Source organism: Camelus bactrianus, chromosome 1 (assembly GCF_048773025.1).
Source record: "Camelus bactrianus isolate YW-2024 breed Bactrian camel chromosome 1, ASM4877302v1, whole genome shotgun sequence".
NCBI classification, from domain to species: Eukaryota; Metazoa; Chordata; class Mammalia; order Artiodactyla; family Camelidae; genus Camelus; species Camelus bactrianus.
The window spans coordinates 10,467,459-10,539,036 of record NC_133539.1 but is presented as its reverse complement, the minus strand read 5'-3'; the positions used below and the strand labels follow the sequence as shown (position 1 = coordinate 10,539,036).

Below are 71,578 nucleotides of genomic sequence, written 5' to 3'. Positions count from 1 at the left end.
GGTGACAGTCATGGGCCTGATAGACAGGGGTGATCCAGAGGGAGGGACTGACTGGAGGGAAAGGGCTATCAGTTTTGGGTTTTATTTGGCTGCTTTTTTGTTTGTTTCCCTTTAGCTTCTGGGGTGCAGCACCCCTTCCCCCAAGCTCCTGGGCATTGCTCCGGGATTCTCGCTGGGCCCAGTCTCTGCTGACACCCAAGCCTGGCCCAGGCCAGGACAAGGGGGGCTCCATTCCCAAAGACTCACAGTCACTAAAACAGCTCGAATACTAGCAGAATAGAGAAATTGCAAAGGGAGCATATTATTCAATGCTCCCACCCCCTCCTCAAATCTTGCAGCAGACATACCCTTAGAGGTCACAGGTAGCTTCTAGAAACACACTAGAGGAATGAAAACCTAAGTAGACAATGGGAGACCCCTAAGTTTCTGATGACCTCTGCCATGCTGCCTCCATCACCATGCTGCCTCCCTGGACCTGCCCCTCTGCTCAGGGGACCTTGAACAAATGCCCACATCTCTGTCAGCATCAGTTTCCCCGACTGTGAAATGGGAATAAGTAATACCTCCTTCCTAGAGTCAGTGAGAGAATAAATGAGATGAAGTCTGTCAAGACCCACTAAGTGCCTGGCAGAGCTTTGGTCACCTCTAAGTAGTCATTAGGTGGAAGTCACCACCCCTGTCATTCTATAGGCCCCCATATCGCCAGCAACCCAGAGTAGAAACCTCCTGGTTTACTGTGTACACAGAAGAAACATACACGCACCTTTCACATTTACATGAATTTTACCAGCTGGGTTCCACACCAGCCCCCGTGAACATTTGCATGTGTTGCATTCCGAAGTATTTACCAAGAACCCTGATCAGGCCCTGATCTCGGCGCTGAGACCCGGCGAGACATAGGGGTGACCCTGGACGACTCAGGGAGCTGAGCCTCTCAAAGAAGACAGATACCATTTGTTTGCAGAGTTCTGCCTTCCAAGCGGTCTTATCGCTCAGGTTTGGGGGCCAAATGCTGATATTCCGCATTTCTGGTTTCTGGATCAGAAGCGATGGCCTAAATGCTTTTTTCTTTTCTTTCCGGGAGTCTTGCCTCCCTCCGCCAGCGCTGGCCCGCCCCGCGCTAGGATGCCGCTTTCCTTGGCAGCCGGGAGGAGAAGCTGCCTGAATGTGCGCAGGAACTCCGAGAAGGAAAAGGCGAGAATGGGAAAGAATGGCCCGGGAGGGACCCGGGAAGCAGTGGGAGGTCTGCGCCTTTGGAGCCCCGCGGGGGCCCGCCCAGGCCCGTTTGGCACAAGTTCCTCCTGGGCCGCCAGGAGGCTGAGCAAAGGCCGGCCCTGACACTCACCCGGCCTTTTGTGGGAGGGAAACACAAAGGAAAGGGAAAAACACGTCTTCCGTTTTGACGGAGGAGGCCGACAGTTTCAGGACGCCTGGGATGCCAGGAACTCGCGGAGCTGGGCCCATTAGCCTTGTCTAGTGAGCTCTCAATTTCGCGGGAAGGGGCTGCGGCCCAGATGCTGGCGCGGGTGGGAACCGGGGAGCCGGGGACGCTCCCAGGATGCGCACACCAGGCGCAAGCCCTGCACAAGTGCCGGGACGCCTCTCGGACCCACATGAAAGCAAGCGCCACGGCTGAGCTCTAGTTAGTTTCCGATTATTCCTGGGGTAGGAGGACTCAGAGACACAGCAAGAAGTGTTCAGCGACCCACTTGCCCCTGGGCTAAAGAAGCCCAGGGGACACGGACCGGTCCCACCTCCCGAGCAACTAACTCTCTGGCGACTCTGAGGACGTTGGGAAGGATGCTGGGGGCAGGCGCCAACAGCCCCGAGCTAACTGCCCGAGCCCCGGGTGTGGGGAGTGAGGACGGCTAGGTGCCGCTGCATGGCCCCAGAACAGTCACCGCTGCCTGGGCTCGGTGGCGAGGAGCTGGGGCCTGGAGCGTCCTTATGGGCGTCCACGCGGGGACCTTGCAAGTAAGCCAGCTCTCTTGCCTTCGGACTCTGCCTTCCCAGGCTCTAAACTCGCTCCGTGCCAGGAGGGGCCCCTCAGTCTTCGCCCCCGCTTCCGACTCCAGCCTCTGGAGAAAGGGCTTAAGGAACTGCGTACTTTCGCGGACCGCCGGACGCAAGACAGTCACCGGTGGCAAGAAACAAAAGAAGGAACTGGGGCTCCGGGACACTTGCCGCGGACCGCACTAACCCCAGCGGCTGCAGCCCAGGCGCGCGCTCGTTGCGCTTGCTGGTGTTTATTAGACACACTCGCGTGCTCACAAGTCCACGCCCCGGCTGCTGGCCCAAAGCTCACATCTCTACCAATGTCCTCACTGCCGTTGGCCAGGGAAGCCCAAAGGAATGATCCTTAAATACCCAAGCTTGTCCTACTCCCCCTGCCCCTCCCCCGCGTTCTTCCAAGTGGGAGATTCTCCTAATTGAACAGTTACGGGTCATCTTTCGTAACGGTTGGACGACACATCTCCACGCTTCAGTTCTTCATGTTTTAAATACATATTTAACGGATGACTGCAGAGCCAGCTGGGAAACACGCGGGTTGGAAAATAATGCCCCAGAAGGCACGAGACTGCGACGAAGGGGAGAGCCCGTTGGGTTTTCTAGTGTAGACGATGGTGGAAGACTTACCCAGGAACTGGGAAACATAACGTGGGTTTCTTTTTGTATTTGTTTCCTTTTATAACTTTGCTACTTTAAGGGGAATTACTTCTTAAGTTAATTTGTTTGCGTTTTTAAAAAGCGGTACAGGCAAATTAAAAGTTCTCAAACAACGCAGGTAAACAGAGGACCGTAACACTCCGTGAGAGAGAGGGCTAGGGGCGCGTTTGTGTGTCTGCAGTATAAAGGGCAAGCGTCAGGGATCTCGGCAAACAAATCTCTGTACTTGAAATGTATAGATGTGAGAAATTCAACTAGTGAAAAGCTTAAAGTTTAGGGAGATGGTAGTGTCTCTACCATATAGGAATCACCAACATCCGCATCTGCAGTCCAGGCAGGGCTGCACTTTAAAGGCTTAGAATTTTTTTTCCTCATAGGCTTGCTGCAGACACAGTCCCTTGATCTTCCCATCTGTAAAATGGGGTGGAGGCGTCAGTACCACGGAACTACCTCAGTTAGGCGCTTCTCCAGACCAGGTTTAATTCCTCATGGCAAGGATTTCTGGGTTTGGGAGCCAGGCTGCGAGTGGTAAAACGCGAGTGGTTGGATCTCGTTGTCTGGCCCACGGTGTGAAATCGTTGCCCAGGCTAGAGACTTCCTTTTTGCAGATCAACTAGCGTTTCCCCCTACCCCATGGCACGGTGACCATCACAAAGATGGTGCAGAATATACCGTCATCTGGTTCCCAAGCTCTGAGGGGGTGTTTAACCCTAAGCTCGACTTTCCTCTTGTGGTTGTGCGGTTACTTTGCTGAAATACCTCCTCCCTGTGTCTACACCATTGTCAACTTTTCTATGAAGAGTTGTGATTTCTTTCAAAATCCCTTTCTGGAGTCGGTCCCCTCCCTCCTTCCCCACCTTCTTCTTCGCAAGGCCCTGTCCCCGGCTGGGGGCGCTACCGGCCGCTGGCCGAGCTGCGGCAGCCGCCACCTCCTAGAGGCGCGCTTGGAGTGCGAAGAAAGTAGGAGCTTTGTGCCTGGTTATCACATACATTTGGGGCTCAAAATGCACACGTGTTGATGAAACCCATGAAATGGGAACAGGTGGCGAGAACCCAGGGAGAGGAAAAGCAAGGAAGGAGACTCGCCCCAGCCCCAGCCCCAGCTCCTGGGTCGCCAGGGTTATCTGGGTATCAGGTTAGTTTGTGTGCAGAGCCCCCAGCCCACCCCATCCGCCAGCCTGACTTTGTGGTCCCGTATTTTTACAGAAATTTGACAATGTACCCTCTCTCCCTCGGTCCCAACCGCGTTATGCCCTCTGCACTACCCCCCCCCCCCCGCAAGCCCGCCCTTCTCCCTCTCGCTTCTCACACGCCCTCTCGGGGTCCTTCCTCCAGTCCCTCCCCAAGAATCTCCCGGCCGCGGGCGCCCATTGGCTGTGCGCGGGGAAGAGGCGTGTGCCCGGCCCCGCGAGTTTCATTGAGCGGAATTAGCCCGGATGACATCAGCTTCCCAGCCCCCCGGGCCGGCCCAGCTCATTGGCGCCGCGGCCCCTCCAGGACCCGCACATTGTTCCCCGCCCCCGCCTCGGCCACCGCCGCCGTCGCCGCCGCCACTGAACTATAAAAACCCGCCGAGCCCGGAAAGGTGCGGATGCTTATTATAGATCTACGCGACATCAGCGCCCGGGGCCCAGTTCTCTGTTGCAGCTTTTGGGAAAGAGCTCCTCTAATTGCATCCACAGTAAGTGTCCCCGCCCCCCTCCCCCCCGCAACCCCAGCCACCCGAGCCTACATCCCAGGGACAGACGCCTCTCACTTCGGCTGAGACCCGGGAAGCTCTGGTAAGGGGACCTGGATCCCGCCGCTGCCCTCCAGTTCTTCTAAGCGGCTTTGCTGCTTTGACCCTCCCCATACTCAACTTAGCATCCCCTTCCACCAAAAGCAAGAAGTCAGGGCTACAGTAGCTTTTTCTGCCTAAGTCCCAGTCGGATGGAGAGCCCTCTGCGGGCCCCGGACGCAGCGCGTGGAATCTGGGCCCCGTGCGGGCGCTGAGTGCCAGTCTATGTGCGTGTGTTTGCTGTGCGGTGTCAGTGGAGATAAGGTGGATGCGTTTGAGGAACAAAATAAATACTTCTCTATTTATATTTCCATCCCTCCCAAAGAAAAAAACATTATTTGCCACTCGTTTATTCCAGCCCTGGAGATCCAGTCTCCTCATTCTTAATAAAAAGCATAAAATCTCTAGATGCCACCTTCACTAAGGGGTAGCCAATGTTCCCTAGATTAAACAACCTGTGGATGAGAGCGGACAGGAGGCAGTAGAGAAGGGAAGAGATTACTTAAACGTACCTGCATGCTGAAGGAAGGAAGGTCAGAAACTGCGAGGTGAACCCAGAGCGCTTGGACCCCGCACTGCGATGCAGGCGGGAGCAGCTTTTCTCCCTCACTCTCCTAGTGCCTCTCGATCTCAATCTCGATTTCGATCTCTCGCTCTCTCTCGTGTTTCTTCTCTCCGCAGTAGGCGTCCGTGGAAGCTCTGAGGCCCGAGAGAGGGAAGACCCTGCGAAAGCTGCAACTATCCCTTGGGGCCATGGACTCGGATGCCAGCTTGGTGTCTAGCCGCCCGTCGTCGCCAGAGCCCGATGACCTTTTTCTGCCCGCACGGAGCAAAGGCAGCGGGGGCAGCGGCTTCACGGGGGGCACCGTATCCTCGTCCACGCCGAGCGATTGCCCGCCAGAGCTGAGCGCCGAGCTTCGCGGCGCCATGGGCGCAGCGGGCACGCACCCGGGGGACAAGCTGGGCGGCGGCGGCTTCAAGTCATCCTCGTCCAGCACTTCGTCGTCCACGTCGTCAGCTGCTGCGTCGTCCACCAAGAAGGACAAGAAGCAGATGACTGAGCCCGAGCTGCAACAGCTACGCCTCAAGATCAACAGCCGCGAGCGCAAGCGGATGCACGACCTCAACATCGCCATGGACGGGCTGCGCGAGGTCATGCCGTACGCTCACGGCCCATCGGTGCGCAAGCTCTCCAAAATCGCCACGCTGCTGCTGGCGCGCAACTACATCCTCATGCTCACCAATTCGCTGGAGGAGATGAAGCGACTGGTGAGCGAGATCTACGGCGGCCACCACGCCGGCTTCCACCCATCCGCCTGCGGCGGCCTCGCGCACTCAGCACCCCTGCCGGCCGCCACGGCGCACCCGGCGGCCGCCGCGCACGCGGCGCACCACCCGGCGGTGCACCATCCCATCTTGCCTCCGGCCGCCGCCGCCGCCGCCGCCGCTGCGGCCGCCGCCGCGGTGTCCAGCGCTTCCCTGCCCGGCTCCGGGTTGTCGTCGGTCGGCTCCATTCGGCCCCCTCACGGTTTGCTCAAGTCTCCGTCGGCGGCAGCGGCAGCCCCTCTGGGGGGCGGGGGCGGCAGCAGCGGGGGCAGTGGTGGCTTCCAGCACTGGGGCGGCATGCCTTGCCCTTGCAGCATGTGCCAAGTGCCACCGCCCCACCACCACGTGTCGGCCATGGGCGCCGGCAGCCTGCCGCGCCTCACCTCCGACGCCAAGTGAGCTGGCTGGTGCGGGCGCGTTCTGGCGAGCGGGGTTTGGGGGCCCGGAGGCTGCGGGGAAGCGAGGACTGGCCGGCGCTGGGGCCTGGGAGCTCAGTTCCGAGGGGGAGCGCAGCACTGTGGGCTGGGGGTGGGGGCAGTGGTGAGGACTCCAGCACCCAGGGACTGAAGCAGTGGAGCGCACTGAACAGTGGGGAGTGAGAGGGAAATTTGCTCTGAGACCTAGTTCAACCATCTCTGGCTTTAAACAGCGCTGCTCCGGTAGCCACCACTTTATACGAAGGCACCTCTACGAGCATCCCTTCCTACAACTCCCCTCCCCCTGCCTCCCAAAAAGAAATGATTCTAAAAACTTTGGTTTCCCTGAAAACTTGGGCCCTGGCAGCACTTCGTTATACGGAGGAGGAGGTGATGGAGGGGGAGCTTTGGGGACTCCCTCTCCTTCCTCCTTTCTTGGCGGGTAGAAAACTCTTGGGAGCCCCTCTCCAGAAGCGGCCGTCTGGCCTTGCCCGCAAAGGTGGTCCGTGGCCCAGGGCCAGGGCCTACGAGTTAGTTCGAAGCTGGTATTTGGTACCAGAAGCACTTATGGTCGTGTCCAATCTCCATATCTGGATAAACCCACAACTGTCTGAGAACTGTTGCCATTCCTCCCTGTCGCTCCTATTGGTTGGGGGGAGGGATTAATAAAACTGTCAATGTTTCATTTTCAACAGCACAGTCAAGCTTTATAGACAGTCAGAATAGAACCACTTGTGGATTGGAGTAATCTAAAACTGTCGACTTTGGGTACGGGTGATTTTTAGTTACTTCACAATAGAATCTCCCTCCCTCTGCATTCTTTCCATCTCTTGAGCACAAAGTGAGTTGGTTTCTTACCTGATTGGGGGCAGTCATTTTGATACTGAGGGTTTGACAGAACTCCAAGGATTTTGCTGTGAATATAGTTTTGGTTATTTGTGAGTTCAGTTGGCTCCTTAATTTTTTCTTTCTTGGATGTGTAAATACAATGTTGATAATGAGGTAAGTGCGTGCTGCTAAATTGTTTGCTCACCTGACTGCCAGCCCCTCCGGATTCTAAACCGGGTTTCCTATATATTGGTTTCTTTCCGCCACGTTTAGCATAAATGACAAACTCCTCCACGTGCTTCCTGCCTCCCCACAAACCGCCTGGGCGCTACCAGAGTTGCAATACGAGATTCACAGCGTCTGCCACATAACATCCCTTCTCTGATCGCTGCCCCTTGCAGAGAGTGTATCATCTGTTTTATTTTTGTAAAAAGAAAAAAGTGCTAAATAATATTTATTACTTGTTTGGTTGCAAAAATGAAATAAATGATTGAGTGTTGAGATTTTAAATAAAATTCAAAGTAAGTTGGGTGTTTTCCAGCCTTGTGGATGGTAAGATTTGCGGCGAAGCTCCCCAGGAATGGGGGCAAGACTCAATCACTTGGGGCCAGATTTGGGGACCATTTTGCTGATTTCGCCCTGGAGAAATATAAGAGGGTCGTTTGACTATTCTCTCCCCTAACAAACATACTCACATAACTCTTTAAAACACTCTCTGGGCACATCCTTAGGATGCTTCTCACAAATCACTTGTTTTTATTTTTATTTTCTGATGCCTAATCCGGAACTCCTTTTCCCTTCTGTTAAGGATTATGTTAATTGAAAATGAAAATTTCCCTTTCTGCCCGCGGAACTTTGAGCCTCGGGGCAAGGCCCCTGCCTTTGGCTGGGGTTCCCGGCGCTCAGGCTCCCTGCCCTGTCGCGACTTTATTTTCTCTCTGCTCAGAGGCGGTCGCCCACCCTCATCTGCTCCCCGGCTTCGCTAGGCTTCAGCTGCGGACCAGCCGTGTGGGGCCCCGGACCTGCAGCGCCTCGGTTGTTGGGGCTAAGTGCCGCGGGAGCGTTTGGCTTGGGATCCACTAACCCCTCGCTCCCTTCCCGGCGCTATGCACGACTCTCCCCAGGCGCCCACCCAGGCCTTGAACTACAGAATGTCAGGTGCTGGGAACAGCCGGCGGGGAGCAAGACTGGAACCGTGCTCTGGCCTCGTGGTCTTCCCCGGGGTACCTCTGTTTTCAAAATTGCAGTATAAATTTAGGACGAGGCTCTTACGAGAGATTCTGGGTAAAAGTTTAAAAAAAAAAAAAAAAAGCTTCAGTCTTTCCCATCAAGGAAGAGGACAGACCATGTTGCAGTCTTTCAGCCCTTGGTCTTACGGGAAAACGTGCGCCCTTGAAGGCAGCGAATCGCGGACACAGTGGGTGGGCCCCCGGCCCTGGGCCCTTTCACCGAAGGCGCTTTTGGTGACCACCTGCAGAAGGTTCCTGCGCCTAGGGCACCTGCCAGGGACGGAGAAGTTTTCCTTGAGGTCGCCCCTGAGCCGGGCCCAGAGGACTCCACTCCTGGGCGAGGCCGAGCGGTTGCAGAGCAGGGAGAAAGGGAATAGGGGCCCGAGTTGCTCCACGTGAATCCAAGAAGAGGGTAGGGAGGGATCCGATAGCTTTTATTTTGAAATCCCATTTGAAACGAAATTTGTTAAGAATTCAAAACTGGGTCCTGCTCTAGCCAAAGACACAAACAGAGAAACCCTCGGGCTGCCTGGGGCGGGGGGTGGGGGCGGGGGGTGTTGCTGGTGGCAGTCTCAGCTTCCTTCACCCATCTCGAGGCTTGGCGTGTGCAGGCGAGGGCCCCGGGTGTGCGTGGCATATGCATAGAGGGGCAGTTGTTGAAAGGAAGTAAATCAAGTCTCCCCCTTCAACCCCCAGACCCAAGCTCTCGGCGCGTGTCCAGCCGCCAGTCAGGCTAGACCTGGGCCTCCAAGGAAGGAGGGCCCAGATCCAGCCTCCCGGGAGCCACTTGCCTAAACCTCGCGCCCAGCCAGGAATCTGGGCCACCACTTGAGAGCGGAGCGTCCTGGGATGCCAAGTAGGCACACACAGACGCACTGGAGAGCGTACGTCCCCAGGGCAGGTGGTTCCTTGCAGAGAGTGGCCCCAGACTGGCGGGGCCGTGAGGGGGGTGCTTAGGCCAGCGGCTGGGCTTCGGAGTAGATGGGAAAAGATGTTAGGCTACCGCGTTGACTTCCAAGGACCCCCGCACTGAGAGAGCGGAAGGAAGAAGGCGGAAAACAGTCCCAGGAACCACGCAGTCTACAGGGCACTGGCAGATAGGGTCCCCTTTCTGGGGTCCGGTGGTCCTTTCAGGTGCTGGCCCACAGCTCAGCTTCCCCACCCCCTACACGGCCCTGGCAATTCCTCAGCTCTCAGCCTCGGGGCCCAGAGACTTCTGTCAACAGCCCCCAAAGTCTCCGAGATTCTCCCCAACTTCCTCCCCCACCTCATAAAAACTCACTGACTTGAGGCTGAGGGACAGGGCCCTCCTCCATGGCCTCTGCCCCCCTAGAGCACTGCCTCCCTCCTCACTCCCTTCCTGGGGCAGGAGACACAGAGACGTGACCGTTCCCTGGAGTCTATGTTGAAGGGCATGCCAGAACCCCACGGGGATGCTGCCCTGTGTCTCTAGCCCCATAGAGTTGAAACTGAATCCCTGCAACAAGCAGCGAGCCAAGGGGCAAAGCAGACCCTCACAGTTAAAGTGCATCTCAGTTGGGGAATGTGTTGCTGAGACCCGAGGTGTCACACTCCCAGCGAGGAGGGCTGTAGGAAATACTAAGTACCAGGGACACACGTGGTGATCTGGAGCTGAGGCAGCCCAGCAAGTAAGGCCTGTTCTTCTCATTGCCAGACTGAAACCAGGGAGATGCTCTAAGGCCAGGCCACTGGGGTTTCAAGCCCCTTAGATACTCTCAGTGATGGAGAACCATCTGTCTCCCTTTAGGGCAGAACTTACCTAGCAATCTGTCTGAACTCCCTCTATTAAGTAAACACCTTGATGACCTCTAGAAGTTTGTCTAAGGCAAAAGACTCCCCTTACACAAGCCTGCCTCTCATTTTAAATCCCTCTTTTAGTACAAGCTTTGGGTCAAGTCTGTGCCTCCCAGTACTAGTAAGGATTATGTGAGTCTTTGACAGGGGCCCTACACCAACCATCTCAAGACACCTTGCTGGTAACAAGCCCTCATTCATTGTCTCTGCAAATCTGTAAGAGAGGGCAGAATCAGACTTCGTGGTTCTCAGGGTAAGTGGCTGCTGCACTGAGTCCTGCCCTGGCTGTGGAGAGGTACCTGTGGAACTGTGTGGGTCAGTAGGCCATTCCTCCGTTTGCAGGCTGCAGACAGTCCATAGGCTTAGACCCCTGGGGCTAAGCCCTCCATCCCTTATCAGAGTAATGGGCAACTCTAGGCAGGACAGAGATGGGCATCACCCCCTCACTCACATCCCTGCTTCCCGTCTTTCTCTTGGGGCAGCGCTATTGCTACAGGGTGGGGTTAATGGGGGGGGGGGGGGAGACGCGGCAGAGAGGAGCATGAGACAGATTCAGGAGCAAGGAAGCAGTGTGAGGCTGCACCTCAGGGAGCTCAGGATACTAATAATAGGCAAAGAAGGCTGGAAGAGGAGGGGCCAATAGTTACTGAAGGCTAGTCGGTATAGGGCACCACACTGAGAGCTTCGCGTGTGTTATTAGTTCATTCAATTCTCAGGGTAACCCTTTGAGGATGGTGCTATTATCATTCCATTTTACAGGTGAGGAAACTGAGGCGCAGAGAGGGTAAGTGGCTGGCTCAGGGGAAGAGACAATAAATGGAGGCAGCAAATTTGTAATCCTGGGAGTCTGACTCCAGAGCCCATGTCAGGGAGGTCGCCCCACCCATACCCCCAGACCCTGGCTCAGCCATCTCCTCTCCCGGAATCCTCGGAGCTCCCGCGCTGCTATCCACCCGCCTCCGCCGCCATCCTCCAGGTCCCCTTAGGTGCTACTCCTAGTGCTCCCCTTGTGCGCCAGGACCCCATCTGGCCCCGCGCCCCTATCTGGGCGGCAGGCGGTGCCGACAGGCCTTAGCAATTAGCGGGCTCGGGTGGGCGCGCGGCGCGGCCCGCAGCGGGTGAGCCCAGGCGGCCACTAATTAGGGCGGCCGGCGGCGCGGAGAGGGACCGTCGTTCGGGCAGGACAGCTGCCGCCCCCGCCGGCCCCCGGGCCTCGCCCCCGCTTGCGTGGTCCACACCCCGTGCAGCAATTCGGAAAGGAGTCGCCAACCGAAATGCCTGCAGCGCCCTGGGCGACCCCGGCGCGGGACGGGCTGATGGGCACAGGAGGAAGCTGTGGGGACCCCAAAGCTGGGAGTGCGCGCTGTCCTACCAGGGGATTCCAGACCCCGCTTTACAACACCCTAGGGCCCCATAGACAAGCGGCAAGGGGAAGCCGGACTGGCCTTCGGGCTTCCAGGTTGCAACTCCTGGAAGTGGCGTAGCCGACCAGGACGGCCCGGCTGGGCGCTGGCTTTGGGGTCCTTGGACCGCCAGGTCGCCGCTCTCCGGAAACGGACTTGTCCGTGATCTTGCGCCAAACTGTGCGCCGGCGTCCCCTCCGCCCCTTGCTTCCTGCATCCTCCCCGGGCAGAACCGGGCCCGTGGGGACTGCGCACCCCGGCTTCGCTGGCCCGCCCCGCCCGCCGATGCCCCAGCGCCGCCCGCTTGGGCTCGGATCTTCTAATCTTCGATCAGCAGCTGCCTTGGACCGCGCGGGGCTTTCCTTTGAAGAGCTTTGAGACCGCGGCGGCCCCACGGCCTCTGAGTCCACTAGCTGGAGGGGGGGGGGGGGTTGGCAGGCTCCTGAGAGGAAGACACGAAGAACTCACCAGAAGCGCCGAAGTTCGGATAGAGGCCAAACAGCTTCCCTAGGGAATCCCGAAGCTCGACAACACAGGCCTGGCACTTGCATCTGGGTCTACGCATCTTAGTCCGCACTCACGCACGAGGCCTCAGGCACCCGAGCTTGTGCTTACGGGTCCATGAACACGGGCGAGTCTGGAACCTGGAAGCACCAGCCTTGGTCTGGAAGCCCTAGGGGCCTCCTGAACTCTGGAGGCCAGCTGAGGACAGCTCCGTTTACCTTCCCTTTCCTTGGCTGACTGGAAAGCTGGGAATCTGTCCAGTCCTAGGCCTTCTAGGCCTTGTAGGCCTGGGCCGCTGACCTTCCCTCTACCATCCTTCCAGTCCAAACTCATTCCTCAAATCTTGGCAATAGAAGCTTGCCTTGCAGAGTAGGATGGGACTGGCCTCTCAGAGGCTCTGTGAGCTCTCTCTGACCTCAGTTGCCTCATCTGTAGAATGGAGGCAGGTTGGGTGATCACCAGAGCTCCGTGGAAGGATCAGGCTCCACCCTGCGTACCTGAGCCCCCTGGGTCCCCTGATCCATCTCTGGGAGAAGTTCTGGGAGTCCCTGACCAGCAGGGAGGGTGTGATGGGTGAAAACAACTCGCCTTAGTGTCCTGTGTGTGCACCAATGGAATTCACAGACTTCGCTCAAGTGGGAGTGTAGACAATTTTAGAAATGGCGACCAATGGTCCTTGGGTTTTTGGCTCCCCATGGTACAAATCGGCATGGATGTCTTTGTATCTAGACGTGCCTGCTTAATGTAAAAAAAATGAATGGATGGATGGTCCAGTGGAAGTGAATGGAGGACCCTGGGAAGGAAGAGGTTTCCAGGGCATAGGGAGAGAGACAAGAGTGTTAGGTGACCTGGGAATCAGGCACTGATAGGGACCATTGGGGCCTAAAGACTGGGGGCAATTTTGATTCTACTCAAGACAGCTGGATTCAGATACCCCAACCTACAAGTGAGCAAGGTTATGAGACCTCCCAGAGCATCTGTCTCTTCTTATGTAAATAGAATAGTTAATAATAGTACCTGACAGTTGTGTTACTACCAGAATTAAATGAAATGGCCTAGGATTAAGTGACTGGCCTCCTGCTTGGTCCTAGCCATGTATGGATGCCCTGGGCCCAGAGACCTGGTTGGGGTACAGCTGCTGGACCCTCACGCATGAGTCTGGGCCCCCAGGTAAGTCATGTGTTGGGGTGGGGGGTGTGGTCAAGCGCCAGGAAGACCATGATTGGGCAGCTAGGTGTGGGGTGGTATGTTGCCTTGGCTCAGCTCCACCAGCTGTGTGACCTTGAACAAGAGTCTGAGCCTTAGCTTCTTTCTCTGCAAAATGGGCATAATGCTAGTACCACCTTTGCTGGGCATCAGGTTTGAAAGGGAGAACAGGGCCCTGGGCCTGGCACACAGGGCAGGCCCAATGAGGCTGAAGAGCCTGCCTGGTTGCTGGGGTGTCATTTCATCAACTCTTCTGGGGTGTCCTATGAGTTAGAGTTCCTGTTACTCTGTCACCTGACCTGCCCGGCAGCATACTGAGGGGGTCTGTATGACCCAGGACCCAGGAAAGTCCCAGAAACTCTATATACAGAGTTTAGTTCCTAACCCCTCCCTTCCCCTCCTCATTCAGGGAAAAGCCCCTGTTCTCACCTCCGAATGCCCCAGGGTGCCTGGTACGGGGCCTGACACATAGTTCTTGCATTGGATAGTGCAACAGGGCCCACACTCCACACAGAACTGAGTACCTTCACAGGCAGGAGCCAGAATCCAAGAGGAATTCATTGAAGGGAAGGTGGCCTGTGAAACAAGCTGAGACCCTAGCCTCACAGTTCTCTCCCCTCCCTCTCAAGGCCAGGCCTGCTGGTCCCTCGATCCATGCCCCTTGGATACCTGATGCAAGGGGTCAGCTGGAAGGCAAAAGATCATCCCACTTAGAATTACAGCTGGGAGCCACAGGGAGAGCAGTGGTGGGGCCTCCAGGGAGTGGGGCTGGGAGCTCCCCATCACCCCACTTCTGAACTCGCGCAGCTATTCAGGCCAGTGCAGCTAATAAAGACATCAGAGTCCTGCATGGCTCAGCCCGGGAAGGAAGGAAGTGACCCAGTACAGCCTGGGCGCTGGCAAAGGCTGCAGCAGGGGCAGGGAACTCAGAAATCTGTTAAACCAAGAAGGCTTGGCCAGCCACCTCCATCCCGAGACTTACCCTCTCAGCCCCTCTACTTCCCACCATCCCCTCCCTGAGCCGGGATCAGGGCTCAGCCCAACTCACCCACCTAGATCTGTTTGTCATCACCCCCATTGTTTTCTGTGTTTAACGCATCAGCTCCTCCTACGCATTCACTTCTTTTGGTTGGTTGTTTTCATTGAGGTGAAATTTCCGTAACATGAAATTAACCATTTTAAAGTGAACAAATCAGTGGCATTCACAGTGTTCTGCAATCACTGCTTCTCTCTACTCTCTCTAGTTCCAAAACATTTTTATCACCCCAAAGTAAAACCCATTAAGCAGTTACTCTCCACGCCCTGTCCCTTCAGCCCCTGGTAACTATTAATCTGTTTTTGGCTTCTATGGATTTACCTGTTCTAGACATTTTGTATAAATGGAATCATGCAATATGTTCCTTCTGTGTCTAATTTTTTTTTTACTTAGCATGATGATTTTGAGGTTCATCCACCCAGTACCTGTGTTGGTGTTTCATTCCTTCTAAAGCAGAATACCATGCTATTGTATGTATGTACTGCATTCTGTTCATCCACTCATCTGCTAACAGTCTCATTTACCTCTGAGTAACTCCTCAGGCCACTGCATGTGACTCGCCATGATGAAAAGAAGCCTGGGCTAGGAGTTAAAAATTCAGAGGAGGCTGGGTGTTCTAAGGCAAGTTGTTTCACCTTTCTGGGCCTTGACCTACTCATCTATAAAGTGAAAAGTTTGGCAAGGGCCGTTCCAAGTTTTGACCCTTTGCAAATTTTCCCAACTCTGAAGTCCTCCCTGCCACTCAAAGAAAGAAGCCCCACGCCTTTCCTGCCAGCTGTAACCCAGTGTCAAGGACCCATTCAAAAAACTGCCCTGGGGCTTGACAGGAACCCCAGTAGATCAGGTCTGCCTAAGAAATCTATACTTTTGGGTCTGAGAGAGGTCAAATCTTAGTGAGAAGCCTGGCTGAAGTGGGTAGTTTTATGTGAGTTATTCCCTTATTAAACATTCAGCCAGACTCTCATCACTTGTGACTTGGTGATGAAATGGCCAACTTACTTGTGGCATATACAGCTCCTCATTATGATACAGTTAAGAGCCACATTTTAAGAAGTGGACATTGAACTAGATCATGAGGATTCAACACAAATCAGGGGATTGCACAAATTGATCTCCTGACTCCTGTGATCTCCATCTTTCATTCAGAGCACATTTACCACCCTGTTACCCCATCTCCTGCTTTGGGCAGGTTGGAAACATACAGAAACAGGGTTAAGAAATAAGCTCTTTCTAACTATTTAAGAGCTTTGAGACCTAACCTAATTGGAGGGGGTCAGTCAACTGATTATTCCAATTGGAATTGAACTGGGTGGGGCTGACTTTAATCTAGGAAAGGTACCATTATCTCAAGGATATTTTATGTTTCTCTTTGGAATATGGAAACTCTGTCAATTGAGATAATAATTTAGCTTCTTCCTTTCCAATACTCCAACCTTGCCCTGGCTCTTTCAATTTCCTTACTCTGTTCACTGTTCTTTTCTCCATACTGTTTCTTTTTTTGATTTATTAAATTTGGTGTTTATTGTCTGTCTTCCCCAGTGGCATATAAGCTCCAGGAGGCAGTGATCTTTGTTCATCCTGATCACTGATGTAGAACAGTGCCCAGCACATAGTAAGAGCTCACTAAACAACGGTTGAGTGAATGAATGGAATGAATGAATGAATGGGATGAATGCATTAGGAGGATTTTTGCCACCAAGCCCTTTCCTAACCAGTGCAGAAGAGGCACAAAGCTTCACTGGGGCTCCCACATGAGAAAACACAAGCAGAATCTGATTCTGGGAAAAGTGTACTGTTGAACTCTGCCTTCCCCAAAATGCTTTTTAAAAAAACAGCCAAATCTTGGAGGCTGGTCTTGTATGGGTCTTGGGATGGGGAGCAAATAAGGGGTTTTCTGAAATAATTTATTAGTTAGGATCAACAAACTTACTAAAGCTGTAACACTTAACCAACTTACTAAAACTGTAACATTCTCTACTTCTTCCTTGAGTCCCTTGGGTTAGTTTTTGAGCATAATTAGGATCCAGACCTTGAGGTCTCAGATTGACCTTACAATTAAATGGATTCAGAATTGGACAACTTGCCCTAATCCTTAGGGAGGCAAACTTCTCAGCTTAAAAAAAAAAAAAAAAAAAAAAGGCAAGTCTTCAATTTGATGAATCTTTCTGATGAGAGCATATCTGAAAGAGGAAAAACATTTCCTGGCAAATTAGCAGCTCCCACAAAGTCATAAACAGAACGAATACGTGTGGGAGGGGGTGGGCAGGGGGGTTGCAACTTTTCAATGCAGACAGCCAGCATAAACCTTAACATGACATGTCCTAAGGAAAAAAAAAAAAAACTGTTCAGTGGTTGTATTTATCCCGAATGCAAAACTGCCCCCTTTGTTGAGGTCGGCTGGACCAAGTCGGCCGGGAGAACAATGTGGAGTCTGCTGGCGGGGCGGCCATGTGCTAATGTGCTCATGCAATACAGGCCGCAACAGATGGCTGTGAGAACACCCGGGCGGCGCCTGCCTGGGTCAGCACGCAGAGCCCCAGCCTTCTTCCCAGTTCTGTCCAGTGATCAAAACACTGCTTCTCTTTGGAGAGATGATGGCTGTCCCTGGGAGGCGGGCGGTGCCCCTTCTGCCGTAAGGGGCACAATGGGGAGAGCAACAGTGCAAAGGAATCACTCCAGTGGAGGGGGGCGGGTGTTGGTTGGTTTGAACCCTGTTGCAGAAGCAGAGTGGAAACGTATTTTCATACGCTTGAAAGTCAGAAGAAGGGAGACACATGCAGTGTTATTCCAGTGTGTTAGCTCATGGGCACTTCTCACGTTTTCCATCTTCTAGACCCAGGATTGGTGTTTTGGGTGTAGTTCTAATTTTCCATCCTTTCCTCTGAGGAGTCTGTCTTCTCTCCTTCCCCACATCTCAGTCACTTACTAAAGAGAGAGAGGAAACCACCCCTCAAACCCAAACCCAAACCCAAACAAAACCCAGCTTTCTTGCAACTACGAAGAGTCCAAAGAAATTCCTTTGGAAACCTAGCTAAATGAGATGCATCTGGCCTCCTCTGAGGTCCGTCCCTGCTTCCCTTCACATGAGAAGAAAACCCACATTAGCCAGCACTTTTGCCCTTCCCACCCCTACCTTGAAGCAAAGCCTTGAGCAGATTGGGCTGAGTTGACATCTTGAGGCTCACATGTCCCAGGAGAGGAGGCAGGACCATCAAAGACCGTCTTTGTCTCCCCATCCACCATGCCAGGCTGAGCTCATCAGCCCTGCCCACTCTCCCGCTCACGGCCCCGGCTCTGGACACCAGGACTCACTCTGAGCAAAGCCTCCCAGGAGGAAAGTAGCACAGGGAGGGCGGTAGCTCAGAGACCCACCCCAGGTCCACACAGGGCAGGGAAGCACCCACAGGCACAAAAAGGGGCCAGAAAGGACTATAAACCCCTAGCCTCTGACTCTCTGAAACAGATAAGCAGGCATGCCCCTGCCATTCGGTCTTCAAAGTTGGTCTAAGCTTTATGGCGTTCATGCAGGAAGCCCCAGGAAGTTGGTACGTTCCCCAGCCTCTCCCCACGAGCGGTCTGTGCAGCATTCCTCCTGTTGATGCCGGTGTTTGGGATAAGTGTGTGTCTCCAGAAAGCCCTGTAAACATGATCATTTGCTGGAGGGGGGGAATAAACAGGAAGCCATTAGCACAGGTCAGTCTATAAAGTATTATTTATAGTAGGGCACCATGAGCCTGGAACTGGCAGACTCGACCTAGAAGGGGTGCGGGGCAGGCCAAGGAGAGAGAGAACATGAGACTTAACAGGGCGAGTGCCATGCCAGCCAGAAGTAGGCTTTGGGGAGGGGCGTTGAGGGTGTATCAGTTAGGGGACAGGCTAGGCACTGTAACCAAGAAAGCTCCACAACAGTACAAGTTAAATGAAGTTAAAGTCCAGGGGACGTTGTCCAGGGCTGGTCTGGAGGCTTGATGGTATCAAAGACCCACATTCCTTCCCCATTGTGGCTCAGCTGTCCTCAACACACAGCCCCCACCTGTGACCAGGAGAGTTCTTCCAAACCCGCTGTCATGACTGTATTCTGGCAAACAGGACTGGAGAAGGGGTGGGCCCTCTTTTCCCTTTACCTACACACAGAAGTGGCATATGTCACTTCAGCTCATAGTCCTCAAGGAAGAACTGAGTCATATGGTCACATCTAACTGCAGAGGAGGTTGGAAATGTGGCCTTCTTCTGGGTGGCTATGTGCTAACTAAAACTCCTATTACTAACAAGGGGAGAGCAGATACTGGGGGACACAGGGCCAAGCCACACAGAGCTGAGGCAGGAAGGTCACTCAAAGACCTTGGCATCAACAGCATTGAAACTGAGCAGGACGCTGGGGGGCCCCCCTGGAAAAGACTGCCCCCTCCACCCACCCATGTCCTCCTGCCTCTTGTATGTCTTAGTCTCCTGGGCTTTCCAGAGTTCCAAAGATTGAATTTAATCAGAGAAGTGAGAAAATGCAGAAAGAAAGGAGAACAGTTAAGCAAGACAAATAATAATAATTTAGCTATTAAACAAAGTCAAGCACCTTTAGTTCCTCCTCACAGGCTATACCTAATATTCTGAGCCATGTCCTTTGAGCTGTTTTGCAGACACTGAAACCCCCCCCAGATGGAAGAAGTTGCCTGTATGCTGACCACCAACACGTAGACCCCAGAGGGGCTGGAACCGGAAGGTTGATGATGTTGACTCCTGATGGCCTCACCACCAACCAACCGGAAGAATGTCCACAAGCTGATCACAGGCCCACAACCCCCTTCCTTCACACTGTCTTTAAAAACCTTTCCGTGCAAGCCTTGGAGGAGTCCAGGCCTTTTAAGCACTAGCTGCCTGGATTCCTTGCTTGGTGCCCTGTGGTAAACGCTGCACTTTCCTTCACCACTGCCCGGTGTCAATAGATTGGCTTTACTGCACTTGGCAAGCAGACCCACATTTGGTTTTGTGACAGCATTTGGTTCACCATGTGCACCCAATAAATGCTTGTTGTGGACAAAACACAGGATGAAATCCATTTTCTAAGGGAAAAGGGGTGAATTTCCACATGAGTGGTGGGGGAAAGAGTGAATTTCTGTAGCACCTGCTGGTTTGCTGGGCCTTTGACATTTTACACTCATAACCTCGTTTAAAATGAGAAGCCAGTGGAATGTACATTATCCGTTATCCCCATTTCACAGATGGGAAACGGTCTCTTGAGCTTGGCATACTCATTCAGTGTTACGGAGCAGAGCCCAGAGGCCTCTAAGTGACCCCTTTCAACTCATTAGGTGGCCTGAACCAGCCCCTGTCCCCAGGGAGCTATTCACCTGTCAGTTGACCATGTTTGACTTGGGCTCTTGTTCACGCCCAGCCTTTGAGAAGCTACCCTCCTAATCTCTGTATCCTTTGTATCTGTGTGGGGTCAGGCTCAGCCAGACTCAGAGTCCACAGCCTATTTGGAGCTCATTGCTGAAAACATCTTTTTTTTTTCAACTTATGCTGAAAACATCTTTTTTTTTCAACTTACCCACCTGGCCTGTCACCCATGGGAAAGAGCCTCACCCTGAAAGCACACTTTTGCTCGCAGTGTGTTACAAAAGAAAAGGAAAAAACCCTCTAACTCGCATAAGGCACACAGAATCCAGTGGAATCCGACCTCCCCCAGAGCAACATGATGGAAGCTGGATGGAGAGACTGAACTATGATGACTGAGAAGTGTCAGCTTGTTTAATAACACGGCCAGGATCAGCAATGTTTGAAGGGACTTTACCAAGTGCCACTAAATTTATATTTGCCTGCATCACTGATGACCTAAGATCTTTCTAGCTCTGCCTAATAAAGAAATTAAAGGTGTCTCCTTTTCACTTTGGAATAACTTCAGATTCACAGAAAAGTTGCCACGATGGTACAGAGTCCCCATACACCCTTCTGGTAGCTTCGCTTCTTGTTAACATCTGACGTAACCTTGGAGCATTTGGCACAATTAAGAAGTTAACATTGTTACCCTGCTATTAACCAGACGACAGATTCTGTTTGAATTTCACCAGTTTTCCCACTAATGGTCTTTGTTCCAGAGAAGAGTGAAGGGTAAAAAAATCCATGATTCACATCCTGCCCCCTGTCCTCACTCATCACTTTTTTAAGAGTTATCTGTATAGGTTTTTGTTCTGCCTAACAATTAATTTCCCACCAGCCATTCCCCTCGGCTTTTTGAACTACCTGATCAGGGCTTACCTGGTGCATTAAAAGAGGTTCGTTGATGGATCACTGCTCCATTGTGTCCCGTCAGGCAAGTTCTTTTCCTGGTGAGATGCCTGGATGTGCAATAGGAAAGCTCTAGACTCCAGCATCACTGCCCACTAGAACTTTCTGCAAGGATGGAAATGTTTTATATCTGTAGTGGCCCAATATGGTAGCCACTAGCTGCACGTGGCCTTTGAGCACTTACAGTGTGGCCAGTGTGACTGAGGAGCTGAATTCTTAAGTTTATTTAATTTTAATTAATTTAAATTTAAATAGCCACATGCCGCTAGTGGCTATGTACTGGACAGTGCAGTTCTGGGACAAGAGGCTGCAGGATGCTCTGGTGGTCAGACCTTCCCAGGGGCATCATTAATTGTTGTGCTTCCCTTGCTTAAACCAACACAACTGGGCCAGGCCCAAAATGCAGAGAGTTTCCTCAAAGTCAGAAGTATGTCTTTGACCATAAAACATTATTTGTATTGATTCTAACAGCAGGAAAACCCATCATTCAGTGCCAATTAAGATCATCAGAATTTGGAAGGATCAGAGTTTAAAATATTGGCCAGTTTGTTATAGTCTCGCAAGACAGTCTTTTCATCACTACTCTCCAACCTTCACCTCCTCCCCAATCCACCCCCAAGACCCAAAACTCTGTTACTTTTTACCTTCCTCTTCATTTTTAGCTTCCAACCTAAATCAGGAGCACTAGTACCTTATGCATAGTCAAGAAAAGCACATAATTTTGGGGTGGGGGGGCTGACATTATTATTTAATTGCCCACATTTCCCCCTTATTCAAATAGTCGAAGATCTGAGTTTCAAAGTCTTTGTTTTAGAAGGTATGCCTACTGTCTACAGAAACTTTTCCATGGTCTTTGCCAACCATCTGGAAAGTTCTTTAATTGTTCCCAAGATCTACTGCAGATAAGCACATTCTCTGGGTATGGAAGATAGACTTCGTACAACCTCACCTGCAAAAGTGCTCTTGTGCCAATGAGATGGTTGACCACTCTACTCAGGGTTTCTCAATACAGCATCATTACATTTAGGGCTGGATAATTCTCTCTCATGAGTGACTGCCCTGTGCATGATAGGATGTTTATTAGTATCCCTGGCCTCTTCTTACTAGGTGCTGGAGGCTCCCTACCCACAGCTGGGACAACTGAAAAGGTCTCCAGACACTGCCAAATGTCTCCTGGAGAACAAAATTGCTCCCAGTTGACAAGCCCTTCTCTTCTTCCATGAAACACTCACGTTGAGGCAAGCACTCACTCAGGTAAGGGAACTAAGGAGAAAAAAGTCACCCAAGGCCACATGTTTGGACCTGAGTCTTTAACTGTCCTAAACCTCTTTCCATTAGTGGGCCCTTGCCCCTGAACTCTGAGCAATAAGAGTGGAAGATACGGTGATTTTGCCTAGATAACTCCGGAATACTTTTTGGAACCAAGAAGGTTAGACCCCAAAATGTGAGAAGCTTGACTCATCTGGTGTCCTGCATGGAAACTGTTTAAAATTAAGAGACACTCCATGATGATATGATTCTCCAAGTATAGACTTATTTCAGTGAAATTGAATTAATAAGAAAAAGTCACAGTGATTGGGCCCTTTTACCAGGGGTTAGGCATTGTTCCAGGTGTGCTGGTTCAAGGAGTCCTTTTACTCTTATTTTACTGATAAGGAAGCCCAGAGAGCACGTAGTTGGTGGTGAGGTGCAATATCCCAGGCGTTCAGAGATCATTTTATACCGGCACATCAAAAAGTACCCTCTAAATTTTATGTTATTGAAAAAACGTTCACTTTTAAGTTAACTTTTCACTTTGGAATAAATTCAGATTCACAGAAAAGTTGCCCCAATAGTACAGAGTCCCCATACACCCTTCTGGCCGCTTCCCTTCATGTTAACATCTGACGTAAACTTGGAGCATTTGGCACAATTAAGAAATTAACCCTGCTATTAGCCAAACGACAGATTCTGTTTGGATTTCACCAGTTTTCCCACTAATGGTCTTTGTTCCAATGAAGAGTGGAGGGTAAAAAATCCATGGTAACATATTGCATTTAGTTGATCTTCACGTTTAATAGTGTTGACCGAAGACTTGCTCAAAGCAATTATAGACATCGCTCCTATGGAGCTTTTTTTTTTTTTTTGATTAATAGACTTTGTTTTTTTACAGCAGTTTCAGATTCACAGCAGAATTGAGCAGAAAATACAGAGTTCACATATATCCCTCCCCACCCACACATATATCCTCCCCTACCCTCTGCATCTCTCATCAGTGTGGCATATTTGGTACAATCAATGAATCAACATGGGCACATTATTATCAACCACAGTCTCCTATGGAACATTTTATACAAAAATTCCAATGTCATGAAAAATGGACACAGGGAAAGCTAATCACTGCTGGATTAAGACTTGGTGGAAGGAGATTTATGAGATTAGAGGGAAATCAGGTGAGCACGGTACACTGGGAGGAAGTATTACAATCCCTCAGAGTGGAAGAGCCGAACCATCCTGAGCGTAATTAAAGCACAACAGATAACGACTCCCCTGGAAAAGGATGCAGGGGAAAGAAGTGCCACAAAGACCGCTCAGGGCAGCGAAGGGTCCGTTTTACAAAGTGACAAGAAAATCTCCCTCTTCAAATCTTCTTCGTAGGAGTCTAACTTCCACCGTGACTTCTGCTGCTGGGTGATGAGCAGTTTCCCAGGGGAAAACCAGACAGAAGAAATCAGCGAAGGAGTCTGTGCCCAGACGCGTCTGCGCAGACAGAGTCGTGCCTATTTCAGAGCCACCAACAAAAGCCTCGCTTCTGCAATTAGAAAGAGCTCGGCTGCTTTTAAACCTGCACCGTCGACATCCAGAATCCACTTTATCAGAATCAATAGATAAAGAACCTTTACTTAAAGGCATGACCAGCACACCCTGCTGAATCACTTAGAAGATCAGTAAAATTCTGTTAGAAAGCAACGGATAGGCACCAGATTTGGACACATGCAAGATGACATAGAGCATATTTCCGTCTCCAAAACCTCTCTTGCAGGCATTCTCCTATCCCCAGCACGTCAACATTATAACTGGCATTACTATGATTTTTTTTTAAGAACCCTAAAACAATACCAGAGAAGAGGCAAGAGGTCAGGAGATTGGAAAACACGGAAACACGATGCAGTAGAAGCTGAGTTTCTCCACCTGGCTTACGGTGCTGCTCCCCCAGCCCTCGCTTCTTCCTCCACCCCCAGCACCCCCAACTCTCTCCGCCTTCCTCCATATGTATGTTCCTAATTTAGAGTGTTAATTCCTTTCCTTTTTTTTTTTTTCCTGGAATGAGAGAATCTAACTAACAATGGATAAGAAAAGCGTGACTCTGACCAGGAGAATGGATGTCACACAGTTTTTGTTTTTTCCCCCCAAATCAGAGCAGAAATGTTCCAAGAATACATACAATTTGAGAAATTTAACAAGTCATGGAACAAACCTAACCCTCCAGGCTAATGAAATTACAAGGAATAAACGCACAGGAGATTTGCCTGAAGGTGACTAAAATTAACAAACTATAACATGACCCACTGGAAAGGACCCAAGAGCAGATGCTAGCTTAGCTGAACTGACAATAAGCTAAGTGGTGATCAGCCATACTGCGATGGCTCGTTGACCTGGCCAACACATGTAGAAGCAGTCCAACTGAAGTCAGTACCCACGGTGTCAGGTTGGGAGACAAGGATCTCCCAGCGAGGAGCGTGCCCTTCTGGGAAAGCCAGCCAGAGAGACAACAGGCTGGATGATTACAGCAAATCATGTTGTTCCACACGTCCGAAACCATCAATGAGTGATGATTGATTCAGGAGATGGAAAAAGCAAGAACAGACTCGGGGTCTGAAAGGTGGGGAAGGCAGCAGGAAGGATGGGGATTTAAACTGGCCCTGAAAGATGAAGCCGATTTGAGCATGGAATTGGGGGACGCTAAAAGTTAGTCCACCCTTGGGTTTATTCTGCTCAGAGAACTCTGACATCCTTCTGACTATGGAAAGAGCAAGGCTACTCATGGTGAAGAGTGAGACCTGCCCCCCTGCCACGGGATGGTGACTCACAAAACTGGCTGTGCATCAAAACCACCTGGGTGGTTTGTTTGTTCGTTCTTAACATTCACACTGGGGTCCGACTCCAAACCTACTGAGTCAGCATCTCTGATACCACGGATGCGTGTGTTATAATCATCAGGTGGTGCCGATCCAGTGAGCTACACCAGTGACCCCATCTCAAAAACAAAGAAACTGAGGCCCCGAGAAAGGATTCGATTGGCCTACAGGGCATATATAGTGAATTCTGTTGGCAGGTGGATTTCCAGCTATCCCCCCCCAAACTTTCTGCTCCAGTGCTGTGCTCAGAAAGTCCACTACAGTGACAAGCAAATGTGACCCTAGCACCTCTCCTGGGCCAGGGTCCTGGCGGCTGTCAGGGCGCACTGAATTTCAGTACCTTGTAGCCACATCATTGCTAACACCCACATTCTTCTTCTTCTTCTTTTTTTAATAGAGGTACTGGGAATTGAACCCAGAGCCTCAGGCTAGCTAAGCATGCGCTCTACCACTGAGCTATATTCCTCTCCTACAAAGAAACGGCTTCTTGATCTACCCCTGGAATTGAACCATTTGTCCATAGTGAGGTGGGGGACAGTAAAAACAAAATCACTGACTTTATAGTTTTGCCTTTTCCTGCTTTGCCTTAGACCTTAGCCTCAGAAGCTGCCCCCTCACCCCTACCTGCTACAGACACACCATCTCTAAGTAAGTAAGGGCTCTCTCTTGCTCCTTAGCCCAAACTTCATTCCCTCCACACTGTCATCCCAGGGGTTCCTTGCAAACGCTTTTAGGCTCTTTTCTCATTTTTTAAAAGGATATGTACAAACATACAAGTCATGCTCTATTTTAGCCAAAAGAAACAGGTTCATGTCCCCAAATGCTCTAGTGCCTCTCCCCAGTCCTCTCATAATTTACTAATATGTCATCCCGCCCTCTCCTCCAATATCTTTCCAGATGTCTTGAATCCCTAAGCCAGACCACAGTCAGTTTCTGTTCTCCTGCAACACTTCCTCCCACAAGGCTTTGCAGCTCCTGCCTGCCCTGCCCGAATCTGTTGCCCCACCGCCTTCCTCCTCGGGCTCCCAAGTAGGCAGACTTCAGTCCAACGCTCAGCTGCTTTGAAACAAAGGGGTGGGGGTGGGGCATTTCCTCTAGATGACCAACCCCCAGTTCAGTCCTCCCCAGGCTGCCCCACCTTTTCTGTTTCCAAAGAGTTTCTTAGCTCTCATTCCAAAGATGAATCCTCCAGGTCAGGGGTCCCTGGCCCCCTGGTCCTCTGCACATTGCCCCCAACATCCCATCAGCTTTTCTTGGGCAATAATCTCTGGCAGGGGACTAAGGCCACTGGTGTAAGTGGCATTTAGAACTCACACGTTGTCCTTTCACCTCCTCGTTAATACTGAAAACCCACTGAGTGATTCATTCGTTCATCAAATATTTATGAAGCACCTACTGTACACCAGGCACTGAACTAAGTCCTGGGAGAACTGGGAGATTGCTAAGGCTCCATAAGCATTAAGGTTCAACACGAAGGTTTAGAAGATTATTTAGAAATCAAATCCAGAGCTGCCTAAAGAAACAGATCAAAGAATCCAAGTGACTAAAAAGTCTTTTTGTAAAAGGACAATTATCAGAAGACAGCAAAAAGCACGTTACAAAATTTGTAGGGGGCCCAGGGACTGGGCTGGGTCATGAACAAGGCTTTCATTACACAGCTTAGTGTGTCCACTCATTAAGGAAATTTATTACGTGCCTCCCACGTGTAAGGGCCCTTCCTCTTCTTCGGATGTCTGCAACCCGGTGCCTGTGAGGCTGTGGTGATGGGGCTTAAAAATCCAACAGGTGCAAAAAAGTTCCAGCAATCCATTGTACAACAAGATGAATACAGTTAATGCCACTGAACTGTACACTTAAAAATGGTTAAGATGTTATGTTCCATTTGCTGCAACCTGGATGGACCTAGAGATGACGTTATGAAGTGAAGTAAGTCAAAGACAAAGATCCCATATTATTTACACATGGAATCTTAGGAAAAATGGTAGAAATGAACATATTTACAAAACAGAAACAGACTCACAGACATAGGAAACAAAATTGTGGTTCCCAAAGGGGAAAGTGAGTGGAAGGAAGGGTAAATTAGGAGTTTGAGATTAGTAGATACAAACTATTATATAGCGATATAAACAATAAAGTCCTATAGTATAGCACAGGGAAACTATTCAATGTCTTGTAATAAACTATAATGGAAAAGAATCTGAAGAAGAATATGTGTGTGTGTGTGTGTGTGTGTGTGTGTGTGTGTATGTATAACTGAATCACTATGCTGTGCACCAGAAAGTAACACAACATTGTAAATCAACTATACTTCACTTCAATTAAAAACAAAAAGATGTTATTGTTGTGGGGGTTTTTTGGGGTTTTTTTTGTTTGTTTTTTTTTTTAAGTGCAGGTGAAAAATAAAAAAACCTGACAGATCTCTTTGAACACATCTTCCCTGAGGACAACGAACCATTTTCTCATGCACATTGGCTCACAGGCAGAGCCAGAAGGATATCACAGCCCTTTAGGAAGGACTCGCAGGGAGTGTGGGGCAGGCAGGGGTCCGAGGATGAGGAGGCTGCCTCATCCGTGTTGCATCATAGGGACGCAGCAAACGAGACAGACAAACCACAAGCCACAAGCCACCGCACCCAACCTGCTCCACCAGGCAAAATCCAGCTGCACGCAGCCAGGGGTCTCAACATCTGGGCAAATACTAATCAAGGCTTTTATTTCTTGATTTGTGGAGAAGGCAGGAATTTTCCATCTTTGCTTCTCTCCCCAGAATTCTGACTGGTTCATCAAATGAGTAGTTCTTATACAGAACTGGTTCTCTGAGCGGATAGAATTTCACGTGAAAAAGAGGAAGAAAACGTTGGTCTTAACACTTTGAATGAGAAAAGCACAAAAATGTCTTTCAAACACAGCTGCCAGCGCTGGAGGGATGCTGTATTCTTCCAATTCATCTGGAGCAGATGAACAAAATAAATCTGGAATCCATTTTTCACTTCATTTCATCTCTGGACTTGTGGGTTGTGTAAAAATTAGGAAGTAAAATCACCTCTGGTCACCGCCTTCTCTCTTCTCCTCCTTATCAAGGACAAAAAATGGCTGGTTCACAGGGGTGGGACCCCTGCAGTCTGTCGCCCAAGTCCCCATGTTCAAAAGAGCCCTGTGCTTGGTTTAATGCTTTGTGTCACTCTCTTAAAAATCCTTAATGATTTTTAAACAAGGGCAGCCATATTTTCACTCCGCACTGGGTCCTGCAGACTATGTAGCCAGTCCTGCCCTTGGTGATGAAAAACTCTTTGAGGTGGTTTCCACAGTTTTTCACACCCCATCCAGGCAACTCCTCACACTGTCCCCACTTCTATGGCCAGCATCAAAGTCCCTTCCTAATCATGACAGAAGGAGACGGGAAAAATCGTTTCTTATGTTCTAGACCAAGATGAGTTTTTTTTTCCCTTGTTAAAAACTACACTCCATTTTAAAGTAGCAGCATGAGTCTTCAGTAGGGGCTACAGTTCTTCAGTTCCATGTACTAAGATGATTTGACTTTAAAGGAAATAAAATTTCCTTACAGGTCCCACCTAAACTAAAGTAAGGGAAGGGAAGGCTAACAGAGGAAAAACATATGCACTCCTTAAAACTCAAAGGTTTCAGCTCCCATGCAGTGTACGCAAACATTTCTGTTAACATTGAGCAAAACACAACTTCAATTCCTAAGATTCTAATTCATTCACTAAAAAATAGGAAAGCAAGTTACACCGAACATCATACTCAACCAACCAGCGTGTACCAAGAGCCTCCTCTCACCCCCACCCCAAGCCCCACTCCCAATGTGAGATTTAAAATATTTTTATGAAAACAGCATTTGTCGTGTGTTTTTTTTAAGGGTGAGCGTGTGAGATCTAAATAAATTCTAATATATTTCGAATATATTCATTATCATGCACTGAAGGCGAATTCCCATTTTCTGGTTCGAGGCAGAAAGTGACAGAGCCTTGTTTGTGACAGCCCCGGGGCATAAGCAATCATTGTGTGGCTTAATTAGATATTCCCCGTGCTAGTGTGAGGGACATATGTCTATTCACTGGAACAAACACCAAGAGCGGCCGGGCCCTCTCGGCTCCTGCTATATGCAGATAAAGTCAGCACAAGTGCAGGCTCTCCCAAGGACCTGCGGCCCCAGCCGGCCCCAGCACCCCCGGCCGGCATTCACCAATTGGTTCCAGTTTATTAACAGCCTATGAACTTCTCATCGGCTCCTGGACTGGTCAGGACTGTCACCTGCAACTGCCAGGCCAGAGCCGCCGCTCCTGAGCCTCGGAAAACGAGCAGGTCCGGATCTGCTGCACCCCACGCATGGTAGCTGTTCACACAAAGGATGATGGAGTGAAGGAGCTGCAAACTTCAAGAGTGGAAAAAGCAGATCAGCCTTGAGGCAGCTGCAGACAGGAAGGCCAGCCCGTGTGGAACAAGCAACTCTTAGCTAACCCAGACTCAGCAAATTTAAAAACAACTTAAATTCTTATCATCTCAATGTTTCCATGTGGCTTTAAACTTGGACCTAGAGATGATCATACTATGTGAAGTAAGTCAGAGAAAGACCAATAGTATACAATATCATTTATATGTGGAATCTCAAAAATAATACAAATGAACTTATTTACAAAACAGAAGTAGACTCCAGCCAGGACCTACTGTATAGCACAGGGAACTGTACTCAATTTCTTGTAATAACATATAAGGGAAAAGAAGCTGAAAAAATATATGTATGTATGTGTATAACTGAATTGCTTTGCTGTCCATCTGAAACTAACATCGTAAATCAACTACACCTCAATAAAAAATAAAATAAAATAAAGCAGAAATAGACTCACAGACATAGAAAACAAACTTATGGTTATCAAAGGGGAAAGGGGGAGCGGTATAAATTAGGAGTACTGAGTTAACAGATACACACTACTATGTATAAAATACATAAACAATAAGGATTTACTGTTCAGCATAGGGAACTATATTCAATACCTTATAGTAACCTATAATGAAAAAGAATCTGAAAAAGAATGCATATATTGAATCACTTTGCTTACACCTGAAACTAGCACAATACTGTAAATGAACTATACAGTTCAATAAAAGAAGAAAAAAATATATCACTTCAAACTAATGGGAATGGGGGCAGTACCAAGGGGGGATGTGTTAGCCTATATCTCACCTTCCTTTTGAAAAAGGTAGAAAATGAAAATGAGGGGTGGAAACCAGAATGTCCCCGGGTCCCAGGGGTGTTTGTCTCCTGAGCTTCACCTCATGGCTGTGGGCCTTTACCCCTGTCTTAGAACCACATCCAATTTCTTTCAGCTGAAAAATCATCTTACATCGCGTATTGGGCTGCCATAGCAAAGCACCACAAACTGAGTGGCTTAAACAGCAGAGATTTACTCTCTCACAGACACAGAGGCTGGTGTCTGCAATCCAGGGGTCGGCAGGTGTGGTTCCTTCTGAGGCTGGGAGGGAGCGCCTGCTCCAGGCCTCTCGCCTTGGCTTGGAGATGGTCATCTTCCCTCTGTGTCTTCACATCGTCTGCCCTCTACATCCATCTGTCTCTGAGCCCCCTTTTTATTAGGACACAGTCATATCGCATTAGGGCCTATTGTAATGACCTCAGTTTAACCTGATTACCTCTGCAAAGAACCTGTCTCCAAATAAGGTCACAGTTGGAGGTCCTGAGGGTTAGGCCTTCCATAATCTTTTTTGGCAGAACACACTTCAAACCACAACACACAGTTTTAGGAACATAACAAGAAAGCACCATTTACTCTAACCCCCTCTATCCAGAATGACGAGATATTGGGGTTTGTGGACATTGTGAAAATACAACACTCTGACTTCCCATCAGCTGCCAAAGAACAGCCACTATGGAGAGCTGACCTCGTAGGTGCAAGTATCAACAGTGACCTCTAAGGTAACTGCAAAATCAATCAATTTCCAACAGGGGGCGGGGACCACCCTCTGTTTTCATCCCCTACTGTCCCATAGGGGCTATTCTGGTGGAACTTAACTCTCTAAGAACATGCCAATTCTATTTTCAAAGAGTCAGAACTTGAAAAGCCTTCACGGAGGAGGTGAACCCTTATGTGAGTGGACCCCAAAGATGTGATGACTGGACGTCACACAACCAGTGGTGTTTGAATGAGGTCTGCAATCCAGGGCCCCAAAGGTCAGCCCAGCACTCTAGTGAGGGGCCAGGGGTAGAGGTGACACCAACTCAACTGACAGCTCCACAAAGCAGTGGGAAAGCTTGATGGCAGCTTGTGAGGGTCACCCCTCAGCTTAGCCCCCTGAAGCCTGGGGAGCTCCTTCCTGCTCAGCTTTGGCTGGTTGACCCTCCTCTTTTAGGAGAGATTCTAGGGAGTCCAGGAGTCCCCAGTCTGGATCTCTGAAGAAAGGTCCACTGTCAACCAGCATCAGGGCAATGCTCTCAATAACTGGACAGCTGGGGAATTAAGGTGTCAAGGAGAGAGATGCACCATGTCAGCTGAGAGTTAATGCTCTAATTCCAAGTTGGTCGTACCAGAGTAAAAGCAGGGCTCCTGGAATCAGGCAGGTCCTAGTTTGAATCCCAGCACCACCCGTTGGGTACCTGACACCCACTACCTAACCTTGACTTTTGAAAAATTCCTACCTCTCCCAGTCACCATAAAGAGGAGCACTGGTCATGCGTATCTGTTCCTTGGTAACAAGCCAACACAGAACTGACCTCTAAAAGGGCTCTTTTCATTTAGTTATTCTTCCTGGACAGAAATGGGGTGGTCACATGGTGGCTGTAGGGGTAGGACTTTTTTTACACAGATTAGAATAAAACTTTATTTTCAGCTTATCTGCTGTTCTGTCAGAACATGAATAAACAGGAAGCAGCTGTCAGGTTATGTTTTCCCGCCACAAGGTGTCATTTATTCCATTCCCATAGGCTGTAAACAGTCAGAATTTAGTGATAAGAACCATTGAAGGATGCCACCGATCATGACTCCAGTGAGCTCTTTCTATTGTATATGGTCAGGGATGGCTCAGGCCCCTGGAAATATTTTTCCTACTTAGGGTATGTAGGCAAGAATTATGCACACACAAGGGTTGGGGCTGTTTCAGTTATATATTGTGGTAGAAAAACTACCTCCAAATGTAGTGGCTTGAAACCATCGTTTTACTATTTCTCAAGATCCTGAAGATAAGCCATTTGTTCTCAACCACCCAGAAGCACTGACAATGGGTGCACTTAGATGGTACACCCAGCCAAGGATGGAAAATGCTCCCTGGTGCAAAAGTAAACAGAAACAGTTTGCAGCATGAAAGCAATTGCTCAAGCCTGCTAACAGCCCAGGGGGAAGTCCAAAATGAGAAATGGGAGGCTGTCCGGTGTCCTGCCTCTCAGTGGGACCTGCACAAGTCCAGCAGAGCAAAGTGGAAGGTTTGGCTGCCCTCACGGCAGGCTGGAGTCGACCCCTCATGGGATTCGGCCTCCAGTAATAAAGGGAGGCTGGCTGCAGACGGGTACTGTCCGTCTGAGGCATTGGGGTAACCCTGGAAACTGGAAAGAGAGAGAATTGGGGTCAGTTACCATATCCACTGTGGATGGTTAGTTTCCCAAAAGTTGCAAAGGTATCTGTGAAAAGATGTGTGGCAAAGATCTCTATTTATGCAGCAAAACAGTCTGAAGGTGATAAAGTAACACGATGGCTGGGATTCATTCATTCATTCATTCATTCATTCATTCATTAACAAGCACTGATCTGGTATTTTATACGTCTCAGGCACAGTCCTAGGCCCTGAGAACGAAAATATGTATCATATAACCCGGGGTTGGAAAGAAGACAAAACTCACAGGGAAAGAAGTGATGGTCACCATGTCAGTGAGAAGTGGCTGGTGGGGAGTTTGGGCTGTATGCTTTGAGTGTGATGCATGCAGTGCAAACTCAGAAGTCCGTGCACATATCCTGAAGCCACACTACTGTGGTGGCTTGGAAATAGCATTTAGGGAAGGGGTGACAGAAGAACTGTACCCCACAGGACATCCCAGGTCCTCTGGAACAGCAGTGAGCCCCTGACCCCATCATGTTACACCAGCTGAGAGCACGTGGGGCCAGCAGCGCAGGAAACCAGGAAGAAGCCAGTGGGAGAAGCCTAGCTGGCTGGAGCCACACCCGGCATGGGAGACAACACGAAGCTACTGTCCTTGCCAAAGACAGTCTTGATCCAGGCTGGGACCCCCAGCACTGCTTTCCCAGTCCCGGCGACTCTCAGCACCCCAGGAATTTTTAGGCCTGAAGAGCGATAGCTGCCTCAATTCTTTCCCTGGTTAAAGGGCACGCAAATCCTGTGTTATCGCTGAGCGGACAAGAATCTGAAAAGGCAGGCCGAGTCCCAGCTCTGTGAAAGCAAGTGAGAACTTGCCCTAAGTGCCCTCCATCATTTTAAATGGATCCACTGTTAAGATCAGGAAGAATCAAGTGAGTTAATAATGGAGTGATTGCTCTCCTTGAGTATTATTAACAACAATATAATACTTCCTGTTTCCTTGTCTGGACACAAGCAGCTGCCATGCGCCAAGGAAATACAGGTCATAATAGGGGATAAAGATGCATGAAATTGGCCCTGACCGTCGTCTCCACGCAACGTGGGAAGCAGTGCCGGTTGCCACAGCTGCGCCTCCTTCCCTCCCGTTGGTGGGGGAGCTGACGGAGGCCAAGCCCACCCTCGGGGGATTCTAGACTATTCTGGTATTCCAGAAACCATTGGGCTAGATGGGGCCCCATCCTGGCAAGAGAGCACTGGTGACCAAGAGCTCATCAGTGCACACACGTCCTGGGAGTCTCTCTCTGGTAGAAGGACTGCCCGTCTCCAATCCTGCTCGCATGTTAACAGGTCTGAACGTCGAGGCCAGAGGCACGTGGAGGAAAGAGGGAGAAGAATTCCTTCCTGTCCGTCTTAGTCTGGGCTCTGCATCAGGGGAGACTGCACTGGCCCCACCTCTCTCTGGCCTTCAGTTTCCTCACCCACAAAACATCCAGTTGCCCTCCCAACCTCCTAGGGACACCATAAGGCTCAAACGAGATGACAGATGTGAAAGCGGTCAGGCAAAAATAAGAGCAAGGGTATTCACGGGCAGGACACACGCCCAGCCCAGATGGCAGGAACCGGCTACACGGCCACCGCTACCGACGGCTGCCTGCACACCCTCGGCCTCCGCAGCACCCTGCACAGCGCTCTGTTACCCCCCCAGCGCCCGCTTGGGCAAGCACAGGTTGCGACATTTCTGAAAACATGTTCTGACTTATTGATAGACCAGAGGAAGGTGTCTCAATCCTTCTACGAACAGCTTTTAAAAATAGAATACAGAGCAGGGGTGCATGTCCCCATGGCTGTGGCTGGAGTTTCCCTGTTTGCCCCTCCCTTCCCCCCACCTTCCTGGTTTGTCCATCCTGTTCCCATTCTCCCTTCCAGGCACCATGGTCTGTTCCCTGGCCTCCTGTCCCCCTACCACTCCCCTGCCTGTCCCTTCTCCACCCCCAATCCTCTGGGTTCTTCTGAGTACCAAACCCTCCTGCAGGAGGCCTCAGCTGTAAGCAGCCGATCTCTCTTCTAAACACGGAAAGCCTCGCTGTCCTCAAAACAAGGACCCGCAGACCATAAGTGTCAGCAGCACCTGGGCGCTGATTACAACGGTGCATCTTGGGCTCCCCCATGCCGGGCTCCCCGACCCAGACTCTGCCCTTTAACAAGATCCCGCTGCTCCACGTGCTCTGGGCCACAGCAGCTCCAATTCCCTCCCAGCTCGTCCATACGGTAACCTGATATGGCGAGTCAGATGTTCCGATGTGTGCACCTCACATCCTCAAGTGGATTATAAATTATCAGGAGGCAAGGAGCCCAAACTTTCTCAAGGGTTGGCACAGGGCACTGCACGGAGCGAGCGCTCAGTGAACTTGACCAATCCATCTACATTCAGCCTCTGCACCCGTTCACTCAAGGATTTACTGAGCCCCCGGTAGGGGCCCAGCCCTGCTCAAGGCACCGGGGTACAGCCGAGAACACTGCTCTGTGGACCCTCTGCTTGAGACTGGAAGCAGAGAGACACGTATAAATATGTGGACAAGTTAGTAACGAGGCCATTGTAGCTGTTGGTAAATGCCATGAAGAAAATAAAGCCGGGAGGAGTGACGGTGTGACCAGTGGGGACAGGTGGGGTTGGGGGGCACCATTAGGGGAGCTGTTCTGAGAAGGCCTCATGAGGGTTCATCTCTGCACTGAGAACTCAGTGGTGAGAAGACCTGGGCGCAGGCTCCCAGCAGGGGGAAGAGAGGTGGGCAAGGGCCCCAGAGGGTGGCCTTGGCCCACGTTCCAGCACACGCCTTCTCTCCCTGCCCTGTTCCAGGCAATTCCACCTGCACCTCCTGGGGCAGGACAAACCGCGGGTCTCAGGTCCATCCGTCTGTGTCTGTCTACCTCGCCAATGTGTGTTCTCCCACGCTGTCGGGTGGCTCCTTGGTCATTTCCTCATCCTTGTCTCCAAAGTCAGCTTTGCTCTTTCTTTAAACATCATTGAGATGCCATCAAATATCCAGCCGTGGGCCCAAGTAACAGGCACGAGGAAAGAGCTTCTTCTAAAAACATTCTTCGTAAATCAGTCTCATTTTCCTAGATGGGGCTTGGTGAGGCCGTCTTGGCCTTGCTATCTAGAAACTGTGGTCCTCCGACTCATCTGGGAGCTTGTTAGAAATACAGAGTCTCGGGCCCCACCTTAAACTGTTGAACCAGGATCTGCAGTTTGCAAGACCGCCAGGAAATTTGACCTGGGGCAGAGTTCTGCCTCCAGTCGCCACTGTCTCTAGAAACCTCCAAACAAGCACACAGGACAGCTGACATTGTGGTGAACCAGGCACCCACCTCATTCTTGCTTTAACAAGTACCTGTGAGGTAGAGACGGAAGTGAAATTATAAGCTTCATTTTGCAGACGAATTAGCTAAGGCTCGGGGAGGTTAAGTAAGCTGCCCCACTTCACAAGCTTGTAAGTGACAGGCTGAGTGTGAGCCCCAGTGGCCCAGCTACAAACAGAACCGGCCCGCTGACCACCCCACGGCATTACAGAGGAGGTGTTGGCTCAGAGGCTGCATCAGTCGGCTCAGACTGCTGTAACAAAGTACTACACAATGGGCAGCTGAAACAAGAGAAATGTGTTGTCTCCTGGTCCTGAAGGCTGGAAGTCCAGGATCAAGGTGAGGGAGAATCAGTTCCACCCCTCTCTCCCAGCGTCTGGTAGTTCACTGGCAATCTCTGGCATCCCCAGGCTTGTAGGAGTATCACCAGATCTCTGCCTGCATCTTCACCTGGCATCTTCCCTGCGTGGATATCTCTGTGCCAAAACTCCCCCCTCTTTCAAGGACACCAGTCATATTGGATTAAGGCCCACCCCAATGACCTCATTTTAACTAACTACATCTGCAATGATCCTACTTCCAAAGGTCACATTCTAAGGTACTGGGGGCGAGGACTTCAACGTGAATTTGAAGAACACACTCAATTTATAAGAGAGGCTAATAAAAACAATTACATCATACTGTATAGCACAGGGAACTATATTCAATATCTTTCAGTAACTTATGGTGAAAAAGAATATGAAAATGAATATATGTATGTTTCTGAAGCATTATGCTGTACGCCAGAAATGGACACAACATTGTAAACTGACTATACTTCAATAAAAATATATTATATACAAAAAAAAATCCAGTTATAATAGCTAACACTCTGCCATGCCTTGTTCCCAGGGCCCTACAGGTATCAACTCGCTCAGTCCTCACCACAGTCTTTGAGATAAGTTCTACTTTCATCCTTGTTTTGCAGGTGGAGGAAACTGGGTCACTGACAGGTATCATCTCTTGTCCTAAGTCACAGAAGGAGCCAGGACTCGAACCCAAGTCATCTGGGCTCAAGTTTGCACTACAGCTCGCTCAGTATAGGATTATACTGAGGTCACATTTATTTAGTTTATTTACCAAGTTGCTGCTGGATTTTGGTTCAGTGTGTCCAGGAAAGGGTCTCTGAAACAGAACCATTTGGTTGGCGCATCCATGGTGTTCAACGAGCACAGGGACAGAAGGGGCTAGAAAACCCCACATCCTCGATGCAGAGGAAGCATGCACTGAAGGCAGACAAACCTCGAGCACCACCCTAGTCTGAATGAAAACCGTAAAATAAGTGTCTCTCCACAGGGCCTGGCACGTAGCAGGTGCTCAGCAGTCTTAGCTACTGTTATCATTTTACTAAGCAGCTAATACGTGCCAAGCTCTGGGCAAGGCACCCTCCTGCTATTTCCTTCTCATCTTTATAACAACCCCAGATGAGGAAACTGAGGCTCAAATGAGTCTCACTGAGGCCACAGTCTCGCTCTTATCCCCAATCCAGGGATCAGGACTCTACTTTGTAAGATATAAATAGGCTGAGGCTTTGAGCAGAAAAGCCTTAGAATAGCCCAGCAGAGGAGATCTGCATGTATAACACAGATAGTCTTCACCAACTGAGTTAATATTTCCAGGTCAGAGCGCCTTCGGGAGAGGAAGGAGGCGGCCTCCCGGCTCCGGTCTCCTTAGCTGCTCCCTGGGAAGTCTGCACACTGCCTTTCTTTTTCCCCCCCGGTGGTCTAATCTGGAGTCAGATCCAGCCGCTGGCTCTTACAGACGGGGAAGGACTGCGAGCCAACGGGAAAACAACAGGTGAGCTTCTGAACAGTGCCCTTCTGTGCCTCAGGCAGGGTGTCTGCCCGGGTGACCGCAGGGCCACACTGACTTCCAGAACCTTCTGTCTCTGCAGGTGTTTTAGGAACTTGGCCACAGCGCTTCAGTGACCCATATTTTATTACCTTTCAGGTTTCTATAATTCATCATTCACTCCTTTCTGAAAACCTAGAATGAAAGTTTAGCAGCTCAGTGCCCCGGCCTCCGTCCATTTTCTCCCCAAACACATCGGCCTGTCTGTTCCCTTTCATCCGCGTTCTTCCTGTTGCATTCTGCCCGTTCAATGGGGAAAGAGTGAAACCGGATGGCTGGACCCAGTGCGGGGAAATGACTTCAGAGCCACCTTTGTTTCCCTCATTCCTTTGAGCACACTTGGCCCTGCATCTCTATGAAAGGGCTTGTTTGAACCATTTGGAACATCTAGCAAACGGGAGATGCTGCAGCCAGAATCCCTTGCATCTTTTCAGGCTGCCTGAGACTCTGGGTAAAACTGCCAAATTTTTGCAACAAAACTAACCATGACATTGGACATTGTGTTATAAATTAGCCACAGCCTTCCAAGCAAATTGTCTCTTTTCATTGTGTCAGTGTAAGCCTTTGGAGCGTTTGGCTTCAGCTCCTGACTTCGGGGAGACTCAGAATATTTTCATTCGGCCCCAAACCAACCCTTCCAACACCAAGCCGCATATGCTAATATACGTATTTTAACTCACAGTTATTCTTAGCACCTTTACCCAGAGGATCGCTGTGAGCTACATTCCATTCCTTTGCCTTAAAATTCTGCCAAAGGCTTCTAAGTTTTGATAGGACAGGAACTCTCTCCATTCGTCATTAAAACAGAAGGATGTATTTCTCTTTTTCTAGGCTTCTTACAGTGATTATTTGAAGTTTCTTTTAAGGAGGAGTTCTTTTCAGATATCCAGTGAGAGAGGTATTAAAATATGTCAATATAAAGCTCTAGGTGACATGACATGTAGAATTGCAGCATTTGGTACTGGTACTCAGGGAAGTGGTTCTATTTCTGTTACATCAACTGTGTTCAAAAAAAAAAAAAAAAAAAAAAGAATGATCTACCCATCAGCTTGAGCTATGGCCCCAAATAACCATATCAAGATTTTGTTATTAAAAAGAATCCCCTCAAATACTCAGATGTTATCTGATTTCTTTTATTTCTTTCCCTTTCATTCTTTCCACAGAAAAGAAGGCACAGGGCAAAAGTGAATCTTGGAAATAATCTTCAGCAGTCAACTTTATTAAAATCAGGTCAACATGACACTTGTTAAAAATAAAAGAGAATAAATCTTCTTATAAAATTTGTGAAACACACTTACTACCTTTGATCTTCAGTGTTTCAGCCAGTACAGACACCACCGCATGACCGCCTTTGCCCTTCCACACCGCGAGTAAGGACACTGTGACAATCACAGAGCTTTGCAGCAACATCGTAAGTAACTATAAACATCATATTGGTGCATGACAACTTAATTGACTTACACTGCCTTTTGAAAATGAACAAAATGTGTACTCTTTCAGATTTTCCCAGCAGGAACTTTTATTAAATCTGAACTGTTTCTAATTGTGACTTAGATTCTGTTGAGATGGTCCCCAACAGAGAGGGGACCAAACGTGGCTAAGGAGCCGTGCTCCATCCAAGGACACTTACCAAGGGTAACCCACCTCCTCCTCCCTGTCTTCTCTCTCCGTTCCTCTCCTCTACCCAGAAAGAAGCTCAGTGCCCCTCTCCCTGCAGCTCCTCTCTGTCTTCTGTGTTCCAGGCTGAGCTATATTTGGATGGGGTGGGGGAAGCTGATTAAGGGCAAACATCAGATATGGCGGCCCCTTCTCAGAGCGAGAGTGTAAATTTCAAACCTCTTGGGTAATGGAAACTTTCCAGAGAATTTGCCCTTCTTAGAAAAAAGCAGCACTTTAAAGTGAACTCTGCTATTTCATTACAGGTCTAAGCTCCAGCCAGTTTAAACAGCACATCCTAGCAAAGACAATCTTTTCCACCTAGCTGGCTTTCTGCAAGAAGACAGTCTCTCCAGGGACAACAGAGGGCTTTGCAGCCTGTCTGTGCTGACAGAAGGGTGGAAGGCACCGTGTCCAAAACACCCATTTCCCCCTTGCACACTCACTGAGGCTTCGGGGCCCCACTGTCTGCCACTGCAACAGTTCCACCTTCTTGACCCAAAGCAAAAGGGGTGCGGGAGGGTTGGGGGACAGACAGGAGATGCTTTAGGTTTCTATGCAGGAACAAGGAAGCCTGACACACACACCTCCTTGGGATGAAAAGAGTCATGAACACACACACACACAACCCCTTTAGGCAAAGACAAGAGTGGTTGTTATGGTGGATGCAAGTTGTTCCCCAAGCATGTCCTGAATGTGGGAGGCCACGGCAGCTGCCTCCCCTTGCGCTGGCCCACGGGGCCCCTGCCAGGGGCTATAATGGCTTGCTGGCCCTTGCCAGCTGTCACACTTTGCATGCCGCTGGAACTCCAGTCCAGCAGAGGGGGCATCCAAGTCACCAGCTTCAACAAGCGCCAAATTCTGTCCCCATGCTGGGCCCACACGGCCACCCAGAGCTCTCTTCTGAGGTTCCGCCGAGAGCCCGTCAGTACATACTGAACAGTGTGTCTGACTGACAGGGTCCTTGGCCAGGGGAGGGAGTAATCCTTCCCCAAGATGAGATTTGAGAAGGTTAAGGGCTCAAGGGAACCATTAGGGACATCCCTTTGTGGGGGAAGAGTAGTGTGTGTATTTCCATCTCTGATTCCTGGGGCGCCCCTGACGATGGATGGGAAAGGGGCAGGGTGCTGTTTAGGCCACTGTCCCAGGTTGAGCTTCTATCTTTTTCACTCACTTCCTCTTCCTGCTGGCAGGGGAAGGCCTTAGGGTCCCCCCCTAGGACGTGGGCAGAGGAGGGAGCCAGAGGGTGAGGTGGCTGGGGCCCACCCCCATCTGTCACCTCAGCTACAGGACAGAGGGGTCCTCAGGGTGAGGGTGAGCTTCGCCAGAAAGGGCTGTTCAGGGTTCATGGAGCTGGGATCCTGGGAGCCTTTTCTTCCAAGCAATGACCGAAACCCATCAACTCCTCAATACAGGCATGGTCGAGGCTGCCCCTCCCTCCTTTTACTGAGTCCCCAGCCCTCCCCATCGTGGCGCCCTCCTCAGCTTCCTGGAAGCCTGGTCCAGATGGAGGCAATTCTGGAAGCTGGCCACTGATGCTGCAGCTCCACCTGTCCTGTCTGAAGGCACATTGTCAACCCAAGAAATCCACTACCGCCTGGGAGTCTCAGTTTCACCATCTACAGTAGGGATTTTAAAAATGCCCAGCTCATAGGGTTCCCATAAGAATCAAATACTTTGAAAACCAGCATGCTTTAACAAAACAGGGAATGATTAGTGAGATCTTAAACTTACTGCTTGAAACTTTCAAGACGATTTCCTTGGTCTCTCTCCTTCCTGCCCAGTATGGTTCTGCTTGGGGACTCAGGTCCTTCCTGCTGAGGCCTCTTCTTCTCTAAGTGAGCCCCCCAGCCTGCTGGTGGGTCCTATCAGGCCCCTTCCCTCTCTGTGAAACCTATGGGAAACTCTTGGATTAAAGGATGGTTGGGAGCTTGCACATTTCAGTGATGAACCTGTGAGCTAGTGGAGATTTCAGACCAGTTCTCAGATCCCCTGGGACACACACTCATCGCAAAGCTTTGGGAGGATGAAGAAATGAACAGTCACAACTGAATAGAGATGACCTCCACATAACACAACCTAGGCTGTGGGGAAGCGCTATCAATGGTCTGCCGAGCATGGTGAGAGGAAGCAGATGAGAAGTCACCAAGACTTTGGGAAGAAAGTAATGTTGAAGCTGACCCTGAGGCCTGGGCGGGATGCTACAGGCAAAGCTGAAGGTCAGAAACAAAGATCAGAGTGAGCCTACAGGGAGAAAGTTGGTGGAAGAAAATGGAACAAAGCGGCCCTGAAATCAGCGAGCACAGCCAATGGGCTCCGAGAGCTAAAATCAGTCTCCATGGAGATAGGCCCTTCAACAGCATCCCTCTTCTTACACCAAGGAGGACCACGGTCAGCATCAGCACTGTCCAACAGAACTCTCTGTGATGATGAAATGCCCTCTGTGCTGTCCAGGAGGTGGCCACTGTAGCCACTGCTAAGCACTTGAAGCAATGCTAGTGCAACCGGGGAACGAAATTTCTAACTCGGTTTTATTTTAATGAATTAAATTTTAATAGGCATAGGTGGCTAGTGGCTACCACATTGGATGGTAGAGGTTTAGATACCATAAGGCCCTCTTCCCCTTGACATTGTGCTATGCAAGGATAAGAAACCACAGTTGTATGCCCTGGTATTGGGGTAGAAAACTTCCACAGCCACCAAGTAATGCTATTTTATTTGGGGAAGAGAAAAGTTCAGTTCCACCCTGAAGATACGAGTGTGTGCATGGGTTGCTGTTTTGTTTTGTTTTGTTTTCTGATAAAAGGTCCGTTTCTGTGTGAGTTTTTGCTTAAATAAGAGTTGAGTCGCTGACAGAATGAATACATTTCCCTTTTGGGGAGGAAAGAAACCCAACCTAAAAGCTCCTTAGTCCATAATGACCTTTTAATCAGACGAAGAGGGGAGGCAGAGGCTGGGAGTAGCCATTTTGATGCTACTGGTCATTGAGCCCAGACATTTTGTTCTCAAAACCTCACAGGAAATCACATGTTAAAAAAAAAAAAACAACATGTTGCAACCATGCTCATAGTAGCATTATTCACAATGATCAAAAGGTGGAGGCAACCCAAGCGTCCATCTACAGAGAGCTGGATAAACTAAATGTGGCGTATACATACAATGGACTATTTATTATTCAGCCTTAAAAAGAAACAAAATCCTGACACATGCTAAAGCACGGGTGAACACTGAAGATATTATGCTAAATAAAATAAGCAGGTCGCTAAAAAATACACACTGTATAGTTCCACTTACATGAAGTACCTAGGGTAATCAGATTCATAGAAGATCAATGGTTGCCTGGAGTTGCAGGGGAGATGGGGAATTGTTTAATGAGTAAAGAGTTTCAGTTTTGCAAGATGAGAGTTCTGCAGATGGGTTGCACAACAATGTGAATGCACTTAACACTACTGAACTACATACTTGTAAAAGTTAAGATGGTAAATTTTATGTGTATTGAACACAATTTAAAACAAACCAATATGCATATGTATACCAAAAAGAAGAGGCAGAGCAGAAGGAGGTAGGCACAGGAGTTTTGGCTTCACCAATGCCACCAGCCCTCCAGTAACAACCACACTGCACCCGAAAAGGCGCGTTCCTCCCTCCCTCCCGGGGTGCCTGTCCTGTGACTCCAACGCGCGCTCACAATAATCTCCTTGAGCCTTGCCAGCGGCACCTCCGCGCCCAATGAGCACGCGCCTGCGCCAAACCTCGCGCCCCTATTGGCTGCGCCCAGCAGCCCGCGGCCCCGCAGGTTCCCAAGCCGGGTTTAAAGGGGTCCGGCGCGGGCTGCTGCTCTGCCATCGGCTCCCCGCGCGCAGGTCTGCGGGGAGGGGCGGCCTGCTGAAAGGCCCACCCCGGGGCGTTCCTGAAGGGCGCCTCGGCCGCCCCTCACCGCCCCCCAGATGTACTATGCGGTTTCCCAGGCGCGCGTGAACGCGGCCCCCACGACCATGCTTCGGCCACAGCGGCCTGGAGACGTGCAGCTCGGGGCCTCCCTGTACGAGCTGGTGGGCTACCGGCAGCCGCCCTCCTCCTCCTCCTCCACTTCCTCCTCCTCCACGATGGCCCCCCTCCTCCCCAAGGTGGCGCGCGAGAAGCCGGAGGCGCCAGCCGAGCCGCTGGGCACAGGATCCGGGCCGGGTGCGCACGCGGGCGGAGGCTCCCGGGCGGACGCCAAAGAAGAGCAGCAACAGCAGCTGCGGCGCAAGATCAACAGCCGCGAGCGGAAGCGCATGCAGGATCTGAACCTGGCCATGGACGCGCTGCGCGAGGTCATCCTGCCCTATTCCGCGGCGCACTGCCAGGGCGCGCCCGGCCGCAAGCTCTCCAAGATCGCCACGCTTCTGCTCGCCCGCAACTACATCCTGCTACTAGGCAGCTCGCTGCAGGAGCTGCGCCGCGCGCTCGGCGAGGGCGCTGGGCCCGCTGCGCCGCGCCTGCTGCTGGCCGGCCTGCCCCTGCTTGCTGCCGCGCCCGGCTCTGTGCTGCTGGCGCCCGGCGCCGTGGGGCCGCCCGACGCGCTGCGCCCGGCCAAGTACCTGTCACTGGCGCTCGATGAGCCGCCGTGCGGCCAGTTCGCGCTCCCCGGCGGCGGCCCGGGCGGCGGCGCGAGCAGCCCCGGCCTCTGCACCTGCGCCGTCTGCAAGTTCCCGCACCTCGTCCCGGCAGGCCTGGGCCTGGCCGCGGTGCAGGCGCAGTTCTCCAAGTGAGGGCTGGCCCGGGCCCGGGACGCGACCTTCCCCCGGCTTCCCGCCGCCCAGCTTCTGCGCGCCCCGAGCCGCCGAGCAAGGAGGGCATTTCGAAACTTCTCCCCCAGATAAAGGGACTGTTGGGCGCCCCCTTCCCCGCCCCCACCCCGGGGAAGTTAAAGTGACCCTAGCAGATGTTCGACGGCGCGTGGGGGCTGTTTGGGGTTCTGAATCGATTCCAGCTGCTTTGGGCAGCAAGCGCGCGCTCTCACTGCCACTGTCACCCAGCGCCTGTCTCTCCCGGTTCCTGGAGCCGTGCGCTTCGCAGGGGTGGTGTGGATTTTGGGGTGCCGTGCTCGCACGAGGTGCGGCGGCAGGCCAGCCTCGAGCACGACTGCTTACTGAGGGGACATCTACCCAGCTAGAGGACCAACGGGCTGCTCTCAGAGGGCGTGGGGTAGGGGTGGGAGTGTTTCCTTCTGCCCAGCCAGAGGTCACAGGCGTCCTGGTTCCCAGCAGCCAAGCCCTGTTAGAGGAGGCTGCCGGACCTCAGGAAGCCGAAAAAGATCAGTTATTCGGTACAGACGGTGTCGAGCGTAGCAGACGAAACGACCCTCAGCGGCTGGACGATTGGCATCGCAGTGCCGCGGGAGGGGGAATGACAACTCCTGGGTCGATGGGTGTGCTGGGTTGTAAAGTCCGATTTTGTACCCCCACTATTAGAGTGCAGTTTTTGAGAATCGCATAACCGGGTGTTTTGTTGCGGACGTTATTCGCTCTTAAATCCTGGGGTCTTCTTAGAAGGACAGTTTAGAACTCGAGATTCGCCATTTTGCACCCCCACCCCACCCCCAAAGGTAGCGTAACCAACGTTGGAGCTTGCTTAAAACCAACCACCTTTCCCGCAGACCGGGTTCCCGCTGTACTAAAATAGGTAGCAATGCGCTCCCGGTTGACCTCTTGTCGGAAAGCAAGACCTCTAATTAACGTTGTGTCTCATCAAGAGACGTGGAGGGGGACCGGGAGCCCCACACCGCAGGCAGCTCGGAGGGTCCCCGCTGCGGTGGCCACCTCAGGATGGCGTTTTCTGCGCTGTCCCTTCGCGTGCGGGGTCTTTGACCAGCGCGTGGGGCAGATCTTCCAGCCGCTTTGCGACTGAAGAACTACACAGATGACCGGTCTTGATTTGTTACAGACGTTAACAAATTACTTCATCCAAGATATTTTTATAATCTTTCATCAGCTTGCTTTGAATTTCGTGTCTGAGGTTTTTGGTTGCTGGTAGTAGCCGAATTTAACTGGCTTTTATTTTTTTTCCTCTCTCTAACTTTGGTTGCGCTGTGAAGAATCAACAAAATAAACATTTAAAGACCTTACGTTTTTCGTCTGATTTGTTTGTTAATAAAAATGTCCTGGTGCCCTGGTGAATCCAGAACCTCAGGATGATGGGTAATAATTAAACGATGAGGGTTCAAAAATTACAAACTTGACTTCTTGATTTGTAAACTAATCCAATGAAGTCAACTGTAGGTCAAGTTCGGCATCAGATGCGAGTGAGCCAGTGGGTGAGAGGGAGGGAGGAATTCCAGGAATTAGTTCTTAGCCCAGCTTGGGGATGGGTCTTTTTACACTACAACTTTGACCTCTGGGGGAAAAAATAGTTTAACAAATACAGTTAAGATAAAATTATTTTATATCTCATCATCTTTCTCAGAAATCTATCTTTTCTGTCTTAGTGGACAGAAGCTTAAACAATATCTCCCAGCTAAGAGCTTCCCCCTGTCATTTAAATCATGTTGGAGTTGTCTCCTAGGAAATGAAGTACCTGGGACATCATTTTATTCTAACAAGTGAAGAAAACTCTACTGTCTAATTGGCGATGTTACAAAGAATTTGGAATGGGTACTTGCTCACATGCAACATTTAAACATTCGACATTATTAATAAAATCCACATTTAAAGGTCGGAGGATCTTAGGGGAGAAATAGCGTCCCTTTAATCTGTGGGAAATTAAAGAAAACCCAAATGAGGTGACTGAATTTTATCCTCATTGGTTAATCTGAAGCATGTACCCATGTTGGGAAGACGAGTATTCACTTTGGGAACACAAAAGGGGTTGGAGGGAAAGAGGGCTGGCAGGACGGGGGTTGCCTTCCCTACCATCCTGGCTAAGTGTACTCAAGGGGAGGGGCAGGAGATGACGTGAGAGAAAGTAGCTCTATACACCAACCCATTTCTGGGAAGAATTTCTTATTCTTTTCTCAACTCTGCTGTCAGAAAAGTCACAGGCTTCTATTATAGCTAAATGTGAATTGCAGCCTTCTGTTTATTTAATAGCTGTCTTTGCTTACCTTGCATCTGGACATCTTGATGATGGACAGAAAGAAAATGAACAACTAAATCAAAACCAAATCAGGTCCTCCTGAGAAAAATATTTATAAGATACTAGAAATAAGTCCTGGGGGTGGGAGTTATAGCTCACTGGTAGAATGCATGCTTAGCATGCACGAGGTCCTAGGTTCAATCCCCAGTACATCCATTAACAAAAAAAAGAAGAAAATCTTTAAAAAATATGAAAAGAAAGAAAGCAAGTCCTTTCATAGTCCCAGCTCCATCACTTAAATGCCATCATCATCTGGAAAACCATCTCTAAAAGAAGCAGAAAGCTACAGGGCAGAAAAGGAGTGGGTGGTCTCCCTCCTGTCTCTACTTACATATCGGAGCAAGTACCGGTGCCTTATAGGAAAGGTAATGCAAGAGGTGGTTTTTTATTTAACTGAGAAAATCACACCCTATCCTGCTCTCCAGAACTGCTAAAGATTTTGAATGAATTTCACAAGGATATGCAGGGATATTCTGGGTATCATTAAAATACTTAAGTTATCTGCCTATCTTATTGGCCAAGGTGCCAAGCAAAATCAGCAGACCCGCTCCTTATAAGAAATGTACATCTCAAAAATAGCATCAGTGGGCATTCAGAAGTCCTGTAGAATAAAACAGGTAAAAGGTAACCATATATGGAGCTCAAAATGCAAAGTTAGACCTCTCAACATATATCTATGGGAAGGCAGTGTATTCTGCAGGCACAGTGTTTAAGCACAGACATGTATATTGTAGAGCAATGAGTTGCTTTTTGAAATCTGCAGGCAGACTTTTTGCAGAAGGAACACATTTAAGCTGGTTTTAGAAGGGGTAGGGGAAGCAGAAAGGCTGTAAGGCAGGGTCCTTGAGAAAGGTACACCACACTTCAGAAACAAGATGAGAAGGAACACGCTGCTTGATGCCAAAAAATGGTCCCTGCATCCAGCCAACCACCAACTTGCGGTCCCAGGGACGAGAGTGAACAGAACCTAAGGGGAAAATACACAAGGCCCTGAGAAATTATGTTGTTATATGTGCTGGAGGCCAGGTGAGCAGTCAGTATACAGAAGATTAAATGCACTGTGGGATTTCCCTAGCCTGCAGCGATGGCCTATTTACAGGAGTTCTTCTCTAAGGGAAACTGACTATACCAGGTATGAAAATACAGCCTTGTGAAATACACAATGCGGAAGGTAAGTATACCCATCCAGGAAGGGTCTCCACCCCAAGCGTGGGAAGTATTTCATTTTACCGGATTTCAGATTATTAACAACAGTGCTGTCCATCTAGTTCAGGGCAGCCCATCTAGTCTTTGCTGACTGCCCAGGTATGCAGGCGAGGATGGGTCCAAGTTGGTGATCAATACTCAGAGCTTCAGCCTGCTAGCTAGACCTCTTAGGCCATAAAGGAAGCCACCCAGAAGAAGGACTTTTCTTTCTGCCACACAAGGATGCTTTATGAACTTGCCAAAAACACGGTGATGGTTAGTTTTCTCATCATGGCACACAGCACATCTCTTGGGGAAGTGCATTTCCTCCAGAAGGCATTTTCTCGCTAGCTCACTGCCTCTCCCCTCTCATAAATATTCAGTCAGAAGAATAGCACCTTCACTGAAGTAGGCTCAAGAAGCAACAGACTGAAACATGTCATGTTTTCTAAAACACAGATTCACTTTCATCAAGCAGATTTTCATTGTAGGAAAATACTGTTTTCAAGCAAGGTCCAGCTTCTTCTACCAAATACAGTGTGAAAACAGTAGCAAGTTAATCCTCAAGACATAAATTAGCCTCTTTATTTATGGGGATGTTGCAAATGACTTCTTCAAGCCATCCTGTCCTATCCTTTTTAACAAAGCCCAGCATAAAAGCTGAAATGCCTGATCAGAAGTTAAATCAAATTCCTTCTGCTCGTGTGGAAACTGCGCCTCCATTAGAAAAAGTTGCTTCTGGCTATTATTGACAGGCCCGATCTCAGGCTCTGAGCTCAGGACAACCAGGCCTTAAACACTACAGGCTGCTTGATGCCCTGGGGGTGAGGGGTGGGGGGAATGCAGGGATTGAGGGCAGAGAGTAATTTCTCTTTGCCACTCAGCCTCTCTCAATGACCACGAAGGACAGAGCATGCAGGTCACAAGTGCCAGATCAATGCCAATGGCGCAAGAGACTTTAGAGGTTATCTGTCCACCCTCTTCCCTACTGAATAAGGCAACTATGGCCCAGGAAGATCAGGAGACACGCCTGAGGCCATACAGGTAGTCGGAGGCAGCGATGCCAGGATCCAGGACCTGCTTTGGGGAGGCAAAAGCTGCTCCCTCGGTTTGTTCTAGTGGAACTGGAATCTTCTGGAAACAGGAATCCTAGCAGGAGGTGAACACGTCCTTTCTGCCCTCTGGAAAACCTCTGGCCTCTGGCTTTTTCCAGCCTCTCTGCTCAACCCTCGGTCTGTCCCTGCGAGTGGCATCGAAAGAGGCAGACTCAGGGCCAATGCCCTGCCAGGTGACCAGCCTACAACTCAGTCACCCGAACTTTCTCCGGCAGCCTGGACCCCAAGCCCCGAGGGAGGCCCAGATTGGTGACAGGGAGCAGTGGAGGCAAAGCAAACCCTTTGAGAGATCCTCCGATGATTACATGTTAGTCACTAAGGTTTAGGAAAGCAACATTCAGACGGCAAGGGAACGGACAGCTGATGGGCAAGGGCAGCTGGGTAGAGGGGGAGGCAGGGTCTTTGAGGCTGTCTTTCAGTGTTTCCATGTAGACCCTCAGTGTTCTGATGCTGATGGACTCTGACCTGATTTTCTCAATAGTGTAGGCACCTTTTTGTTCAGTGATTTTCGTGGATGTGAATGGTTCTCCAAGAGGCTGGCTGCCGTCAAATCCCAGGACAGAGGACACGCACCCTGACGGGGGCCCTGCACGTGCTGCACCAGCCAGAGGTAGGCAATGGGGGAGGAGGAAGCTCGCCGGAGGCCCCAGCACTGGGATCCGGAAGGGCTGTTGTGTCCCAGAAGCTTCTAAGTTAACATCGGTAACTCCTTAGAGAATGCCAAAGTCATACAATCTGGAGACTCTGAAATAATGAGGTCAGATGAGAACACATCTGTGGGGAGAGCAAGAGAGAGAAAAGCCACCTCACCTGGGGGCAGGCAGCTGGGAAGAGGAAGAGCTCATAGTGGAGATGCTGGAACAGCCCCTGTAGGAATAAAAATGATCCCGCATCGACAAGAACTAGTGTGCATCTATCAGGCACTAAGCAGTGTTCTAGGCATTTTACATGACTTCATTTTGTAACAGTTTATTACCTCGTTTTACAGATGAGAATACAAAAGCATGAAAAAGTAGAGACAAGGAAGCCGAGGCCGGTTAAGGAAAGTTGTAAAACCAGACTCTGAAAGGAATGAGGCTTCGTGTGGGGGAAGGACAGCCCTCCCTAGATTTCCTTCCTGGTCCTCCACTCTCAAGGTGGTCACTCCCTCCTCCCCTCTCATTCAGGGTTCTGGCTGTGATTGACACTCCTAGAGCAAGTCTAACCGACGTGAAGCTGGGATTCAGCATATCCTGAACACAGCGGGTGGACACTCCAGCTAATTCGGCCTCTTTCTTGAGTTAAAATGCCCTGAGGTCAGCGGTGGGTGTTTGGGCTCATCTTGGTGGCTTCTATCAGGAAGGACGGTAATGAGATGTCAGGGATGACAATTGGGGCAGAAGGCAGACCTCACTCAGCCCACACCTTCAAGACATTAGGTGTCCCTGGTCCTGCCGTCACTACTAGAATTTAGGCAAAAAACAAAAACCAAAACAAAAGCTTTTAAGGTAGCGATCACTAGGTGTCCTTAAATTCAAATCTTCAAAACTAGAGTGGAGCTGATATAAAATCAGTCAACTTTTGAAGATGATTTGATCACTTTTCTCTACCTAGCTTACCAGTCAAAGGGAGTATTTTGTTGTGATTGTGATGGTTTTGTTTCGTTTGCTTGCTTCTGGAGTCCTGGCTGCTCACAGCCTTTTGCTTTATCAGGGACAGTCACGGGCAGGAGGCAAAACCAACAACTTTCTCACTGTGCTCATCACCAGTGCAAAAAAAAAATAAATAAATAGAACTGGACATCACAGAATCTCATTTAATAGACAACTTCTGAATTCTCTCATGACTGTAGAATCCACGGTCCTAGGGGCTGTGAGAGCATCAGAAGACGCCGTTTGTATTTAGATTCACACAGACCCACAGGAACTCAAAGAAAGGGAGAGGTGTCAGCCTGGAACATAAACCACCGCGGGGGAGTGTCTGAGGGAGCTGTGTGCTGAAGCTGGCTGGTGTGGGGACCGCACCCATGAGAAGGACAGAGATGGGGGAGGGCCCTTCATCCCTTCACATCCTCCACCCCTGGAACCTGCGCTGTTTTCCAGCTCAATCAAATACCAATCTCCTCTCCCAGCTCCTTTCTGCCCTGCTGTTCGTCCCTTCCTGTAAAATCCCTTTGGTTGGGCCTCACCGTCAAGTTACTCTCTGGCCGCCTGACCTTGGCTAGGCTACTTGACCTCTGAGTGCTTTGGTCCCTTCGTCTGTAAGATCTAATAATAGGAGCCCCTCCCTGGGGGTTAAAGGAGGCAGCGCGTGTCAAGTGTTAGCACAGTGCCTATTCCAAGTGTGGCTCTTTTTTCCGTGGCCGCTCCTAGTTTTTTCCATTGGCTAGAAATACACTATTGATGTGATGATTATGCTAATGGCTGCTTTCAGAGAGCAGTGGTGTGCACTCCATCTCCTCTTGTAATTCATCAATAGGGCCCATGATGGCATTGGATGATGCCAAGTAAAAACCCATCTAGACTGAGCAAAGCTGCTTTCTAAAATCACAGCTCCTCCTGGCACTCGCTTGAGCCCAGCGATGGCTTTTGAGGGGCTTCTCCTAAGGAGTCCCATGCAGGGCTCCGTCCTTCCAAGCTGGCTCTCAGAGCCCTGCCGCCACCATTGCTACTGTGGGGCCAAACTGCTTCTCCGAGGTAGAGGGGGCAGGGCACCAGGATCTTCCTCCTCCTGCCAATTGACTAGCGGACAATGGGTTCTTCAGAAGCCACAGCATTTCAGCTGTTGGGGCCACAATGGCCACAAGCTGACTGGATGTCATTCTATCCCAGTGGGGCGTCAGCTCAGGACAGCTCCAAACAGTGTCAACCGGTTTGTGGCGAGGGGCATAAACACCAGGCTGGCTGAATGACATCACTGCCTGAGTCACCCTCAGCACACGGAGGTGAAGACAACCCAGGCACCCAAGGGGCTCCGGCAGGACGCTGGGGCTTCTCCCTGCCCACGAGCCCAGGCCAGCCTCAGCCATCACACCTCTGTCCAACCAACACTCAGTAAGCGCCTTTCTGCTTGGTGCTCACACAGCCATTATTCCTCAAAATAGTGCTTGTGGTCATCTAGACTTGGGTGTGGTGCCTAGAGCAAGTTTCAGTCTGTGTTCAGGAATCTGTCTCAACAGAAATACTTGCTAAATGAGAAAGGAAGGAGGGAAGGAAGGGAGGGAGGGAGGCTTCATTAATATTCAAATTTTAAATCATAATTACATTTTGGTTCAAATTCATTAATTAAATTATCATCCTAACCTAGTCAACAGGGCACAGTCAGAAAAAATACACTGATGAATTAAACTAATCTCCCAAAGTAAAATAAAATAGATTAGACCTGCTTTTTGCTACTTGGGTCTTAAAAGGAAATAAGGCATTGAGAAGTAAGCAGGGCCAGGACTAGGGTGAGGCCAGTGAAGCAGTTTCTTGGATATAAAATTTAAGGAGACACTATAAACTCAGTTATCAATGAAATTTTAATGCAATTTTTTTTAAATCAAAATTGATGCAGAAATCCATGATGAACAAAATATCAAAGGTTTAAATATAGACAGGACCGGGTCACTGATTTCTCCCCAGACTCCAACACAGCAACGGAGGCAAGCCTCCGGACCCTCTCCCAGTTCAAAAGGGCCATTCCCATGTCACTCACGAGGCCACAGCCTCCCCAGTGTCCCTGCTTGCCTTGGCCAGGCTGGGGAGGCTAGAGAGAAGCCCTTTAAATACGGAACGTGGCTCCCTGTCCACCGATTCCAGGGCCATAAGGGGCAGCCTTGGTCAGCCTGGCTGGCGTCAGAATGCCTGCATTCTAGCCCCAGCTCCCTCCTCCCTAGCTCTGTCCTCTTGCACAGGTTTATATGTAAACTCTTTAAGCCTCAATATCCTCATCTGTGAAATGGGAGTGATAATGGTGATAATGGTGTTCACCTCACAGGATTCAATGACACCTGCGAGCACTCAGCAGTGCTCCTGGAACCATTATTATCGCAGACGAGCCCGGGTGCCCGTTTTGTCCTGCCTGCCTCGGGAGCACTGGCAGTGGAGGAGCAGCGTGCGGGCAGAGGGAACATTCCTATTCGGTGCAGTAGTTTACACGGATGCTGGTGTGGCTGCCCCTCCCCAGGAATGCAGGCTGGAGCACACATGTGCGCCTGGAGTTCTTTGCGTTTCTAAGTAGCCTCCAGATACAGAAATGGTAGCAGCACTGGTAGGAGTGTAGCATCGGTAGTGGTCCACACTGTTACTGAGCATTTAATGAGGCGTGTTACTGAGCGTCAGGCCTGTGCTAAGCACTTGGGGTTGACGAAAGAGTGTACATAAGAGAACTGAGTCCAAAGACAGGGAGAGGTGGGTGCAGGGGCTGGAGCGAGCTCTGCCCTGGGCTCAGCCCTGCAGAGCAGAAATTCCAGCCCCAAAGTCTGAAGCCCTGGGGAACGAGGGCACTCCCTCTGCCAGGCCCTGGGCTTTGACGCTTCACTTCACCAGGGAGTGGTGTGTCCGCTGGGCCTGGAAGCCTGGTGGCTCCATGCAGGGATCCTGGGGTCGCCGTATCAGAGCACACTGGACAATTAAACCTGAGGAGACTTGGAACACGGTCCCACGTCACGCTGAGGCTGAACTGGGTGAGATAAAGGGCTTTGTTTTCTGAGCCACAGCTGACCCTCCCCCACTGCTGCCCCTCACACCGAAATCTTAATCCCAGGGAGGCGGGGCACCAAAACAGGCACAGACAGCCCGTCCTTCTCCCTGTCATCCCTGTTGCTGTCTGACAGTCTTCGGAATGTGGTAAATATCACGCATGTCGGATTTTTTAAGTCAATCCATTTATTTGGAAAATGCTTGCCGTGGCTTTTTAAAAAGGTTGTCTGGTTCAAATGCACGCAGAGGGAATTGAAAACCCTCATAGCCTCTTTGACCCTAATGATCTTCCCCTCCAAATGTTTATGTTCATTTTTAAATTTTAAAAACACACAGATTGTTTTTCCTCCCCACCCCACATCTTTTTTTTAAATGGAGGTACTGGAGATTGAACCCAAGACCTCAGGCATGCTAAGCCTGCACTCTATCGCTTAGCTATACCCATCCCCACCCCCAGGGGAAAAACAACCAGAATTTGAAAAGACCCTCCTTATGAGACTTCATTAAACATATTTGCTCATTCAAATGACCTCCTCTCATTCAACAACTGAAACAGCTTTAAAGCCTGTGAAACAAGATTGGCAGATGGGGGTCCTAGTCATTACAAACTACCTGCATGGGTCAGCAATGCCACGATGACTATCTCACTATTTCTACCTTGGAGCTGTTACAAGAGAAACAGAGAGGGAGACTTTGGAACTGGCTACTATGGCAGTTTTTATAAACGAGATCTTCATTACTTTTTAAAATAATAAAAGCATTAGACATGCAAACTAAAACCTGGCACTTGCCATCTGCCTCTGCAAGGATTGGATCACACTGGCACTGGCCATCCAACTCTGCTTGGATCAAATCAGGAGCTGCTGCAGCCACTGACCTCCAACACCCCCTGAAAGGAGTTCAGGATGGAGGTCAGGAATGAGGCACTCTGTGCTCTGGGAAGACTGACTGAACAGGTCTTCAGATACTTAGATGTTTTCAGGAGGAAATTTTATGACCCTAGTTCTTGCATCTCCTCATATCTAGAAAAGCACTAGAATCATTAACGGTGACATGTGCTCCTCATGACTAGCAGCAGGCTCTGCCTGAACGTGTGCTTGGCTGCACGTCCCCCCTCACTGATAACATATATAATACTGAGCTTTCCCCTGCCTCCTTGAACAGTTCCTCAGAGCTTTCTGGGTTGCTCTCTCCCGGGCTATAGTCCTCATTTTGCCCCCAATAAAACTTAACCCACAACTCTCACATTGTGTGATTTTATTTCAGTTGACAGATATAATCATCATAAATAAATTAGACCATTTCAAAAAGAATACAGAAGAAAACGGAAATTGTCTATAATCTCACCACTCCAAGAAAACCGCTGCTAACAATCCCCATAGGATTGTTACAAATTTTCTTCTCTGTACATACAAATATATGAAACAGATCAGGGTTAAACCAGGCAGTCTTGTAACCTGCTTTACTCCTTTAACAATAGATCACAGACAGCTTTCAATGCCAATACATATGTTCCCACGTCACCATTTGAAGCTGGATTCCACTGTGTGCTGTCCTGTGATTTATTGAAGTAACTCCCTATAAATGGATGTTTCATTCTCCCTCACTGTTTTACTACTGCAAGTCATACAGTAATGACCATCTTGTACATAAATCTACATGCCCTCTCTCAGTTTATCCTAGGGTAAATTTCTAGAGGTGAAGTCAACCACATTGAAGGTTAGCATATAAATAAGGCTCTGATTGCTCGTTGGCAAGTAGGTCCCTCCAGAAAGGTAGGACCAGTGGGTAATTCCATCTGCAGGTCCTGAGAACACGTGTCTTCACAGCCTCAACAGCACTGGGTATTTGTCTTAAAATTTGTTCATGTGTCTTTTTAAAAAAAATTTTGGAGGGGAAGGGAGGTAATTAGGCTTATTTATGTATTTTTGGAGGAGGTACTAGGGGTTGAACCCAGGACCTCATGCATGCTAAACATGCACTCTATCACTTCAGCTATACCCACCCCCTATATCTTTTTATGATTATAGAAACAATATAAGATCATTGTAAAATTTCAAACATTATCAATTTGTATAAAGTAGAAAGTAAAATTCCAGCCCTAAAACCTCTTATAGTCCCTACGCCTTCAGTAAACTTGACTGTATTTTTTCCAAATTTTCTTTTCAATACCTATGCAGGAAATTTTTTTTCCTTTCTTACAAAAATGGTTAATTAGTCAGATAGTTTTGCATTTAGCTTTCTTTCTTTCCATGTTTCTGTATATACGTGGCTTTCTTTCCATGGCGGGCCTCATTTGTAGTGGTTTCCCAGTGTCCCATGGAAAGGACATGCTGGGATTCACTGCAGTCCTCGAGGATGAACACTTCAGTTGTTTCCAATATTTGAATGAACGTCATTGCTCACATATCTGTGCATGCGTGTAGGACCTTCCTAAGATTATTCTTAGAAATACACTTGTTCCAAGGGGTTTGCACCTTTAAAATGACAAGAGCTGTTGTCAAATTACCCCGCTAAAGTTAACACTCCTACCAGCAATATATGAGAGTGTCTGTTTCCGTTTGATAAACAGGATCTAGTCCTTCCCTTGGCAGGTGTATATTGTAGGCAGATTTTCTGGAGAGAGGAGCGAACCAGTGTGGTAGGGCTGTGAGAATCCTTTGACATTTTCGCTCACACGGGGGACCTCAGCTGTCCTGTCTCCTCGCCCCTTCCTGTCTCAGTCCATGCATGCATGTATCTTCAAGGTTATGTTCAATATTTTCTGCCATATTTATAAGTGGTTCATAAGAAAGATCTGTATTAAATGACCCACTCTCTACCTGAATCAACCAGTTCAAGAATGGCAAATACATAATTCACTCCTACGCAATGTTGGGATTTCTGATTTTCTACATCTGTAAGAGAAGAACACAGTCTGATCTTCACAACCCACCACCAGGAGATGGTCTGAAGACCACAGCCATTCTTGAACTGCCGTAAGCCTGCACTGTTCAGTATGGCAGCCACTAGACACACGCAGCTATTGAGTAAAGAGTGGATCACCCAGATCGAGATGTGCTGTCAGAGTGAAATACACACTGGGTTTGAAACCTTAGTATGAAGAAAAGAATGTAAGCTCTCTCTTTAATAATTTTTATAGTGATTCCATGATGAAATGTTAATATTCTGGACACATTGGTTAAATAAAATAGATTGCTAAAATTAATTTTACCTGTTTCTTTTCATTTTTAAAGTGGCTATTAGAAAGGTTTAAATTACATATATCTAGATGTGTAGAGGAGAAAGTGACAAAACACAAGATTAAGTTTGGGTATTAGTGGGGAGGGTATAACTCAAGGGTAGAGTGCGTGCTTAGCATGCACGAGGTCCTGGGTTCAATCCCCAGTACCTCTATATAAATATATAAGTCGAATTACCTCCCCCCATCACCAAAAAAAAAAACCCCAAGAACAGAAAAGTAAAATAAAAGGATTGTCTCAGTCTCTTTAAAGTAAAATAAATAAAAAATAAATAAAATATATAAATTTTTTTTTTAGTTTGGGTGTTCAAAAATATAAAAAGTAGCAAGTTAGGCCTGGGTATTAAAAGATAACGTTTAGTCTGAATACAAAGGAAACACTCAGAAACTGAAATTAATAAGGAAAAGTGATATGCTCAAATACACAAATAAGTAAATGACATACGTGATTTGAATTATATTTCTACTGGATGGCATTGCTCTAAGCTGTGTTTATTACACCAGCAGAAATATATGCAGACTTTGTGTGTTGCCTCTCTTTCTTTCTCTTTCTCTCTTTTTTCTTCCTTCCACTCAGTGCCATAATCTAATTTGCAGAAATCACCGATTATTTTCCCAGGATAGTTGACCTCTGTCACTCTTGCTGTCTGGTATAAGAATCACTGGTGTGCTTGTACACTTACTCTCTGAGGCAAAGACAAAGCCCTGATTTTTGCTCATTTCCATGGTGTTAATACTCCCATCATCCGTGGCCAATTCCAAGCTGCTGATGTGATGTCGAAGAGCGTGGAGCTGGGACGAGAGGCAGTGCACACGTGTTCTGACAAGCCCACACGGTCAGCTCACCACCACTGTGAATCCTCTTCCTACTGGGGCTGAACCCCGCCACGTGGAAGGCAGGGCCCTCACTGCCACTTCGGAAGCTGCAGTTCACATATATTCCTTCTCCCCACCTGGGCACTCAGAGCTTGGGCTTATGGTTTAAGTGAGGCCAGTCACATCCCCCTGCCCAGGTCATTGAACCTGGGGGTTGAGACAGACAGGCAGGGGGCTTGTCTGGGTGTATTTGTGATGGCCACAACTGACTCAAACATTCAGTGGTACAGAGGCTGACATGAGAAATACCGCCTGGACCAAAGTTCAGCAGGAGGGTCCAGCTGAGGCAGCAGCAAGTGTCCTGTGGCAAAGGTGACAGCAGTGGCATCCAAAGTAGACTGTTCTTGAGGGGAAAGTTATAGCTCAGGTGGTAGAGGGCATGCTTAGCACACATGAGGTCCTGGGTTCAATCCCCGGTACCAATCCCCGGTACCTCCATTTAAATAAATAAATAAATAAATAAATAAATAAACAAACAAACAAACAAACAAACAAACAAAAAAACAAACCTAAAAAAAAAATCAAAATAGACTTCTTGTGGCAGGATCTTACTTGTCCCAGTTACCCCTAAACCTGGTTTCTCAGCCTTCTCATTGAGGCAATGAGCCAACCAATCTCCCTCCATTAATTCCTCATCTGCTAGGTTAACCAGAGTCAAGAACCCAGACTAGCTGTTTACTTGTAACAATCAGGTGATGTGCTATCACAGGTGATATGGCTGAAACACAGGGCAGATGCGAGGCAGGTTACCACCAGGTAAGATCGTAGGTTAGAAAGAGGGGCGCTCATCTGAACCATCAGTGGACCTTTAAAAACAGGCATGTTCAGAATTGAAAGCAGGGACCTGAACGGATATTTGTACATTTACACTCATAGGAGCACTGTTCACAATAGCCAAAAGGTGGAAGCAACCCAAATGTCCATCATGGATGAATGAATAAATAAAATGTGGCGTGGGTGTATAAATTTGTACATACACACACACACACACACACACACATGTGTGTGTGCACTGGAATAGTATTCAGCCTTAAAAAGGAAGGAAATTCTGATACATACAAGGTAGCTGATTCTTGAAAACATTAAACTTAGTGAAAGAAGCCAGACACAATTTTGTATGATTCCGTTTATATGAGGTAGCTAGAGCAGTCAAATTCATAGAGACAGGAAGTAGAATGGGGGCTGCCAGGGGCTGAGGGGAACTGGGAATGACGAGTTGTCATTTAACGGATACAGAATTTCAATTTGGGAAGATGGAAAAAGAAGTCGAGATGGATGGTGGTGATGTTTGCATAGCAATGTGAATGTACTTAAAGCCACTGAACTGGACACTTAAAAGTGGTTAAAATAGTATATTTTATTATGGTCATTTTACCACAATAAAAAAAAATTAAAAGATAAACCGATACGTGACTAGGGTGGAGGCCGGGCACGTATAGGTTTTTAGAATGCCACAGGTGAGCACGCCTGATTGAGAATGACCAGGGGGAGGTGTGGAATGACTCAAATCCAAAGGGTTTGATTTCAGGGACTTTTCTGCCTGCAAGTCTTCACTAGTCTTTAAACCAGAGGTGGCTTGTGGAGGGAAGGCAGCAACAGATGTGTGTTGTTTCTTTATGTTAAATGAATTAGAATTTGTCAATATTTGAAAATCAGGAAATTTTACATAAAAATCTAGATTTTGAATTTCTCTGGGAAAAATGGGAGACATGGCCACACTAGCCCAGCTTCTGCGGCCCAGTGGGTGAGAGCCGGGCAAGGTTGACCCCGAGGCCACCATCTCCACCAGCCCCTTCCGTGCCACTCCAGCCCCCCACCTGGTCTTTGAGGCCTTTGGGCTTTTGATCGTCACTTGAATTGAGCCAGCTGACTGGTGCTGGGAAAGCCAGTCCCTTTAAACTGTGCTTTCAAATAGCTTACAAAACCATCCCCTTGGTGACAGATAAATAAATACGCAGCACTAGCTACGTAAGCTAACGTGATGGTGGCACATACCAAAAAAAGCTCAATCCTCATTTTAACTTTATTGCTGACTTTCTGGGACAACTCTGTTTCCTGAAACTGTAAACTCAGGCTGTCTCTCCAACATCTAAGCTCTGCTTTGATTTTTTTTTTTTTTTTTAAATTTAGCAGTCTTCCATATTGAATCAAATTCATCAAGACAATCCTGGATCTTACTTACCAAGGTTTTCATTTCAGGGTAACCTGAATTACACAGGTTGCCCGTGGCCTGCAGAAGATGAGGTAGGGTGGGAGCGGGGGGTGGGGACAGGGTTGGTTGAGAGAATGGGTTTAAAAATATGCGTCCTTTTTTTTTTTTTAACAAAGCCAAACCCGGCTCCCTCAAGTCCCTAAGCAATGACTTTAAATCCATGAAGCAGGGCAATAGAAGCCTCTTCTGATTTGGGAGTCTGTATTCAAGGCATTGCCCTGGGAATATTATAACAGGTTTGATCAACTGTAGGGGAAATACTCCCAGGAGAAGGGGTAGGGAGCCATGATGCCTCATCACAGGGTTTATAGACTGAAAAAGGTACAAAATGAGGGGAGGAGGGGGTGACAAAGAAGTTAGTACCAATTTCTAAATTTTATTTTTCAGCTGTCTCTTTTTTGAGGCTTAAACTTTTTTTTTAATTGAAGTATAGTTGATGTACAATATCATATAAGTTACTGATGTACAATGCAGTGACCCACAATTTTTAAACGTTATACTCCATTTATAGCTATTATAAAATATTGGCTATATTCCCCATGTGGTAAATATATCTTTGTAGCTTACTGTATATGTAATAGTCTGTATGTCTTAATCCCTTACCCCTATCCCCTGCCTCTCCCCGCTTCCTTCTCTGCATTGGTAACCACTAGCTTGTTCTCCATGTCTGTGAGTCTGTTTCTTTTTTGCTATATTCACTAGTTTGTTGTATTTTTTAGATTCCACAGTATAAGTGATATCACTCAGTAGTTTTCTTTCTCTGACTTATTTCACTGAGCATGATGCCCTCCAAGGCCATCCATGTCACCTGTCTCCCTTTTAAAATGAGAGCTCAGGGTTGCTTTCCTATCTCAACTTATAGGCAAGACCTACAAGACCCGAAAATAAATTGCTTTAGTTTGAGGGTACAGAAGTTGGTTCGTGGGTATCGCATTTGTGTGGAAGATCTCTCAGCTTTGAAACCTAGTTAACCTCAAACCTCCGACTTGGTTTCCAGAAGTCAGCACAGCGCTCACCGTTGGCCTATTAGTTTGTGTGGTCTCCCCATAAACACACACACACAGCCTGATGCTGAAGCCCGATCACCTGGCTCCGGCCAGGTGCAGGAGGAGCTCGGACAGCCGGCTGCAGGCCTGCTGGGGCCCTTCTGACTCCATCTCAGGCTGTCACCTGGGGTTCTAGTCTTACATCTCCTCTGAGACTCCTGGGCTCCCTCTGGGCCCAGGGACGGTTTCTTTAGGGAAGCAGATACTATTTATATCATAAAAGCAGACTGGATCATGCAATGTCACTTCAGTGATATAAACAAACTCATGATAAAGTTTATCATTTCAAAATAATTGTCTAGCTCAGTAGAAGTGAAATGTTTTATCCGACTGTTCTTTAGACGGAGTTCAGGTGACTAATGTGGGTACCGCACACACCTAGTTGGTAGCTTCTCCATCTTCCACAGGAAGCTTTGGAGCCCCTCAAAATGTCAATGTTCTGCCCAATACACGTGTTGCGTTCTGCTGAGAACTTTCTGTTAACATTTATCAGACTGATGAGCCACATCCCTGCAGGACAGATTCCCCAAGAAGGCACAGTCATTCCCAACTCCTCGGCTCCCTCTGCCCCTGTTCCACTCTCTCCTTCAGGTGCCATCCTTGCTGACCCCACCTGCGATACATGCCTTCCTCACACCCGCCCACACTCTGGGTTCTTCCACCCCTGCTACTTCCTCCCATCAGCCAGTCGACCTCCATGTCCCTGTCCTCATCCACCTGCTGCAATCCTACAAACCCTTTACAACTTGACCCAAAGGCTGCTTCCTCCTTTCTGCCTCCCTTAAGCACTCAGCACCCTCCCTCTCCTTTCAATTCCTCTCTCACAGGGATCAGATCTAACTCTAGCTCCGCTCTTCCACTGTGCTGGGAAATAGGGCAAACCCTGGATGAATGTGGTGGGGCGGGGAAGAAGAGGGGAAAAGGGACAGAAGTGGGACAAGAAAGGCAGAGGGGGAGAGGAAACTCTTAAGAGTCAAGGAACGAAATGCAGTCCTAATCAAACCCTCTGATCACGTGCTCCCAGAGAAAAATAAAATCACTCCAGAAATTAAATGGTTTCCCAGCTTTCTCAGGAATTTCAAATGCTGAACACAATACTAATAGCTTCTCTGGCTACCAATTTTATGTTCTGAAATAAAGAGAGGGTGGTAGGATGTTAGGAATACCCAGGACTACAAGATGTGGAAGAAATGCTAGGGCACTCACATTTCCAGCATATGATGGGCGAGCTCCAAGGGGCCCCATGGGTACCCAAGGAAATTCTATTCTTCATATTTTATGGCATTATCATTCTTTTTTTCGTTTTGGTTTTTGTTTTCCTGGCACCTGTTTTCTTTTCCTCCCTTAAAGACATTCACTGTTTGACTTCTCCCTTCCAGAAATTAGAGGTAATAGCTAGAAATATCATGAGGTTTGCAGCATTCAATCAGTTTAAAATCTGACTCCAGGTATAAGGGTGGTTGATGAAAAATGTGTGTCTTATCTAATTAGCAAATTTTATTTTTACTTGATGTGATGTTAGAACAAGTCTATCAGAGGCTGAAATATTTTTGGCTTTTTTCTTCTATTTTCTGGCACAATTTTGTTTTAAGTTTTCTTTTATAACTGATAAATGTTTTCGGAATTTGTTCTTAACCACATATCTAATCCCATTACTTCCTTAGTGTAAAGTAAACTAAAAATAAAACAGCAACTCCCACTCAATAAGAGAACAGTAGCACCATCACTCATAGGTAATTCAGATAAACTCAATTATAATAAGTTCACACCAGCATCAAGCTTGAAATTCCACTGGAATTGAGAGCCCAGCAACACAACAGTAATATCCGCAGTGCCGAATCCCAGTTCTGCTTGAGAAAGAGAGCGGCTTGGTGTTACTTGTAACTGCTTTTATCTCGTTTATGGTTTTGAACATGTTTGATACCTCACTATAGCAGTAGGAGTTTTGATGCACCAAAAAACCATTTGAGATTGCTCCCTTTTTCCTCCTTGTTTTCATCCTGATCACCTTTCAGCCAAGTCCTGGGAGGCTCCCGGGGTCCCGGCGTTCCTGTTCAACACCCGACACGCGTACACACCCATCGCCTGTGTGGGAGCCCCTGGGCAGCTACACAGTTGACTAAACAAACTTCTAATCGGTGCATCACCGAAGTGGCACTGAGGGCTTGGTCTTTTCTTCTGAGCTTCACACTTCTCCTGTGGTTCCCCCACCACATGCAGTGAAATTCGATTTTTTTTTTCCGGTAGCTCTTGCACAACACCACTCAGGAAGGGCATAAGTTGGGCAAGCTTGATCTAAACCATGAATTCTACATTTGAGGACTTTTCTTGAGGAAACAATAAGGCATGTTACTCAGTTACACCCTTTATAATATTATATTAGAATATTAGGGAAAGAATTACACAATAGAAAGTTACAAATTAGGAAAAAATATTGTAATAGGAAAAAGACCACAGTACCCTTCATAATAGGAAAAAGCTAGAAATACCCTAATTGCTCAAAAATATGAGAGGGGTTAAATAATTACAATAAAGTTATAGAACAGAATTCCATGGAATCACATGGAAAATTTTTAATAAGAATCATTAACTATTAGGGGAAAATGGTCGTGATTTAAGTGGTAAAGGAGACTGAAAGGAGATTGTGATCCGAAGACGTATCTACATGTTGACAGTGGTGACCTCTGGGAAGCTGTGTGAGTGCTTTTAGCTTGCTCCTTTTTATGTGTATTTCCTCTAGTGAGGATGTATTTCTGTTGTAATTTTTAAAACAAGGGCTAGAAATGACAACTTCTGGACTCCTTTTGCTCACACACACAATCTCCTTTGCGGAGGTCGGACCGGCTCTGCTGCTGATGCTCCCCACAGGCATCGGGGCGAGCCTGCCGGGGCACCACCGAGGCACCTGCGAGGTGGAGGTGGGGATGCTCCTGGGCGAGTCTCCTCACCAGCGGGTGCCCTGCCCCCGTGACTGGAGCTTTTCTGGAAGCAGCTTTCTAATTACAATTTATCAAAAATTTCCCTAGAACCAAACACATTTGATAGTCATGCATCTTACCTTAGTTTCCTCTTTAAAAAAATCAGGACATTTTTACCAGAATGTTTGATGACGTATGAGGATATTTATTTATATGACAGCTAAAGCAGGTTAAGAAACTGTCTGCTTCCAATTGTGTATATTTTGAATTATGTGTGTTTCTTGCTTGTGACAAATGCTCCATGCTTATATCAAATGCTAACAGCAGCAGAAACGGGGTGAGAGAATAAATAGGCACTCTCTTCTGTCTTGGCAACTCATCTCTACAACTAAAATTATTCCAAAATAGAAAGTTTATTTAACAAATAAAAGAAGTTCTTATTAACTCTATGGCACACCATTTTTCAGTATCTCAATTATTTGACATTTAATATAATAAAATCCTTTGGAAATTAAAAAAATTAAGTGTATGTATTTTTATGTACATTAAGAGTCTCTTCACATGTAAGTTATAGACAAAAGGTGTACCTAGAAAATATATCAATATGATAACAGCCGCTTATGTCTGTGGGATTTGGAATGGTTTTTAACTCTTTCTTTAGTTTTTCTGAACTTTTAAGATTTTACTCCAATGAATATGATTACTTTTATATAATTATTACTTATATAGATCAGAGTTATATAATATATAAAAATAACATTACTTTTATGAGGTTTCTTTCATAATCAGACAAAACATTTAATAGGCTCTTGGATTTCCCAAGAGCCTCAGGAGCTGCAGGAAGGCTGAAATTGTACACAGCCAGGCAAAGCTATCGGGAGACCCAGACAGAGATGTATGTGCTGTTACTAGTATGTTCAAGCTCTAGGTACTGTACGTGGTTAATATGAATTAAACACAAGCAGCTAATAATACTTTTGAAACCACCAAGTCAACTTGATAATGACAGTATTCCTTAATTAGCACAATGAAAAGCTTAGCAACTATTGCCCATCGAATGAATGGGCGGCAGAAAGAAAAGCTTCTTTTCTTTCTAAAGCTTAACATTAAAATTAACCGTATCTGTTACCTTTGGTGCAAAAAGGAAAGACAGAAGGCTGTTCACTTAACTGGCATTTTGCCCTCAGACATCTATGCCTGGGCAATTCATGGGACAGATAGACTCCTAAAACTCATCCTCTAAAACAATATTTCTGGGGGAAAAAGATCAAGAAAGAGAAAATGATGTCAGGCTTTCAAGCAATTAACAGTACTTTTCTGGGGTCTAGTAATTTTTCCCAGAGAAGTGACGAGACAGACAAATGGCAGATAGAGGAAATAATGTCGTGGCGTTATTGCAACTGCTCGTGCAGTGGTCGTGAAAATGTAAACAGCAAGACAGCTGTAAGAAGACCCCAGACTTTGCCTAGAAACGAAATATTCAGTCTGTTGTTGTTGTCGTTTCTTACTGCAGGATTTTGAGTGGAAAAGTAGTCCCCCTTGTCAATCAGCTAAGTTGCAGGGGCTAATAGATTCTGGTGTTTAGGGGGGTCAACACAGAATTTAATTTAACATCTCACAATACGCCCACATGCCCAGAAAATGTGGACAGCTTGATGGGGTTCACTGAGCCAAAGAAGCAAGACCCAAACAGTGCATTAATGTATAGAGGAAGAATGGTTGCAATCAGCCCCTTGTGAATTGGACAGAGGGCTTGGAGATGAAGCAATTATCAGCCATCGGGGATTAATAGTAAAGTGTGAATACCAAGCTGTATATGTTAGGGGCAGAATATGTTGCCTATAGAAAACAACAAAGGACGTTCCTTACTATTAAGTGAGATTAAACGTAATGGCCTGATTTAATCACAAAGGCAGAATTAAATTCAGATGGCAACTTCAAAGTGGACACATGAACACAGGCCACTGCTTACATTTACATATAGCTGGAATAGCTTGGCCCACAGCACAATAGGATAAAGTTTCTTTGGCCACTTAAACAATTTTCTATTCTCCACTTTCTTTGTGTGAACACTCACTGTATTTATTCCGCGATTGCATTTAGTTAATAAGAAGGAGCTAAGAGTTATATTTATTCATGGATGCCATAATTTTTAATTCTTTCAAATTATGAAAAAAAAAAGTCGCAAAAAGTCAGCAGAACAGAGTAGTTATAATCGGATTGACAAAAAAGAAAAAAGAAAAAGAAGCAAAGACAAAACAAAATAAAACAAAAAAATTTCTGATAGAGTGTTCCAGTGTCTTACTTTTTTATCTGCCGTCAACTTAGGAACTCATCATTGGAGGTCCAAACTTAGCTCCTGTGAAATGTAGCTTTCTCCCTACTTGGGCCCGGGCCTCTGTTATCACCATGCTGTCCAAGCGAGTTATTCTTCAATATAGGTTGGTCCCCCTTTCCTTCTTTGTTACTGAAGGTTTGCTTCCTTCTTCACTTACAACTTAAAGGGAATTCTCTTAAGAGGTTTGGGAGACAGAAACCTGTCACAGGTTTAAAGGGATTGAGACACTTATTGTTAGTGGGTCCCTGGGGAATTTCAAGCACCAATGACTTGAATTAAAAAATTAAGTATATGCTGTACATCAAAAACTGACACAACATGGTAAACTGACTACACTCCAATAAAAAACACAAAATGAAATGAAGCAAAAATGAAGTATAGTGTCTAAAAGTCACGATTGCCTTTGTTCAATGCCCAACCACTGAATACATCTGAAGCTTTTGGATTCATAAAAATTTCTTGCAAATTTTATCTACATATGTAATATATATTTATTACTTTACCTATATGTGTAAAACAGTTTTATAATTTTATATACCTATATAAAATATAATTTGATTACATATATTATAATGATCACAATGTAATATAGTATACATTATATAACATATAAATTACGTATTATATAAATGATTAATGACCCTACCCTTCGAGTCAGCAATCCTTCTTCAGAGAATTTCTTCTAAATAAGCATAGCATGAGGACTGAAAGATTTATGTATTAGGACATTCATCACAAAGGTGCTTTTAATATTAAGACCAAATAGGAATTGATCAAAATGCCTAACGTCCTTAGGGATGAGATTAAGAGATTTTGTTATAAGTTTACAATAAAATTCTACACAGCCATTTTAAATAATCTGAGTCTGAAATGATCTGAATGATCTGAAATAATAATCTGGGGCTCTAGTTCATTAGATAGATAAATTAGGGAAAGATGTCATAACATATTGTAATTTGTAGAATTTGTGTATAATATGACTTTAAGTATGTCTAATTGTGTGTGTGTATGTGTGTGTGGTGTGCGTGTAAAGAAATGTTTGTGGCGATGTTACTGGTGTTTATATCTGGATGGTGAGATTTTGGTTGATTTTTACTTTTTTTATTTCTTGATTGTTTTTAACAATTAACAAGAATTACTTTTACAATCAGAAAAGAAATTTTATTTTTGAAAAATAATCATGTTTTTGAGAGGATTTGATAAACATTTTGGAAGTGATTTTAAGGGCAGAAAATGAGATTTTCAGAGCATAAGGAAATACAATACTCTGAGAAATTCTAGTAACAATAATAGTAGTGATATAGTTAGTAATCATGCTATATTTCTATTTTTTACAGTCTGGTTTAAGCACAGGACCCTTCTCCAGGGAGCTGGAAGTATTTTTAACTTACTTTCCTAATAGGCCTGGAGATAAGGAAAAATACACAGCTAAGAAGGTCTCAAGAGATGGGGTGACTTCTTGGAAGTACACAGTCAAGACATAACCAGGAGCAGACCCATCTCTACTACATAGTTGGGTACCAGTCACCTAGGAAAATATGATGTTCCTCTGGCCGTAGGCAGGTAACACTCAAACACAGCCACTGCTTGGCGATGAGGGAGGTGGTGCACGCATGCGCACACAGACACACGCAGAGACACACACACACAAACACACACACACACACACACACACACACACACACACACACAGGAGGACTGCAGTCACCCCGGAAGTTAAGAGTGAGGGGACCACCGTCCTGGCTTCTCTTACTCCCGCCCTCTCCGAAGGCTCTGTGACCGTCCCTGCCAGCCCCTCACCACTGCTGCACCCAGGGCGGGCCGACGGTTGTAATGCCAGCATCTGTGTCCTCACAGAAAGAGCAGGAAGACCAATTGCTGCACACAAAGGCCTGAAGTGCCCGTGTGAAAGGTCAGTAAGTACTGTCATCTGGGCCAGGGAGGGGCCGGGAGGCGGTGCCCAAGAGAACAACAGACCAGGGGCAGGATCTTAACCTCGGCCAGTGGCCTGGGCTGCTGGGGGTGGGGGGAGGGGCAGAGACTCTCAAGTAGGACTTGGGAGTGAGGACAGCCTATGGGATGAGAGGCGCCCCGCCCGGCCCACAGGCCTCCGTGACCCTGCTGGGAGGCGGAAGCTCTCATTCATTCCCCAGGCTGGGCAGGTGGTGGAGTGGCCCAAAAGGAGAGAGGAAGCAGGAGGACCAGCCCCCGGGACACTCCAGGCTCTGAGATGAGGCCCCACCCGTGCTCTTCCTACTGGGGGAAGTCAAGACTGTTCTCTGGGGAACCTCGTGAAACACGGTTTGATGAAATCTGGAACTACTCAACATACTATGTGGTGTCGAGTTCAATACCATTTAATACCACATTTGAGTATATAAATAAGGCAAGGAATTAAGAAAAAGAAAACGGAAGCTGAAAATGTAAAATGGAACAAGGGGAAAGAGCTGCTCACTTGCCCAGTCATCTCAGGGAGTCGGGGGCAGGCACCGCCGTCTGTCATTTCCCTTACGACACTCCAGTGTAGCCCAACTCATTGAGCGCTCCAGATCCTTCCTCCCACCATCCTGGGTCCTCCCGCTCCTTCCCATCTCTGTGGATGGAACCACCACCCAAATGACTACGCAAGCCTTCTCAACAACCTTCCCTCACTCACCTTAGAACAAATTTGAAATGATCTCCCTGAGGCATTAAAGTTTCATTAGCCTTTTCCTTGTTTTGAAGAGTAGAAAGGATGCCATTTGTGTCTTAAGGCTTAAGAAAATTCCAGGGCTAATAGCATAGGATATAATTTGAATTTTTAATCAAATGTTTTGCATTTCCATGATAGAGATTCTGTTGGGGCCATTATCCAAGGACCTATCTTGATTTTCCGTCTGACCCAGGATTTATGGTATTTCTTGGATCTTGATTTAAATAGGAGGAGATAATTTATGGAAGACGCTTAAATCACTGTCAGCCCTAGGCCGCCTGGTCTTTTCAGGATATAACCAATGGGCCCTTACAATCTCTGCAAATATTAAACCACATGATAATTACTGAATAAAATCAGTAAGAATTTTTTGAGGTGGAAAAAATGACAAGGAGATACATGAAGTAGAATTCCTGGGGAAGAATAAAGCAAGAACTTTCAGATTTAGGGATTATTTTCATAGGTTTGGGTTTCTTTAAAAAACAAAATCTATCTGAAAAGATGTCACCAGGGCAAAGAGGAAGTAAAAGACATGATCAAGCCTTTCATAGATAGATAAAGAAAAACGTACATGAGGAGGGTGTAGCTCAGTGGCAGGTGGGTGCTTAGCGTGCATGAGGTCCTGGGTTCGGTCCCCAGTACCTCCACTGAATGAATGAATGAATGCATGAATAAATAAATAAGAATAATGTAGATGTCAGCTCTATGATAAATGGACTAAAAGAGTAAAATTTACACCCTGCCAGGTTTTTCTTTATTGGGTCTATTGATCTTAAGGGGCTCTGGGCTGAAGACTGATCATTCTCTCAGCTGCAAAGAAAAAAACTCTGTTCCGTCTAGACTCAAGCACTCAGTTCCTAAGTTATTGGAAAAGAACTTCAAGAAGAATAAGATTTGGGGATTTTGCCAAGATTTTGTACAAGCATTAGTCTCTTCCTTGAAATTTTTTTCAGAATTAACAGAGAAATAGCCACAATGTCGATATCATCTCCGAATGAGATACGGTCTAGAACCCATCAACCCAAGTTGACGATTCTTCCTTTTTGAAAGAGAATTAGTGTGAGGCAATGTGCTCCGGATTCTTGTTTTCAAATTTCACCTTCACTTCTTACTAGCTCTGTGACGCTGGGCAAGTTACTGAACCTCTCTGAATTTCCATTTCCTCATCTATAAAATGGTTACAGTTAGACCAACATCATAGGTGTATGGTTAGGATCAAGCGGCATCAAATGTAAAAGTACTTGGCATATAGTCAATATTAAATAAATCTTAATTTTCTTCTTAATTTTTTCTTTGATTATAGTATATAAGCTTTAATGATCATCCCTCTTGTAAACATTTTAAGAATAACATTGAAAATTTGCTAAAAGGTGCCCATAATGAAAGGAATCATTTAAAACTTCTACTATTTGCATGAGATTTTGCACATTCACAGCATTTCACAACTGCAGCATGCCCATTCTCTGAGGTCCCGTGGGTTTTCTGTAACCCCCTGCTGGCTTCATAGTTGAGTAAACTGAGGCATGAAGTGACATATAGAAGGTCGTCACCATTAACAACAGAACAGCCACCATGCATGCAGAAGAGCACTCCAGGGAGCCAAACCTATTAGCCAGAATATTGGAACCACTAGCTCCTACATATAAGCAAGACTGGACCAGCAAGAGCCAAGTGAATGCAAGACTGAATCCCAAGGATGTTTTTTTAAGTGATCAGTGGTCTAGCTTTATCATTGGACCAGGATTTATCACAGTCCTACTATGAATCTAAACCTCAGCAATAAACAAGAAAAGCATGCATTATGTCTCATGGAGCTTACATTTTAGCAGGGAAGACAGATATTAAGCAACTAGCTAGACAGTTAATTTTTTACTGAATTCCTATGTGATTAACTACCAAGACAGTGCACACACAGAATGGGGCAATTTCACATGGTCTGGAAGGTCTGGGGGTGTGCTCTGGGGAAGCTGTGTTTGATGTAAACAATGAAGAATGAGTAGGGCTTAACTAGATAAAGTATGTGTGCTGTGCGGGTGCTGGGAGTAAAAGAGTGTTCCATGCAGAGGGCACAGCCATGCAGAGCCTCGAGGCAGGACGCAGCAGGGAATGCTTGAGGGACTGAGAGTCCCATGGGATGGATTTGAGATGAAGCTGTTGAGGGAGTTAGGTGCATGTCACAGAATGTGCATTTTTATCCCAAAAGTCACGCAGCCACAGTGGCGAAGCCAGAGCAAATTAATGCATCTGAGTACATTGGTCACGGAGAACTGGAACTCACTCCTCCCCAGGATAAAACATATTGGTTGGCTCAATTTTATTTTAGTAAATGGTTGCCCAGTTTAGATGAGCCACTAGTCAAAAAATTATGGCATTGGTGCAACTCGGATGGCCCTTGAGATCATTACGCTAAGTGGGTAAGTCAGAGAGAAAAAGGTGAGTAGTGTATTATCTCACTTATATGTGGAATCTAAAATAAAAACCAACCAACCAAACAAACAAACAAACAAACCAGAACTCAGATACAGAGAAAAAGTTGGTGGTTGCCAGAGGTGGCAGGTGAGTGAAATAGGTGAAGATGGTCAAAAGGTACAAACTTCCAGTTACAAAATAAGTCCTGGGGATGTAATATACAGCATGGTGACTATAGTTAATAATACCACATAATAATAATGTAATGTATATTTGAAAGTTGCTAAGAGAGTAGATTTTAAAGTTCTCATCACAAGGGAAAAAATACGTTAACTATGTGTGGTGACGGACGTTAAGTAGACTTATTGTGATCGTTTTGCAATATATACAAATATCAAATCATTATGTTGTAAACCTGAAACTAATATGTCAATTATATTTCAATTAAAAAAAAAACATTATTAACTACCAGCCCCTTTCCCCCAGTAACTAAACTTTTTTCCGTTCTTGTTCACCTTGAATTCTGTATGTGTAAGTCTAAAGTTAAGCCCATTTTTCAGATGCTCACCATTGAGTAGTAGAGGCCCTAAACATCATGCAGAGCTGACTGTGGAGAACTCAGCTACTCAAACTTTGAGTCCTCAAACTTTGCTGCATATTAGAATATCAGGAGAGCTTCTAAAACTCAGATACCAGGCG

The 71,578-nt window shown here is 47.8% G+C and overlaps 2 protein-coding genes across 2 annotated transcripts; both read left to right on the top strand.

The window, feature by feature from the left end:
• The first annotated feature begins 5,167 nt into the window (after positions 1–5,167).
• Positions 5,168–7,443, top strand: OLIG2 (oligodendrocyte transcription factor 2). The gene has a single exon (XM_074351714.1). It carries the CDS (start codon positions 5,198–5,200, stop codon positions 6,167–6,169), a length of 972 nt encoding a protein of 323 aa, XP_074207815.1. The 5' UTR covers positions 5,168–5,197; the 3' UTR covers positions 6,170–7,443.
• Positions 7,444–42,901: 35,458 nt separating this feature from the next.
• On the top strand, positions 42,902–45,179 carry OLIG1 (oligodendrocyte transcription factor 1). Its single transcript, XM_010956572.3, has one exon. It carries the CDS (start codon positions 43,018–43,020, stop codon positions 43,822–43,824), a length of 807 nt encoding a protein of 268 aa, XP_010954874.1. The 5' UTR covers positions 42,902–43,017; the 3' UTR covers positions 43,825–45,179.
• The last annotated feature ends 26,399 nt before the right edge of the window (positions 45,180–71,578 follow it).

Excerpts from the sequence above, each read along its gene's own strand:
- OLIG2 (XM_074351714.1), top strand. The coding sequence starts at position 5,198 with ATGGACTCGGATGCCAGCTTGGTGTCTAGCCGCCCGTCGTCGCCAGAG.
- OLIG1 (XM_010956572.3), top strand. The coding sequence starts at position 43,018 with ATGTACTATGCGGTTTCCCAGGCGCGCGTGAACGCGGCCCCCACGACC.